General features: G+C 31.8%; 6 protein-coding genes across 16 annotated transcripts; 3 read left to right on the top strand and 3 right to left on the bottom strand.

Moving 5' to 3' along the window:
• The first annotated feature begins 15,462 nt into the window (after window positions 1–15,462).
• On the top strand, window positions 15,463–18,778 carry LOC111286513 (uncharacterized). The gene is made up of 3 exons (XM_022876519.2): window positions 15,463–16,037; window positions 16,632–18,182; window positions 18,400–18,778. Exons 2-3 carry the CDS (start codon window positions 16,671–16,673, stop codon window positions 18,421–18,423), a joined length of 1,536 nt encoding a protein of 511 aa, XP_022732254.2. The 5' UTR covers window positions 15,463–16,037; window positions 16,632–16,670; the 3' UTR covers window positions 18,424–18,778.
• A 6,789-nt stretch (window positions 18,779–25,567) lies between these two features.
• On the bottom strand, window positions 25,568–29,042 carry LOC111286126 (putative leucine-rich repeat receptor-like serine/threonine-protein kinase At2g24130). Its single transcript, XM_022875929.2, has 2 exons — window positions 26,416–29,042; window positions 25,568–26,098 (listed from the first exon to the last, which is right to left on the bottom strand). The coding sequence occupies exons 1-2, from the start codon at window positions 28,964–28,966 to the stop codon at window positions 25,701–25,703; spliced, it is 2,949 nt and encodes a 982-aa protein (XP_022731664.2). The 5' UTR covers window positions 28,967–29,042; the 3' UTR covers window positions 25,568–25,700.
• A 1,943-nt stretch (window positions 29,043–30,985) lies between these two features.
• SCA3 (DNA/RNA polymerases superfamily protein) lies at window positions 30,986–45,577 on the top strand. Of its 8 annotated transcripts, XM_022876018.2 has the most exons (19): window positions 30,986–31,783; window positions 32,849–33,049; window positions 33,199–33,332; window positions 33,687–33,774; window positions 34,160–34,218; window positions 34,536–34,653; window positions 35,245–35,358; window positions 36,002–36,133; window positions 36,307–36,723; window positions 37,955–38,005; window positions 38,725–38,795; window positions 41,652–41,736; window positions 41,875–42,027; window positions 42,515–42,589; window positions 42,702–42,791; window positions 43,359–43,406; window positions 43,501–43,615; window positions 44,574–44,677; window positions 44,913–45,577. In XM_022876018.2, the coding sequence occupies exons 1-19, from the start codon at window positions 30,995–30,997 to the stop codon at window positions 45,021–45,023; spliced, it is 2,955 nt and encodes a 984-aa protein (XP_022731753.2). In that variant the 5' UTR covers window positions 30,986–30,994; the 3' UTR covers window positions 45,024–45,577. The 8 variants fall into 8 exon arrangements, 7 of the variants coding, with proteins under 7 accessions (XP_022731753.2, XP_022731755.2, XP_022731754.2 ...); XM_022876020.2 differs by lacking the exon at window positions 36,002–36,133; XM_022876019.2 differs by lacking the exon at window positions 42,702–42,791.
• Window positions 45,423–49,836, bottom strand: LOC111286188 (Tetratricopeptide repeat (TPR)-like superfamily protein). Its single transcript, XM_022876025.2, has 2 exons — window positions 46,732–49,836; window positions 45,423–46,156 (listed from the first exon to the last, which is right to left on the bottom strand). The coding sequence occupies exon 1, from the start codon at window positions 49,583–49,585 to the stop codon at window positions 46,835–46,837; it is 2,751 nt and encodes a 916-aa protein (XP_022731760.2). The 5' UTR covers window positions 49,586–49,836; the 3' UTR covers window positions 45,423–46,156; window positions 46,732–46,834.
• Window positions 49,837–52,744: 2,908 nt separating this feature from the next.
• LOC111286403 (uncharacterized) lies at window positions 52,745–58,490 on the top strand. Of its 4 annotated transcripts, XM_089762409.1 has the most exons (10): window positions 52,767–52,981; window positions 53,127–53,227; window positions 53,312–53,506; window positions 53,588–53,667; window positions 54,223–54,869; window positions 54,969–55,077; window positions 55,493–55,548; window positions 56,830–56,936; window positions 57,026–57,113; window positions 58,046–58,490. In XM_089762409.1, exons 1-10 carry the CDS (start codon window positions 52,883–52,885, stop codon window positions 58,094–58,096), a joined length of 1,533 nt encoding a protein of 510 aa, XP_089618535.1. In that variant the 5' UTR covers window positions 52,767–52,882; the 3' UTR covers window positions 58,097–58,490. The 4 variants fall into 4 exon arrangements, 3 of the variants coding, with proteins under 3 accessions (XP_089618534.1, XP_089618536.1, XP_089618535.1); XR_016342939.1 differs by having other exon boundaries at window positions 52,745–52,981; window positions 53,312–53,667; window positions 55,493–55,552; XM_089762408.1 differs by having other exon boundaries at window positions 52,745–52,981; window positions 53,312–53,667.
• Window positions 58,491–59,005: 515 nt separating this feature from the next.
• Window positions 59,006–65,076, bottom strand: SCPL29 (serine carboxypeptidase-like 29). The gene is made up of 10 exons (XM_022875791.2): window positions 64,535–65,076; window positions 63,946–64,053; window positions 63,128–63,223; window positions 62,943–63,035; window positions 62,172–62,257; window positions 61,829–62,092; window positions 61,155–61,288; window positions 60,802–60,897; window positions 59,534–59,639; window positions 59,006–59,361 (listed from the first exon to the last, which is right to left on the bottom strand). The coding sequence occupies exons 1-10, from the start codon at window positions 64,818–64,820 to the stop codon at window positions 59,200–59,202; spliced, it is 1,431 nt and encodes a 476-aa protein (XP_022731526.2). The 5' UTR covers window positions 64,821–65,076; the 3' UTR covers window positions 59,006–59,199.
• Between the last annotated feature and the right edge of the window lie 6,512 nt (window positions 65,077–71,588).

The following is a 71,588-nucleotide window of genomic DNA, read 5'->3' as shown; positions in this document are numbered from 1 at the left end:
CGCCACTATGATATTTATAGCTTTCACTTGTTATATATGTTCTATGATAACTATGTGGACTCACCAGTTATATCATATCAGCTTTTTATAAGGTATCAAATAGCTGACTAAGAGGCATCTTAATTTTTGCCATTTTTTTCAAATGACGCTCTTATTCCTTATTCAAAACATTCACATTATGATTAGGCAAAATATTACTACTAACATTTGGTGCAGTTACCCTTCTTATATCAAAGTTGATCATTTTATCTTTGATTAATCATTGCACTTTGTACTTTAAAATAGTGCAATTCTCAATGAAATGACCAACAATCCCACAGTGATAGTCACAATAGGCTATAGGATCATACCATTTAAGGTAAGGTGCTTTGAGTTGCTCTAATAGGCTAGGAGCAATTAGATGATTATTGTAAAACTCTCGATATAACTCTGTCTATGTTATGGGGATTGGATCAAACATGGATTTTTCACGAGTAGTTCGTTGCTCTCTTGCACCACCTATCAGACTAGTAAGATGAGTTTGAGGTCTCAAGGTAGGTTGAGTATTAGGACTGTATGTGACAGTTTGAAGTCTAAAAAAGGGTTGGTATGTCTGAGGGTAGGATGGCTGTAGAATTTATTAGTACTGGTAAGGAAAAACATTATTCACAGTAGGATAATATTAAGAATATCCTTGTGGTAGGTAAGATTGATAACCTCTAAACTGTTGTCTATTAAAACATACAGCTTGAGCTTTAGTCTCATTTTTCTTTAGGGTTTTTTTTGTGGAAGCTTCTCCTTCTTTTAACTTGTCATTCTTAATGACATTCTCGATGATTTCGCCTAAGATCACCATATCATAGAAATTTTTAGTTGCATTTCCTATCATTTTTTCATAATAGAGAGATTTTAGAATGCTAACAAATAACACTGTAGTTTATTTTTCAATTAGAGGAGATTGCACTTGAAAGGTTATATCTCTCCACATTTGGGTGTATTCTTTAAATAATTCAATTGCTTTTGTTTCATATTCTATAAAGATAAACAATCAAAAACTAAATCCATGATATACCGATATTGACTGATGAAGTCACGAGCCATATCGCTTTAAGAATGGATGCAAGTTCTATTTAGCTGGATATACCACCTGACAACAGAGTTAGTAAGGCTATCTTGGAATGTGTGCATTAATAGCTTTTCATTATAGGCATGGGCTGCCATCTTCTGAAAATATACGGTAATATGGGTCTTTGAGCACTTAGTACCATCATATTTCTCAAACTCTGACACTTTGAATTTCGAAGGGATAACCACATCCGAAAGTAGACAAAGCTCAATAGCATCTATGGAGCCATAAAAACCAATTCCTTCCATTGCTCGTAACCTTTCTTCTAGCATACTAATCTTTGAGTCTTTCAAAGACTTAACCACTTTTGTTTTTTCTTGCACTTTTTCCTTTAGATCATCCAGATCAGGGACTTGGGCTGGTTCCATTACCTTTTTAATAAAGACAAGATTCATATAACTTTGGTAATGCCCTAAATTTGAGCCGATGGCATTACAAGATATACAAGGTAAGTGAACTGCTATGATGGTATATCTTATGTGGATTGAACTTGTTGTGGACCAAACTCAAGAAGGTATAGAGGGTTGGCCACCTCTTGTGACGGAAGGTCTTGTTGGCTTATGTTCTTTTTTATTATTTTTTCGTCGTTTAACTTGTTGAAAGCATCCAGAATCTTACTCAACTCATTTTCAAGCTTTTTTTGAGCCTTTTTTATCTTTTTAAGTCGATGAAAATTTTCTTGCTCCATTGTCTAGCTTTGGCTTTTATGTTGTATCGGTGAATGGGGTTTCCGCGATGTGAAGCTATTCTTGAGCTTTAAGTACCACAGTTATATGATTATTAGAAATTATATGCCCTATGTAAATACATGAATGGAATCCACCAATATTTGCCACATCACCATTATTGATAAAAAATCTCAATTTGAAACTTTATTTAAAATTTTAAAAGTACATCCTAATAAAGCTAAAGCAGTATCTTAAAGTCTTATGCATTGTCCTTTATTCCTAATGTCTCCTTATAAATTCCCTAGCTTGTTGGTAATGATTTTGTGCCTCATCTAAGACATCAAGTAATTACCACATATGAGTTTCCACTAGTTGCACCATAACCTTTAAATTTTCCACTTTTTATTTCATTTTTGACACTTTGTCTACAACAACACATAGCTAATCGAACAGGTGCCTTAGATGCATTTGTTTTTCTATGCATGTCTTTTCATAGCTCATTTTGTTTAGCTTGTTTCTTGTATTCATTAGACAAGGCTTCTACTTGTACTGTGCATCGATCCACTATTTTCAGTAGCATCTAACTATCTCTGTATGCTCTAGTGGTGGCCTTTTGTCCTTCTTCCACCTTTGCTTTTAGTAATTCATTTTCTTTTAAAAGTTGGGTAAGCTTGGACGTGACTGATAAGTGTGTCATGTACAGATCATTGAATAAGGCTTTCCACTAATCTTTTTACTCTGTGAGGCTTTGGATTTTCTATTCTTAAAGCTTTAAGCTTTCTTCCATTTCTAACTTTAATCGTTTATTTTCTTATTCTAGCTCATTTTTTTCATGTTTGGAGTTTCCTTTTAGTTATCTCCACTTTAAGCTGGGGGGTTTTAAAGAATTAGCTTTGGGGAATGACCAACTAATTATTCTCAAGAAATCACAATGTCCTTACCCCTCATTGCATACCACATAATATATTTTGAGGTGATGTCATAAGTAAACATGCCTTCGTTAACCCTGATGGTTTGCTTTCAATCATTTCATACGGCCCTTTTTCAGTGAAAAAGAATTCCCACTGTTAAGTCCATAAGTTTCTGGAATAAATTGCTCACATCCAAATTACCTTTTTACCAAAGTTAGGGCATAAGTAATAGTATGCCATAGGCCCAATAAGAACACCCAAAGATGACCCCATAACTATATAATATTACATCATGACACATTCAAGGTGCTTTTCAAACTCTCCCTTAACTATCAAGGGCCTAAAAGTATGAAACCCATATTTTTTTTATTTTGCTTTAAGCTATATGCTGCTACAAAACTCTTTGATTGGAATGCTGGACCGTAGGTATGGTTTACGGAACTGACTTTCTTCACACTTAATATGACTCTTCATCCATACATAAAGTAGTTACAGGCACTCATGAAATTGACCTTTACCATTTCTGTGACAAAACTTTAAAAAAAGAATAGTTTCTGCTAAAATGGTTGGTGCTATATTAACTTGATATGCTAACTGATCAACAAAGTCTATTACTGCAACATCATCATGTCCAATGATTTTTGGAAAGATCAACAGTCCATATAAAGCGATAGCCATTGCCACTAACCCTTGATCATCAACTAAATACCCCTGGATAAAGTTTTGTAGAAAACTTCATGGGATGGTCTTACTATCACCTTTTGTCTTGACACATGTATCCACTTAAGACAAGCTAAGTCCCAGCATATGCATAAGCTTTTTACAATAACCCACCTTGTTTGACCAATAGATCTTATTTGGATTTGGCAAATCGAAATGAAGTAAGACCATATACTCTTCAATTATGGGCATCATGCCTATTTCGTTGAAGATGAAATAGCTATAAAAAGAATCCCAAAATTAAAAGATGGCTCTAATCAAATTATTATCCACATCCACTTGTAGCAATGAAGCTATGTCTCCATATTTGCTCTCAAACACCTCATATCTTACTCTACTCATGCATCCCAAATAGTGCTTAAGTCAGCTAGGTCATTTTGTTGAAGATCGAGATGAACTTTTTTAGGCAATGATGAGACAAAGCCTTCAAGCAAGCAATTACCCCTTTTTTTTTTTACTTTCTTTTGATTTGATTTTCAATTAATGGGCGGATTCATAACAAACTGATGAAAACTTTGATTGCATTTAGCTTTACATGGATGTAGGTGTGAGATCTGGTTTATCAATAACTGATATGTGGTAAATATTTCCTAGATAAGAATAATGCAAATGACAATATTAAACATGATCATGCATAGTACAGTAATGCAAATGCACAAAGTCAAACAAACAAAATGGTTAGCTAAGCAATAAGTTCACAAATTGTTCCTCTTTGTGTTTTAATTTCAAAGTATATCTATCACTGGGTAGGAATGGCTCTATTTCAAAGTTGGTCTTTTAAATGTAGATTATATGTTGGGTTAAATGATTTTGACCACTAAAAGTTCTCAAATTGTTTTTTACATCATCGTCTATCACAGACTAGTAAGGTATTCCAATCCTTACCCATCATAGACTACCAATGGAAAGGATTCAATTTGATTAGGAGTATTTCGCTAGCTATTACAGAGATTATCATCTCATGAGAGCATAGGTACTCTACTCCCTCCTAAAAGGGACGGAGCCTAAGTATAGAGCTTATGTAATATAAACACATGTGATTGTATGTTTGAAGGAACATATAGTTTCATGCCCCAAAAATAAAAGACAAAAAAGACAAAAACATTAGTAAACAAATTTAAAACCATTAGATCAAAGGATAGGATAAATTTAAAAGTTTATGGCTTGACTTTCTATGGCATTCCCTAGTGGAGTCACCAAACTGTCATAACATATAAATCCGTAAATCTATAGGTAGACTTAACTAATGGAGTTACCACCAATCTTTTTTAACTATGTGTGATTGGCCATCTAAGGAATCTATCCCTTTAAGGAGCTCCAAAACTTGACTAAAGGTCCATAAAAGAATAGGTTCAGCTCTACAAACCAAAACAGGGTTCGGAAGTTCGGTTACATGTAAGAAAGTTTATAGCACCCCCACATGCCCACACAAAGGATGGTATCATTTTATTTTAAATTTATCCTAAGATCTTAGTTCTAATGGTTTTAAATTTTGTGTTAAATATTGAAAATAATTCTTAAGATTCTTCCATCAATCTAGTAGAACCCTTAAAAATATTTCTTCACCTCAAGAGTATTCAAGGATCTCATTTATTTTTTTGAAGAGGCTTCATCGTCAGAAAGATTTTTTATTTGGATTTTTTATTGAAATTATTTCTAATTCATCCACCATTTGAGCCAAAATTAGAAATATCTTTTCTTTTGAATTTCTAAAATTTTCACCATTTGGGTCTATTTAAAAATTCTCTTTATTTCTTTTTTTTTTTCTTGAAAGAAAATAATATAACAATTATTTTTCTTGAAATTTCATTTAAATTTCTCACCTAAAGATTTCTTAAAAATTTATCATTTAAAATTTTTAAAAATCTCATCATTAGATAATTATCAAATTTTTCAACCAAGTTTAGAAAAGAATACAATTACTTTTATTAAAATCTCATCTAAATTATTCTACCATTTGGGATAAATTTAGAGAAATTTCTCACCTAGAGATTTTTTAAAAATTTATCACTTGAAATTTCTAAAGATATCATCCTTGGATAATTTGTATTTAATTCTAAAATTTTATTAAATTTTTATGTTTTTTCATTTTTATTTTTTCTTCTTTTTTTTGAAAACAAATATTAATTATTATTATTGAAATTTTATCTAAATTATTTCACAATTTGGGACATATTTAGACAAAATTCCTCACCTAAGAATTTTACAAAAATTTATCATTTAAAATTTCTATAAATTCAATCATTGGATAATTAATACTTATTTTCAAAAAAATATTTTATTTTTTTAATCTTTATTAATTTTTTTCCTAAATTTAATCATAAAAAGACTTAAAAAACACATAAATAAAATACTAAATAAATAATAAAAAATACCTATTTTTTTTCTAAACTTAATCGTAAAAAGACTAAAAAAAGCACATAAATAAAATACTAAATAAATAATAAAAAATACCAAAAAATAGAAACAGCTCGACTGGAGCAGCTTGGATCGACTCAACTTCAAACATAAACAATGGTTCAAAAAAACGGCTTGAGAAATCGACTCAGTTCAGCTCAGCTATAAAGTCTGATTAGGACGTGGGTCAGTGATGCGAGTTACGCTTGGGTTGGTTTACCTAAACGAAAACGCACGAATCCTGACTAAATAAAACACCCAAAATGAAGTCATTTTTGGACGGTATAAAAGGCTAACTTTTTTCTTTTCGCTTCAAATATCTTTTTCCCCTTCTTTCTCCTCTTCTTTTTTCTCTCCTAATCTTTTTCTCGACCCAAAAATTCGGTTGAATATTCAACAAAAACTGGGAAACAACACCAAAAATTGGAAAATATTGCCAGAAAATTCTTCAAAATTTGGAAGTTCCAGAAAACTTCCAAAAAAAATTGCCAAAACATTCTTAAAAATTCTAGGATTGTTGTTGGCTCTTCTGAATTGATTTTTGCTTGCTGTGTGTTCTCTATGCCTTTCTGGATTCTGATTAGTGGTATTTATAGGCTTTAAACAAAGAATTTTTTATTGATCCTAACTCTTTCTTTGATAAGGTTTCAGTATTATCAAAAAATAAAAAATTAATCTTTAGACATATTGAATCCAACTAAAATTGCATCAACCCTAAATTCACGGTAGAGTTAATTAATTTTTTATTTTTTTATTTTTATTATTATTATAATCATCATTATTATCATTTTAATCATCATTATTATCTAAAAAAATAAACTCAAAAAGATAAAATAAATAAATAAATAATAAACAAATAAACCATTGAATCAAAATTTGACCCCATTAGACAGACCCAATTGATTCGGGCCTAGACCAAATTGGGTGTCTATATAATTATTTGACATTGTCTTCCATTTCTGTTGCCTTATACAAAGCCATAATGATTTGTTCAAACAAATGTTTCAAGTGTTCTTGTTTTGCCATATATGCATTCTTCACTATTTTCCTCTATTAAGGTATTCTTGGCACTCTTATTCTATAATGGAAACTTGAGTTTTGACCTAATTGATAGCTTTCTAAAGCATCAAATTATACCCTTGAATTTATGGGAATGCATCTTTTTTTTCTTGTATTTTCGTTTGCAATTGTTTATTCTTTTTTAAGGTTGAGCTAGTTCATGAATGGTAGATGAATGTATTTTTTAAAAATTGGCAAACAAATTTTTTTATCCATCTCTATCTTGACTAAGCTACTAAAATTTTCTTTCTTACTGCTACATATTTTCTTTCATTTTTTTTTTGAGTCATTTATTTTCGTGTTCCAATTCTTTTTTTTCTTTCTGTAACTTTCATTTTACAATTTTTGCTTCTAGCAACAAATCCTAAGGCTTTGGAGAAACTGGATTAGATGAGCTGCTTAGATTGTCTTTTTTTGGAATCATAATATCTTTAACTCACCTAGTGCACCATACAAAATATTCTGGGCTGATCTTGTATATGTGCTTACCTTGATCCATTTTTTTCATTTGTCTCCATGCTTGGACAATCTCTCCTACCATTTTTATGGAATACGGTTCATCATATGCAAAGCCTAACTGATTAAGTCCATATGTCATTGGAATAAATTGTTCATATCAAACCTATCTCTGCACCATAAGTAGGGCATAACTAGTCATACCCCAAAGGCCTAAAACTAAAACCCAAGGTTTGTCCCCACAATTGTGAAGTACTTAATCATATGGTATCCAAGGCACCTTCCACACTAGTTATGGGTTCATCAAGTTCCGTAAATAAAAATTTCATTGTTTCTCAAACTTCAGTTTCGACCATTTAATCTCATAAAATTTTTTAAGAAGAATGCTAGAAGCGAGATATGATTTGCAAAATTTGCTCTTCTTAGCTTTAGAGTGACTCTTCGTCCACACATATAAAAGTTGTATGCACCCTATAAAATGACCATTTCCTTTTTATTGATAAAAATTTAAGAATTTGATAGTTTCTGCCAAAATAATTGGTGCGGGATTGATATTGCTCTCAACTTGCTCTAAGAAATCCACCACTGCTACGTCTATATATCCAAGTCATTTTAGGAACACCACCATCCCATACACAGTAATAAATAGAGTCATGCAATGTTTGTCATCTGTAATTTTGATAAGGTAACTATGAAAAAATCCCAAGGAATATATGCATTCTCGCCTTTTTCTTTAATATGCTTGTCAACCTCTTCCACATAGATTTTCATCATTACAACAAGCTTTTTTTGGTAACTTATACTTTTGTTTCATAAATAGGCTTTGTTGGGACATGAAAGGCATAGGCAAAGCAACGTGGAATACCTTTCAATTGTGGGCACCATATCCACTTCATTAAACACAAAGCATCTATATAAAGGATCCCAAAACCATATCATGGCTCTAATAAGCTATTCATCCACCTTTACAGAGAGAAATAATGCTAAGTCTCCATATTTCTCTTGAAAATTTTCTCACATAGTACTGTTCCATTACTTTCAAATCAAAGCTAGATAGGAAAGGTCTTTTTGCTTTAAATTAAGATGAACCTTTTTGTGAATAGTGGACATATAATTTATTGGCAAACAGTTTCATTTTTTACTTTGTGTATCCTTCAATCTAATTTTGAAGGCATCATGTTGGACGGTGCTAATTGAAACTGATTTAAACTTTTCATGGATATAACAGAGGTTCATTTTATCAAAATTGCCCTTGTATGAAAATGTGATGATGCATGAGATAATTAATAAGAGATTTAAACAATCATAGCTTGTTCTTTCATGTGTCCCTATATGTTTAGGATAATTATAAATAATAGGTGGTCATGGCTCTATCCTAAAGTAAGCTTCTTAGGACATTTATATACTGGGTTAAGATAACAAGTTAAAGGTTCCCATATTATTCCTCACTGTTGTTCATGTTAGACTAGTAAGGCACTCTAATCCTTACTCATAATAGGTTACAAACGAAAAAGATTCAATTTGAGTAAGAGTATTTCACTAGTCATTGCAGAGGTTAACATCTCACAAGAGAATAAGTACTTTGTTCCCTCTTAAGAAAGATGGAACTCAAGTCTAGATCTCATGTTATGATATGCATATGAAATGTGTGAAGGAATAGATTTTTAAACACATTTCAAACAAATAAATAAACAAATAAAGGAGAAATTAGTCAAATGAATCAATAAAATGAATAAATAAAGAAAACTAGTCTATTCAACCAAAACCTAGGATTACTAAATTTAATTTTTGGTTCGACTCTCTAAGTCTCCAATGGAATCGTCAAGCTATCATAATGTATCGATTCGAAGACTCGATCGCTAGACGTGAAAGTTAGAAGTCGTCACCAATCTTTTTTTTTTAAGTGTGATTAGCCACCAATCTTATTTTTTTGTTTGTGAATTTGAGATTAGGTTAGAAAATACGATTACGTGTAAGGAAGGTTATAGCACCCTCACAGCACCCGTCTGAAGTCAATACCAATTAATCTTATATGATACTAAATTGATCTCAATCAAATAGTCTTTTACTTATTACTTCATCATTTTTATTTTTTATTTTTATTATTTGAATATTAAAAATTTTCTAAGTTATTTTCGATACTTTTTGTATAACTTAAGAAATTTTCTTCCTTCAAAAGTATTCAAAAAAATCACTTATTTCCTTGAAAAGGCTTCGTCATAGGATTTATTTTAATATTTCGAAAGCAAAGTATATTATAATTTTCTTATACAAACACTTATGGTGATTTTAAAATTTTGAAGGAACATCACCACTTGTAACTCCCTCTTAATTTCATCATCAATGAAAATTTTAATCTACTTTGTAATGTTTATTTATTATTTATTTTATTATTGAGATAAAAGCATTTTATTGGTTAAATTCTCAAAATATTTTTAACACTTTTGGACTATTTTAAGAAAAATATATTGTCTAAAAATTTTGATAAAATCATCATTTGTGACTTTATCATTATCCCATTAATAATTTTTTTTTGTATTTGAAAAATTATAAAATATTTCTAACATATTTTAGAATATTTTAAAAAAAGTTTTATATGAATATTTTTAATAAAATCACTACTTGTGTGACTTTATTTTTTATTAATAATGTTTTTTATGCTTGAAATTTCTCTAAAATATTTTTAATACTTTTAGAATATTTTAAAAAATTTCTTTGTGTAAATATTTTTAATAAAATCACCACTTGTGATTTTATTTTTTATTAATAAATTTTTTTATGTTTGAAATTTTCTAAAATATTTCTAACACTTTTAGAATATTTTAAAAAAATTTTTGTGTAAATATTTTTAATAAAATCACCACTTGTGATTTTATATTTTATTAATAATTTTTTTATGCTTAAAATTTTCTAAAATATTTCTAACACTTTTATAATATTTTAAAAATGTCTTTGTATAAATATTTTTAATAAAATAACCACTTTTGACTTTACAATTATTTTCTCATATTTTATTTATTTTTCATTATTTATTGTTAATTATTCATTATCCCAAAAATTTATATTTATTATTTTATTTTTTAAGATATCTTAAATTGTAAATTAGAAATACTAAAAAAATAAAAAAAAATCTCAAATTTTTTTGCCGATCAAGGGCAAGTCAACATTGGTCAACAATAGTCAATGTCAGTCAATAACATGCGATTCAATCCCGATTTAGAAACGGTTCAAAAGTGATCACCCCGATTCGGTTCAATTCGATACTGTTTGGAATGGTTTGGGCTGGTTTAACCTGGTTCAATGGTAGTTTGATTAGATCATTTTAGAGCAATTGGGTCATCGAGTAGGGTGTGTAAATCTCGGGTCGAGTTTGGATCTATATGCAGATCCTCCTAAGCAAAGTGGCGTCATTTCTTTTTTTTTTTTTTGCTATATGAAACCTAAAAAAAAATTTTCATTTTTTTGCTCTCTTTCTCAAATACTCCCTCTCTCTTTTTAAAAGAAAACCCAAATGCCACTGCCATTTTTCATATTCCAGTGACGTGCCATTGCCGACCATTGCCCTTTGCCATCGATCGCAATTGACGATAACCAAAAAATTTTCAAAAAATCACAAAAGACTCATCTTGGCTTTTTAAGTTCTATCCGACCTATTTTTCATAAGAAATGGCCTTGAATGATTTAGATCAATACTGAAAGTTTCAGCTGAATTTTTTTTTTAGTGATGTGATTCTTCATTATCAGGGGCTATGTTTTATTTTTCTTTTGTTTGTTTTTTATTTGTTTGGGAAAAGGCTCACAAAGAGCTTCAACTCTTCTTAAAAAATTTTGTGTTTGACTTTGGAAGTGTTTTTTTTTTCTTTAGGTTTTATTCTTTTTAGGTTCTCTTTTCTTGTTTATTGTGTGGCTCTGTTTATAGAGCCATAGAAAGATCAAATCTCATATTTTCTAAAATTTGAAGATGAAAAAAATAAGATTTGCAAAAAAAAAAAAAAATAGTACTTGAGGAAAAAAAATTATGGCTACCGGTGACTTCTTCTACCAAAATTCAGCTTTTGACATTTTTGTTGCAAAGTCTGACAGTGCATTTAATACACCAAAGACTATGGGACAAAACCAGAGAAAAAAAGATAGGAAAGATAATAAATAGAAAAATAAAATAATAATAACAATAATAATAATAATAATAATAATAATAATAATAATAATAACAAACTATAAATAAATAAATAAATAAAAACAATTTTACATTTAGGTTAAAACAAAACTGGACAAAATGGGTGTCTACATTATTATATCTTTAAAAATTATATTAATAATTTAAATTGTATAAACTTTAAGAAAAAATAATTTTAGCTAATAAATAAATTATCTTGTCTTAATTTTTACAAACATCAAATACAAGATTACCTAAATATTATTTAATCTAATCTTATTTATAATATTATTTTATCTTATCTTATCATAATTTTATGCACCAAGCATGACCTAAAATTATATATAATATATCATTTATTTTATATATAAAAAAATATATCAATTATATTAGTATAAATCTTATATTTCTTATTAGATTAAAATTGAATTCAAAACTAATTTAAATCAAAATAATATTTTTAATTTTAATCATTTTAATTAAAAAATAAAAGACATAAATAGATTCCTACTCTTTATATATCACATATAATATATAATATAAAATAACTTTATATAATAATATAAATAGTATATTTCTTTATAATTAAAACCTATTAAGCCAACCAAATTGATGTCGATTTCAATTATTTCGCCCAATCATTTTAATTGATATTGATTTGATTGATCATTTTAAGTAAAGTGGATTTATTTGATTTTTTTAATTTTTAAAATCGAACCGGCATAATACTTCCATGTACGCATGCAAACTCCAATAGTGTGCATGAACCGGAGCTTAATTTCAGCCCAGAAGTTTGATTGCACCCTACATGCGAGTTAAGTACAACAATATTTTTTCTTTTATTTTAGTATTTGTTTGAGGAGTAAATTATGCTTTTGGTATTTAATTTTTTAAAAAAAATTTACAATTTATTTTTTAAACTTTCAATAATGTATTATTTTAATTTAAATTTTAATATTGTTAACTCTTACATGACATCTAACTAATATAATTATGTTTTATGCATGTTATTTATTAAATAAATGTTAAATATTTTGTAAAAATTATTAAATGAATGTTACGTGATAAAAAATAATCGATCGGTCCTATATATTTTTTATAATTCAAAAATAATTGATCAGTCTAATACATTTATATTAAAAAGAATACGTTGATAATATATACGATGAACATATAATTAAATAATATATGAATTTTTATCCAGAATAATGGTTTTATATAAGCTAATATAGTTAATAAGATTAAAATTCAAGTTAATATAGTACATAATTTGAAAGTATAAGATGCAAACTGTAAATTATTTAAAAAGTTAAAAATATAAATTATACATTTTATTTTTTTAGATACTAATTTATACATTTTTTCAAAATTTAAATATCAAAAATATAATTAACTCTTATTTAATTATTTCTCCTTTCCCGTCCTTTTCTTTCCGCCCGGCTGGTAAATTAGAAAAAAGGCTAACCATTCACATGCTTATGCCATGACTCATAAAACGGAGACATTGAATATAAGACTGAGATGTTCCCAGAGAATCAATGCTCAAACCATGTGTCAAATTAATGAAAAATTTTTTTAAGAAAAAAAAAAAAGCATGTGGAAAGAAGATCTACTGTATGAACTTGGCAGTAAATTACAACCCACGGCACAATATATATCTATATATATTAAGGGTTTCGAACTACATGACGGAAAATATTCCTTCCTACTTTCATTAATCTTACCATTCATCTTAAAATTAGAATAGGAGACTTCTAAAATAAAATTTAAAGTTCTAATTCCTATAGCGTCTTCTTGGAACAATACATACCCTATTTGTTTAAAGGTGATTGCTTTGCTCCATCTAAATTCTCGATCTAAAGGGTATGTTTAAAATAGACCTACTAATTTTGGCTCAAATCTAAAAAATTATTTAATTCACTCGAGAATTCGATCCAACTCAATTGATCATAAAAATCAACAACCCAAAACTGAAATTGATTTGAACCTAAATCAATTCGAAATTAAAATGATCCGAAAAATTAATTTGAAATAATCTAAAACTAAAATAAGTATAATTTTATCTAAAAATATTAATTTAATAAAAATAATAAATATAACACAAATAAAAATAATAAACATAACACAAATGATAACTTATTAAAATTATTAAAATATCCAATTAATATATGTTTTTAATATTAAACTAGTATAAATTATATATATGTTATGTTACTTATAAAATTTCTTATATTTTATAATATGATTTAAAAATAAATTATATATTTTTAATTATTATAGGTATACATATCAATGTATCATTTAAAATAAATTATATAATGTCTTATTATACATGGGTATCAACTATCATATGATTTAAAATAAAAATATATAAAATAAGTCAGTGATTTGTGTTTATACTTTATGTCTATGTTATAATTATATTATTAATTTTTAATCATGTAATTTAGAATAAATTATATAATGAGCTATTAGTATACTAAAATCTAAAATAATAAGCTATTAAATAATGAGTTACAATTATAGAAATCGATAGTTGATAATGTACTTATATTGTTAATATAAAAAATAATTGTATCTAAATGTGTATCATAAAAAAATATCTGAAATAATTTTATATGATTATATCAAATATGTAATTATGTCTTATAATTAAAAGTTTAAAATAATTTTTATATATTTAGATTAAATTCAAATAAATATAAAAAATTATTAAACATGTCAAATGTGGTAAATATATTTTTCGTATTTAATAATTAATACATGTAGTTGTATGGCACGGTTTAATTAAAAGTATTTTTTGTATTTTACATGTGTCAATTTTTATTGACGCCGCTAAAAACGGATTACATATTCTTAAAACTCATACAATTTTTTAATATTGTTTTGGTATCATATCATTGTATTGTATTTAAATTTATCAAGTCTAATAAAATCACATATGTTTGATTTATATAAAATTTAATTTAAAGCATACAAATTACAATATTTATATTTATTTTAACATGTTTTTTTTTATTTTTTATCTTTTAATAAAATTCTAATAAAATCTAATTCATATTTGATCAAATAATCTATTTAAATTTAATTTAATTTTATTGTAAAAATTAATAAATTGAACCTAAAATTATCCCAACTAAAATTATCAAAACCTAAATAATCCAAGTATCAAACCCAAAATACTTGAATTGAAATGACCAAACCCAAATTGGTCTGAACCTAAAATAGATCAAATCCAAAATCATCCCAAATTAGAATGACCCAATCAAAAATTGACCCTATTTTTTTCAAAATATAAATGATCCAAATTAAATTGATCCAAATCAAATTCAATCGAACCTATTTAATTGATATGTCGTTTAAAGTGTATATACATATATATAAATATTTTTATATATTATATATTTGAGTGGCTAATTAATAGTTTTTTACTTTTTAAAAATAAGTTACAATTTGAAAAGTATATTATCTATAATTATTGTAATGTAATTAATTATTTATAATTAAATATTGTTTGAGATAATAAAAAAAAGAAATTGCAAAATTTAAATTTTAAAATTATTAAATATTAATTTTTAATGATAATTTCATAAACTAACCTAATTAAATTTTAAAATCGAGAATAGTTGATTGAAATGCTATGTCAGATAAATTTGTTTTGGGAGATTAACCTGAACTGAACATTAACGTTTGTAGTCAAAGGCGAATTAATTAAACCTTGCCAATGCCATTTATTATTATGGAATGAATGATACAGACAACGCGTGGGGCAGGCAAATGTAATGAAATTGAAATGGTCGGTAAGGCATGTGGACCCGCTAATAGCCGTTAGGAAGATGGCTTTAAACCTCAACGGCTTTTTAAAAATGGAAGGCTTTGAACAAAGTTTGCGGGAAAAAGGAAAAAAGAAGGAAACCCAGGTCCCACTAAGGTAATGATGATAAATGATATTCCACCTGATAAAAAAGCTAATCCAAGTCAAATGCCAACAATTATCAGATTTAACATTAACTCTCTCTTGATATTTCCAAGGTTTACCCGTACGTTTCAATTCTCTAAACCAAATGCCTTTCTCTCTCTTCTGTTTCAGGATTGTCTTGCCAAAATCATTTTTGTAATTTTTTTTTCCTTTTTAAACCAGCCAATGGTTGAACTTGTCTTTTCTTTGTTACAAAGCAAAGCAAGAAGCCAAGCCGTGCTGGTAATAATTCTGACCATATCCGACAGATTTCAGGGTTTCCCAGGTTTCATTTGAAAAAAAAAAAATAGAAAAAGAGAGAGAGAATTCTTTTCCCGTTAACCTTCTTGCCTTATTTCTTGTTTCCAATTATCATTGATTAAGAATTGAAAACTGGGTTTGGTTTTGAGTTTCTATTCTTCTTGGTTTTTGCGGGGCTAGCAGTGAATGATATTTTGGGTTTCTCTAATAGACAAGGGTGAAACTTGTAGAAACGATGGTGTTGTAACTGAGGGCTGCTATCTTGAGAATAGGAATTGGTCGTTTTCTTCATCAATCAGGGGCCCCGCTCTGAAGATCAAACTTGTTTCTTTCTGCAAACTACCAGGTACCTTTGTTTCTTCTACAGTTTAGATACTTTTTGGAATTTAGTTTCTCTTTTAGTTTTTGAGTCTTATTTTACCGGAAACATGATGCTTTTATGGTTACATTTTCTAGGGAAAATATAATGCTGAAAGAATATGCTGGCTTTTTTTTTTTTTCTGACTCAAATCTATTTTTGTTTGTTTAGAATTACCTTTGTAAAATTATTTGGTAAGTAGATAAGTTTACTATTTTTTGTGTGCATATAAAATTATAAATATTTGCTTATGCTTCTGAGAACTCTTGGATGTAATGGGTTTGGGGCATGTGAGATAGGGAGAAAGTTTATTGGTAAAAGTGTGAAATCTTTCCACAAGAAAAAAATTTGTGTTAGATTATTTGCTTCAGCTTGCTTGATTGGGATATTTTGTCTAAATGTATATGTTAGAGAAATGCGCCAGTTCTCCAATTTATATGTTCTTTTATAATTCTACTTTCATAGCTTGATCCTCTTTTCAATTTGTTATTTGGGATGCCTTTCACAAGAATATGTAAAAGAGAAATGATTTTTTTTCTGGGTGATTGATGTTGGGAGAAATTTGGTCTGTTTGTCTTTCAGAAGTCAGAACCAAGTTGTTTCAAGTTAGATTAATGTACAATGGCTGGTAGTATTGCAAGTTCGCCTATTCAGGAAACGGATATTACAGTTCTAAACGAAACACTTCGCTCTCAACAGCAACTTCTGCAGAAGCTCTACGCTGAGCTGGATGTGGAAAGAGAATCCTCTGCTACTGCCACTAATGAAGCTTTGTCCATGATACTGCGTTTGCAAGGTGAAAAGGCAGCGTTAAAGATGGAAGCAAGTCAATACAAGAGATTGGCAGAAGAAAAGATTTGCCATGCAGAGGAGTCTCTTGCCATTTTTGAAGATCTTATGTATCAGAAAGAAATGGAAATTTCTTCTCTTGAGTACCAAATTCAGGCATACAAGTATAAACTTCTAAGCTTGGGCTGTGATGATTTGGGTGATACTGGAACACCATCATTTCCTGAGAATACATATGCAGAAAAAAATGATGCATTCCCTGGAGAAAAGGGCTTTAAAGCCACTGTGAGAAGACTTAGTTCTCTGCCTGCAACCTTACCAACAGATTTCCATCAAAAGAAGACTACTAGTGATGGAGAAAAATATCCAACTCCAGTGCCAGATTTGTTTTCAAGAATAGATGCTGGAAAATCTGACCTGGTAGTTCGTGATCTAAGCTTGGATTCAAAGAGGAGCTCAGTACACTCAGCAGCTGGGGACTTTGATTCTTACTGGGAACAGATCAGAATGCTAGATGAAAAGGTGAAAGAGATTTCAGATTGTAAAGAAGTTGGTCAAAATAATTTTTCTAAAGTAAAGGTTGAATCGGGGTCCCGAAGTACAAGCTCATTCACTGATCCGTCGAGAGCAAATTTTCCCCCTAAATGTCACAACATAAAAACTTACGAAGATTCATTAGAAAGAGCCATTTCAAGTGCTGCCTGTTCCTCTAGTATTGTGCATGATATATTTGAAGTCCCAGATATAATTGAAGTTCCAGAAAGCAGTGAAAAAAACAAAACCTGCTTTAATGGGGAAAAATGTCAGTGTAAACCAATTTTGGAAGGAGATAACAGGCTCAAGAAGCCAGACTTGATTCTGGAAGAAACTTTGGAATCACCTGAAGAGGATGATATTGACTGGATAAAGATGAATAACTTTCTAAATGCAAAGCCCGAGAAAAAATTATGTAAACTGAGAGATGAGATGAACGCTGACTGCAAATCACCTGATGAATATGAAACTGAATGGGTAAAGAAGAATAGCTTGCTAGGTGCAAACCATGAGAAAAGGTTATGTAAACAGAGAGATCAGATTACTGCTGACTGCAAATCGGCTCTGCTTGGCCAAGCCTCTGGTGTTATTGACTATCGATCTAAGTTACAACAGCTGACTCAGAGAGTTGAGCAGCTTGAGAGTGAGAGAAACAACACAAGGCATGAAATTAGTGAAGGAAGGGAAGAGGAACTGAATTTTTTGAAGGAGCTACGAGAACAGCTTAATTCAATACAATCTGAAATGAAAAGTTGGAGACCAAAGAAATCATCTCCTTCGGATGAGGTGACTCTACTTCCTCTCACAGAGGTATGCCTTTCCTCTTGTTTTATGTTTCTTGTGATTGTCCCTTTCTCTTTTTATCACTCTATTGCATGCACATGCAATATATTCCTTTAATCTGCTTGCAAAACTTGATGACCACAGTATAGCAAAGGCTTACATAGCCCTTTCTGCATTCTGGATTTCATTCTATTTATATTCCTTTGCTTCAAAGCTTGATAACACGACTGATATTTGTGGACAGGCAATGCTGTACTTTTGGATGTAATCAAGTACTTAATGCGGAATCAAGTCAAACAAGCATGAGTGATGTCGATACATGATGGGCTAAAAAACTGCTCTGCACAAAAACTGTGTAATGGTATCTCTTGATTTTCTAGCGGGTGCTGTGATAAAATAGATTTTTTTTTTGGTTGAGATTGTTTTTCATATAAAATGAATACGATGCAAAAATTGCATAACGTGCATCCATCAGGAAAAGAAAAAAGTGTATGTCTTCAGAATTCAGAGATTTGTTTGAGCTCTTTCATTTATGTATTGTCCTCCTGAAATTGAAATGGTTTGTGAAGCTGAGTAGTTTGTTGACTTTATTCATATCTGCAAATATATTTTTCTTTCAGTTCTTTATAGGACTTTGTAACTCAAAATCTGGTATCATAATTGGAAAATAAAGCTGCAAGGAGCCACTTAACAAGTGCCTGAAAAGTATTAACATTGAAATGATCGTTTCTTAATTCATTTTTAGCTATAGAAACTAACAGATTTTCGGATCATGATTTGAGGTGGACTTACAGTGTGGATCCATCCTGATGGGGTAGCGAAGAGAAATCATGGGATAATGACCATGAATGTCACGGTCCATTTCCATCATATTGAAGATATTTCGTCATTTGAGCTTGCATTCTTGTGATCTTGTCCCTGCTGATTGCTGAAAAGTACTGGCAATTGTATGTGCAAAACTTTTTTATTTAAGATTGGATCTATAGTTATTGAAGCAATTTCCTGTGATATGTGACAGATTTTCTGGTTATAACCAATTTGATCTTTGCCTAGATATTTACAAGCCATTATCTCTCTTGACAACTTGGATAGGTCAACCTCTATCACAGCTTGATCTTAAACCTTTTACTTTACCTTGTGACATGTCAAATCTGGAATTGGCTACTTACACCATAAGCTTTCAACAATAAGTTCGATCGTTGCCCTGTTGTATACAAGATTGTCATTCCAGTTAGTGTTTGCTGCAGAAAATCAAACTCGCTTTAGCCAGGAAGCTCCATCTCTCTCTTTTCTTAAAAACATATTTCCAGGCTGTTTTCATGCATATATGTCACCTTTCAATCCCATTTCTGAATGATATGAGATATGGTACTTACATGTGAACGTCTTTGACAATTATGAATTTGATTTTGCAATCTCATCCAAGGAAAGATTCTAAATATATATATATATATATATATATATATATATATTTGATTTGTCAATGTGATTGACGAAGTTATACATATGTTTAGCAATTAGCATGGTCATGGTAAGTTATGGTAATGAGAGAATATCTTCATTCTCGTAGTGCTCGCAAATTGACACGTGGAGAGCACCATTCTCGATTGAACTGATTTGAGTTTGAGAATGCTTAACGAAAGTGTGAAGTGCCCAAATCTCTTGTTCCCACTTTTACAAAAGATCAAGATAGTGAAATTTACCAGCCAGCATTAATTTTCCAGAGGTAACATGAATTTTGCTACTCAATAATTCATTTCTTTTAAGGATCCCGTTATTAATTTGCACACCCGTTTTGCCCACCCACTTAGTATGCACCGCTCAGCATACACAACAGCATGGGTCAAAAAAAAAAGACATGTCAGCTATTGCAATCTGGTGAAAGATGTGGAAAACATGTAATCGAACATCCAAGATACAGTTTAAACAACAAGGACAAAGATTAATTGATCTACTTCAAGTGACAGTTTGAACTCATTTTTCAGTTTAAGACATATCTAGTGAAAACTGTGGTGGCAACAGATGAAAGGCATTCGACAGTTTTATTATTGTATGAAGTTTGGACAACGTACATGCATTGGGGCAATCAAAGGACAACACTGATTACTTCTCATCCTTTTGTCACTTAGGATCTTCTCCTTGATCTTGTATTGCGTTATTACTTGTAATCCATGCAGTTTTATGCTTCACCTCTTTGAAACAACACTGATTTATCCCCTTTTTTTTTAACAGGATTTACTGATAATAAACTGCAGGACTTGTGTTTTACATGTTTGCTTTTATCCTTCCAAGTCTTCTGTCCCATTACATGCGTTAATAGACTTTAGCTAAATATTCCTTGTGGAGGTCCTTGTCTTGGGGGCATTAGATCATACTTTCCTCTTTAAAAAAAAAAAATTGTTAAGCGTGAGTGTGTGGTTTGCTTCCTTTACAGCAAGTGGGATCAGCACTATGTGTGTGCTTCTTTAACGTAGTTGTACCTACTTTGCCTTCTTATAATATCTGGCTGCTACCAACCAATCAATAAGCATTTTTCCCAAAAAATTACAACTGAGCGTGCATGCTTGCTGAAACTTATCTATTATAGGTTCAGGACTGGTGCTTGTTGACAAAAGTTTCTTTTCCATTTTTTTTTTTTTTTATGTTTCTGATGACCGTCTCAAAAGTTACAGTTTGAACATTATATGGCCTTTAAGCCTTACTGGAAATAATGATCAGCACTATGGAATCTTCCCCCAAAATGGTAGCTGGGTAGAGAGGTTTAAAGATATGTTGGTCTACGAGGGACCTTTCATAGCAGAAGATTACACTAACTGTTGAGATTTACCTTGAATTTCATAATCTCACATTCAAAGTTTTGAGTTTATTTTATATCCCATATCAGGAGTTTAGTAAATGTATAAAGGGTTTCACCGATGTTTTGGTTTTGATTTGATAATCCTAGATAGTTAGACATTAAGAGAATAGTTAGGTGAGTAAGTTATTAAAAGGATGTAGTTGGGTTTTGGGTTAAGTTTTGAGTAAGAAGTTTTTGGTAATTTTTTTTATTCCAAAAATCTCTTAATTGTAAAGATTTATTTGATAATGGATTAAGTTTGAAGTAGACTATTTTGAGTTAGCCTCAAACAAATATATTTGTGTGTTCTTATTCTTAATTTGAGCTTGCTATTTTGTGCGTGTATATTGCATGTGCGTGTTGATTTTCGAACAAGTGGTATCAGAGCTGTGGTTATCTCTAATAAATGGTATCAGGCAAGGTTCGAGGTTTAAGGTTCGTGGGCTCAAAGGATCGTGAAGTAATGTTTCAAGATGTCCGAAGAAGGTATGTCTAGTATGCCTATGCTTAAGTTTGAGTTCCATTTTCGAGGTTTAAGGTTCGTGGGCCCAAGAGATCTTGAAGTAATGTTTCAAGATATCCGAATAAGGTATGTCTAGTATGCTTATACTTAAGTTTGAGATTCTATTATTTGATAGAAAGAGTAATTTTATGTTATGACAAAGTACAATTCAAGATTTATTAGTACAACAAAGATTGGATCAGGCATTAGAGAGGGAATGCTTAACGGTAATTAAAATAAAATTTAGAAGAAAGCTGTTACTGCTATTAGATTGGCACTAACCCTAGAGTAAAGTATAGTGTATTAATCGAGAGTATTCAGAAGAGTTTATAGGATAAGCTTGAGGGTATTTATACTTCGAAGTCGTTGATTAAAAAATTATGTTTAAAGATGAATCTATATTCTTTGAAGATAGATCTATATTTTTTAAAGATAAAAGAAGGTACGAGTCTTCATAATCACCTGAATGAGTTTAATACATTGGTTTCTAACGATTTCTGTTGATGAGTTAAAAGATGAAGATAAGGCTTTAATTTTGTTGTCATCTTTGTCAAAGTCTTATAGGCCTTTAGTTTAGACTTTATTGGTGGGTAGGTCTACTTTGAAGTTGGATGATGTGACTACCCTATTAAGTGAGAATAAAAGGTTTATGAGAGCACATAATTCTATTAAGTGAGAATGAAAGGTTTATGAGAGCACATAATTCATCACCTGATGAGAATACACTAGCTGTAGAGGGTTTTGATTAAGGAAAGACTCAAAAAAAATTAATGGATCAAAAAGAAGATCTAAGTCAAGAGACAGATATTAAAGTGACACAAAACGTTATTATTGTGGTAAAAAAAGACATATCCAAGTACGCTATAAGAAGCTACAAAAGGGATATGGCTGCTTTCAAAAAGACGAATGATGAGAAAAAATTAGATGAAGGAAAGAGTGATATTGTTGCTGTTGTGTCTGATGATGTGTCACTTTGATGACTTGTGTGGATGAGACTCAAATTTTGAAAAGTGATAAAGGTTGGGTTTTGAATTTAGTTGCTACAGTCCATGTTTGTAATGATAGGAGTTGCTTTATAGAATTAGATGAGAATGAGAAGTATAAAGATATTATGGTTGCTAACAACAGATTTTAAGGCATTGAAAGTGTTTGCCTTAGATCTCATAATAATGCTGTTAAGACACTTTGACATATAAGGTATGTATCGAATTATAACTACAATTTAATTGCTTTGGGTGAGTTAGCTTCTCGGGGTACATACACTATAATAGTAATGATTTGTTGAAAGTGTACAAGAATAGTAGTATGATTCTTCAAGGGAATAAGATCAAAAATCACTTGTACATAGAGACTCAATTGTTGGTATCCCTATGATAAAAGGAAAGAAGAAAGGTAAGCCTGTTTGCTTTGTAGATTCTGTTGAAGGCTTTGAAGATTCAAGTCAATAGAAGATTTGTTGGGATTTGCCTTGAATCTTAAAATCTCACGTGAAAAGTTATAAGAGTTTTGAGTTTGTTTTGTATCCCATATGGGGAGTTTAGTTAAGGTATAAAGGGTTTCATCTTTATAAATAAAATGCTTTGGTTTTGATTTAGTAATCTCAGATAGTTAGACATCAAGAGAATAGCTAAGTGAATAGGTTATTAAAATGGTGTAATTGAATTTTAGGTTAAGTTTTAAGTAAGGAATTTTTTGTGACTTTTCATTCCAAAAGTCTCAGATTTATTTGATAATAGATTAGGTTTAGAATAGGTCATTTTGAGTTGAGCCGAAACAAATATATTTGTGTGTTTTTATTCTTGATTTGAACTTATTATTTTGTATATTTGTGTGTTTTTATTCTTGGTTTGAACTTATTATTTTGTGCGTGTGCGTTGCATGTGCGTGTTGATTTCCCAACATTAACAACCACCCCTACCTCTCCTCGCACAACCACCAACATCGGGGAAAATCAGGAAGTAAAAGTAATTTTCTCTTCTGTTCTTATATTTTCTATAAGAGAAAGTATACACCTGATGCCATTTCTTCTTCAATAAATACTTTCTTGTTTTTTCAGCAGAGTGCCTATGATTTCATTGATCTTGGTATTATTCTATGTCAGCTATCTAGGTTGCTTTGCCATTATTGAGAAACTCAACGTTGTAGTCAACAAGATACGGCAGTACAATTTTACAAATGAGACATATAATAAGACATTAATCCTTTTGCTATATCACCTAAAAAATCTCCATTGTCAAGTTCAAAAGGATTTGAAATTAAAAGTGTCACCAATCATGTTCCAAAGAAAACATTTTTTTTCTTGTTTCCTTCTATTCACCGAATAAGGAGGCATTTTTACTTGAGTGTCCAGAAGCTGAGCTGGTTATGATTTTTAGTTTCCCTTCCAAAATAACATTCTGTTTTTGTTATCAATACACTTCCAAAACATGATTGCAGTGCCTATTGATGCGTCATGAACTGCATATTGTCTATGAAATTTTATGAAATTTTCAACCCCTAAATCTATTTAGTTTGCATTTCTGAAGAACTTGGCTATGATAGGGTTTTGCGCTTTATGCTGATTTTACTCTCGGGTTCTTTTCCAAGTTATTTTATCTTCTGTTGAATTTAATTTATTGGATAGTGACACCACTACATATGATCATCAGAAAGAATGCATGGCTGCAGTTTGGTTAAGAACTGGAGCAAGCCTGCTAGGAAATCATGAAATGCTTCCTTGTTCTCAAACAGGCCAATATCAAGTATATTAACCGACATGACATGGATTCTGAAAAGAATAGCTATGCGATTGAGTTGCCAGAGACGCCAGTTGGCATCAACTTAAAAAGGTTAAAATATTGAACCCCAAAAAGAATATACTAAATCTGTTAAGATTTATTGGATTGTTACTAAATAGAAGTTTAAATCTGCTTTTAACTTTTCCAGGAAATTGTATGATAAAGAAATAAGCTCATATGAACTTAGGCATGGATTCATACTTCTGGTTTTAGTTTAGGTGGCGTAGATGGTGGTTCTGCAAAAGGCCTTACAAAGTATCATGTCCTGCTTATGATTTTCTATCCATATTTTCAATATTTGTTCTATGATTGAGCATTAATCAAATGAAAAGGAAGGGGGAGGGGGAGTAGGAAACGTGGTATTGGTAGGTTATGGTGGTGAGAGTTCAGGAAGAAAAAACGTGGAGACGAATTTGTTATCAGATTGATATTGATTGACAACTAGTTACGCATTAAGAAGCTCCTTGTTTACGTAGCAGCAGATTGGTGAAATGTGTTTTTTTATTCAAGAAAAATGCTATTAGATAATTTAATTAATGTAACAGAAGATGTTGCATATCTGATATAAAACACATACTGCCACTAAACCTGCTTCTAAACCGGTTTCAATTCACAGCCTGGTAGCTTCACAATAGTTTACTTGGGTATTGATTTGCATATCACCTATTAATTATTTTTCTAATCCCTTGTTCCTATCTTTTCTTTTGCCTGAGACAATTTGGCCTACTGCAATAAGCAGTGGTTTTAATTTTATTATGACTTTCTCCTGATGCTAGTGCAAGGCTGTGAATTACAATATTGATTGTTTAAGGTGGATTTTTATGATCATACTGAAGTGGGAATAAAATATGGTTATAAGCATCCACCAGCATCTAGTTGTTTTAGGCAATATTGCTACATCAATAGTAGGTTAAAAGAGACCTGACTGTAATTTCTATTATGGAAATCCATCCACATTGCTTGCTACAAAAACAAGGCTAATATTTAAAGAGAAGGTTAGATTAATATAATTGGATAAAGAATGATTCATAGTACATATCCCATTTCATCTAATAGATTATATCATTAATGAAGACGAATGCCATCTTTGGTTGGTTGGTGACTTAAAAAATGAAAAGGAATGCTTGTTTTTTTTTTGCTTGATGAGGGGAACTTTTAGAGTGGTGAAAAAGGAAAGCTCCTTTATGCTTGACATATTCATTTGCTGTTCACTTCACCTCAGCTGTAAAACGTTTCGCACAAAGTAGCGGTGTGGTTTTAGCTAGAGTTGACATAATGAAAGCAAAAACTATGGTACCTTTTGACATTTGATGTATATTGTTAGGAATAACTTTAGCAAACAAGGAAATAATTTAAGTGAAAAATCAAATAAATGGATACAATGATGAACTGTCTTGAAAATTCATGGAAGCAGTCTCCATCATATCCTTCTATGATCGAATGGCATCAGCCTTAGAAGAGGATTCTCCAGTCAACATAGAGGCAGGATTAGCAAGATACTGCTTTAGCCCCCCCATTTCAAGGGCTACATCTAGCATAGTTGGTCTTGTTGAAGGATTGTACTGTGTACACATAAGGCCAAGTTCAATCAGTTCCAAAATAACATCACGCCATATTTTGTCATAATTTGGCATTGCGGCAGGGCTGCACCTAATCAGTGCTTGCTTTACTATGGGTTCAAGTTCATGAGGATAGTGACTTTTTACCCATTCATGCAAGCTTGAACCTTCATGATCTGTAGGGCGCCTTCCTGAAACAATTTCCAACAAAAGGACCCCAAAACTGTATACATCCCCTTGAGTGGAAGCGCGTTTGCCCATTCCATATTCTGCATTCAATCCAGTGAAAAAAACAATTACAGTGATTCATTTTGTATCTGGTAATAAAAATTGATGACTGAATCATCTATCCGAATTAATAATTAGCTCTACTTTCTTGAAGGACTATGCACAAGCTCTTGGTCAATAGAGTGAACCAAAATATATGACAGTGAGATTTTATTAGTTCTTGAAAAAATAAAAATATATAGCAACATGGTTCCAAATTTCTACGTTGATGTTTATGTTACTTATTCCCATGCAACAACAGAACAAGTTACAATTCTAGCAAAAATAAAGCAATACTTACAGAAGAAGAAATACATACCCGGAGCTATATAGCCAACAGATCCACATAACAAGCCATCTGCTGAGCTAAAGGAGATTGAATCATTTGCAGGAATACTATCATCAACACCTCTGACCAATCTTGCAATTCCAAAATCTGTTACCAGAGCAGTCATGTCTTCGTCAAGAAGAATATTGCTTGGTTTAAGATCACAGTGCACAACTTTAACCGGTGAGTAATGGTGCAGATAAGCAACCCCTTCAGCTACATCACTACAAATGTTCACCAACTGAATCAAATCTAAGCCATTCCTTAATCCATGGCTTGGGTATAGATGCCTCTCTAGGCTCCCATTCGGCATCAGAGGAAGGACAAGAGCCTTGAAATCCGGCTTGCTGCAAATTGTTATGATCCTAATCAAATTTCTGTGCCTGGTTCTCTTTAGGACCTCACATTCTCTCTTAAAACTCCCTGAAATTTCTGCAGCTGTCTTTGTATTCAAAACCTTCACAGCTATTCCTGTATTGTCCCCAAGAGTTCCTTTATACACATGACCAAAACTGCCTGAACCAATTAACCTTGAAGCACTGAACCCACCGGTGGCTTCAATGAGTTGTCTATATGAGATTCTTGGGTACTTGAGCTCTTTCCTTTGTTTTTCCTCATCTTCGAAGTCCCCTCCATTGACTTCAGCCAGTCGATTTCTGAACTTTGACTTGAGCACCAAAGGGTATCCAAACATAAGCAATAAAGGAGTTGCAAACAAAGACATGATGATAGGCAAAATTATAACCAAATGAGAAGGATGTTTCTTTCGGCAGTTTGGCATGCCCTTAATCGAACCGCATAGACCATGATTTCCTAGGAAAGAGTCTATAGTCAGCAATGAAAATGCTCCATTGTCTGATATATTCCCGTGGAACTTGTTGAAAGAGAAGTTCATTTCCTTAAGAGTTGATGATGCCTGAAAAGTTAGTGGTATGTCTCCAGTCAGCTGGTTTAAAGCGACATCTAGTTCTTTGAGGTAAGGCAACCTTCCTATGGAAGCTGGAAGTTCACCTTCCAAGAAATTACCAGAAAGGTTGAGGTGCTCGAGGGCAATGCAGCTCCCAAGTTGCGATGGGATTGTGCCTGAGAGATTATTTGACGACAGATCAATTGCTAAGACCATATCCATTTTACTCAGCTCTAATGGTAAAGGTCCATTGAGGTGATTGCTAGACAAATTCAGGTATAACTTCAAACTCCTCAATCCGGCAACTTCACCAGGAATCATCCCTGAAAGTTTATTATGAGAGAGGTCTAAAATCTCTAGGTTGACGCATTTCCCTAGACTCGGAGGAATTGTCCCAGAAAGCTCATTTCCGTAGAGTAGGAGTCTTCTTAGCTGGAAAAGATTGGCAAAACTATCAGGAATTGAACCTGAAAGTTTGTTCATTGACAAATCTAACAGACCTAAATGTGTAATGTTTCCTAGAGCTTCGGGAATCTCACCAGAGAGTGAATTATTTGACAGATATACTCTCTCTAGTTTTTCCATTCTGCATAGTTCAGGTGGGATGGAACCATTCAAAAGGTTGCTAGACAAGTTCAAGAGGGTAAGATTCACAAGGTTTGAAATGTGACGAGGAATTGAACCGTATATCAGATTACCATCTAGCTGAACCTGTACAAAATTGGCAGAAAGATCACCAATAATAGGAGGTATCTCTCCACCAAGATTATTTCCGGCTAATTCTAGTTCTTGAAAGTCAGAGGAATTGAGTAACGAAGCAAAAAAAGGTTCGAGGTTAGTGTTACCATCGTGGCTAACAAACTCATTGTCGGACAAATACAGGAACTGCAACTGCGGCATTTTACGTACGATATCAGACGGCAACTCCCCACGTAACATATTTGACTCCAAATCAAGCCATTGAAGCTTTGAGGAGTTGGAAAGGGCTTGAGGTACCGGACCAATAAGTCTATTCGACCAAAGTAACAGAAATCTCAACTCCCTAAGTGAACATTCACTATTCAAAGGGATTTGACCACTAAGAGAATTGTTCGAAAGATCTATATATTGCAAAGAATACGATCCATTGCAGAAAAGAGGAGCTGGAATATCTCCTACAAGCCGGTTATTCTCCAAATCAAGGTATACTAATTGGTGAAGAAAACCCAACTCAGGAGGAATGTTTCCCTCAAGAAGATTCCATGAAAGACTAAGTTGTTTGAGCTGAACAAGAGAACCAAGCTCTGCTGGAAATTGACCTTCAAAGAAGTTCTTTGACAAATCAAGAACCACCAAAGAAGAAAGATTAGCAAGAGCAGGAGAAATGGTGCCTTTAAGTGACCTTCCACTAAGGTCAAGCTGCACAACTTGATCTCTAGCATGGTTGCACCCGACTCCTGACCAGTTGCACACATGCACATTTGTTGCATTCCAATCTTCCAGGGCATGTTCAGGGTCTAAAACAATGCCTGACATGAACAAAAGCAACGAAGCTCGATCCTTCCCAATTCTGGCATTCTCATCAGCAGTAGTAGATACAAAGAGAAAGCTGATCAGGAACAGAAAACTAAACTTGGAAAATTTGCAAAACCCCATTTGCTCCTTTTAATGAAACAAAAACTAGAGAGCAGTTGACATACAAAAAGTGCTTGTTTGCACCACCAAATTTTTAGTAGGGATAGAAGCTGTAGCGTTGAGATAATATGCAATATATACAAAGACGGAAAAAAAAAAAGGGTTGCTAGAAAATTTGATGGCCTGTGCCTAACTGCCGTTTAAGGAGTGAACGTACGTTTGGTGCCTATGATCTTTGACTACGAACTCGATCAATCAGAGGTCAACAGGAATGGACACATGCAGTGACACATCAGCAGCGTCACGAGCCGTGTAAGGATGGTGGTGTACATGTCAGCTAATAGGCCTAACACTTTTGGCTAATGATGGTTGCTTGTGAGTTTGGGAGAAATTAGTGGATGATGCGTTGTTAAGGAAAATGTTTAAAGACAAATTAGTGGATGATGTTGGCAATTACTCGGTTTGTTGATGTTGTTGCTCATAATATTTCGGTATATTTGTCGGCTGATAGCGTGGTATGGACAGGCAAAGGAAAATCCCGGCGTAAAGTTCATGGGCTGATACAGAGATTACTTGATGGATTTTATTAGGTAAATTTGTTGCAGGGTTCAAGGATAACTACTTGATGGATTTTATTGGGTAAATTTGTTGAAGGGCTTCAAGAATAACTAGCCAGCTCCACGCAAATCCAACTAACCTCATTCCTATGAAAAAAAATTGTTTATTATTTTTTGTGAACATGAATCTTGTTGCATGAAATTAACTGAAATTGGGAGAGGGAATCCAGTGGAATAGCCAGAAATTTTACATTTAAGAACTTTTTAACATAGGATGAATATAACTTGTACTATATATCGTTTTTAACTTGGATTAATTACCTCGGACCATAAGCATATGATTTTCAAATCTAAAATGACAGCAAAAAGTATAAAAAAAAATTTTAACTTTTCAACACTCCTAAAAAAAAAAGGTTGTCCAAATTTTTTCAAGGATGGCAATGGGGAAGCTCCCTCCATTAATCTTCCCATCTTGGATGCTGCACACGACCAATATTTTAGTTATATGTCAATTTCTCTTTCTCTATGCATATATTAAAATGAATTATACACATTAAAATTTAGTAAAACAAATTATATAAATTTCTTTTCCTACAAATGCAGGGAAAATTATTTTAGACTTTTTATTAGAAATATATATGTTGTTAGCTATTTATACTTTTCGAATATAGATGAAAATTATAAAATGTTTTTTCAACGGATGTGCTATTTGGTTAAACAATAAAATTATTTATACAATTATTTAATAAAATAATCATTTTTGGTGGGCCAAGTAATGTTTAAAATCGTTACATAACCCATACCAAAATTGGGCTATTTTGGGGCTTAGTGGGCAACGTTGTCATTGGAAAGGTCCAGACATAGCCCAAAAAAGAAATCACAGCCAAAGATTTGAGCCTTTGGAGTGGATAGTTGTTTTTGTTGTGCTCTCGTGAAGCCCAATATACAAAATATTCACCCCCTCATGTTTTATTTTTCTTTCCATATTATGCATTTTATATATTGATCATAAAATTTTAAGAGAAATTATCAAGATTACATGATTTTTTTAATTTTATAAATAGAGTTAAAATGATAATATATATTTTTAGTGTATATATGAAAAAAAGAAAAAAAAGTAAGATATATATTATCATTTTAATTTTGATTGTGAAATTAAAAAATTTTATTATCAATATATTAAATAATTTTTTTAATTTTAAACATTTTTTTTCTAATTTAAGTCAATATTAATTTTTTTTAATGAATATGTAACACATAAATTTTCATTTTGTGAAACCTCATGTGAAGTAAATATTTAGCTTTTTCCCTGCCTCTTCTCCACTCAAATGAAAAGACAATGAAAAGTAAAAGTAATTTTCAGTTTTTTATTATCTTTTGAAATTGACAATAGGAAAAAATCACTCCAAGGGTCAAAGTTGAGAGGTTTCAGGGAGGTTTCCTCGTCATATTTCAACGCCCCTGACGCCCGCTTATCTCCCCCATCCCAAAAATGGCTACGACACCCTCACTCTCCTTAACCCATAGACCTCAAATCCCATACCCAACATGTTCAAAGCCTCCCCTATCCCAAAAACCCCACAAGAAACCGCTTCTTGTCCTCCCCAAACCCACCTTTCCTCCTCTTCTTTTCTCTTTCCCTTTCCCTCTCAATCTCAATTCCCCTTCAAACCCACCTCGTTTCCACCCTTTACACGACTCCCTCCACGACAACTTCGTCGAAAACATAGAAAACCCAACAAATTTCCTCTTACCCAATGCCCAAAGCCGCCAAATTCTTTCCCCAGAATCTGCCCCAAGGCTCTTTATCCAAGACCCATCTTGGATATCAGCTTTATTTTTAAAGGGTGTTTACAAAATGGCCAACCGGACTGTCAAAATAGAGCACAAAGAGATCGAGAAAAGGAAGTATAATTTGCTAAGGAGGAGACAAGTAAAGGAAGAGACTGAAGCTTGGGAGAAGAGGGTCGAAGAATACAGGCAATTGGAGAAGGAAATGTTAGAGAAGAAATTGGCTCCCAATTTGCCTTATGTGAAAGGGTTGTTTTTGGGATGGTTTGAGCCGTTGAGGGATGCAATTGCGAGGGAACAGAAGGTTCAGAAGGGGAAAAGTAAGAATCGGAGGGCGGCTTATGCACCGCATATTGATTTGTTGCCGGCGGATAAAATGGCGGTTATTGTCATGCATAAGATGATGGGATTGATTATGGGAGCTGGGGAAGATGGGTTTGTGCAGGTTGTGCAGGCTGCTGTGCAAATTGGGGTGGCTATTGAACAGGAGGTTAGCCTATCAGGTTTAGCTTTTGCTGTTTTTTAATTATCTTTTTAATATTATGTTTTTGTTTTTGATAAATTTGAGAAAGTTAAGAAGGGATTCTAAATCTAGATTTCAACGTCTTAAGAAAGAGTAATAGGCCAAGCTTGGTTGTGTTCAATTTTATGTTGAAGATTCATGCTTGCGTGTAGTTCTTCAAAAGAATAAAACATAAGGCCATTCCCTCTTGGTTTCTAATGAAAATAAGCTTTGTGTTGCAATGTATTGATTTGATAGTTGATATGGACCATGCTAACTTTATTTTTATCAAGACAACAATTTTAAGCCCTTGGCTTATATTTGTTGGGGAATTCAAAGGAAAAAAAAAAGGAGAAACCTTACCTAAGTCTTCTCAGTTTCAAAACTGGTCCGATGCTTGAGTTGCTTATGGGGAATTTGTAAGCATAGTTTTCTAGGTAGTGCAGAAAAGATTTAAACGCATATGGGGATGTATGGTTCTTGCTAACGGACAAGAACCTCTTAGATTAAAATGTTTGAAGGGTTGGTTGAACAATTGAGTGAATTTATTTCAAAAAAGAAATTGAAGTATGCTCATTTTACAAAACTGAGATTCATAACATGATCATGTCCATCTAACTAGGGGAAAATGTATCATTCTATATAGTACTGTATCCTCGTTAGGTTCTTGGGGGGAGTTACTAGATGTTTTAAGCATTCCATTACAGATATTGGTAAATTTTCTTTCTCCCTAATATACAATACCCATCAACTGGTTACAGAGTCACAAGTTGGAGGTTCTTGACTCACATTAACCATGTAATACAACCAAAGAAAAGTTGAGGTATCTTTTAGAAAAAGCTAGCTAGCAGTATCACAAGTTAGAGGTTAGTGGTTCATATTAGTTTGCAAAAACATATTCTTGGATCATATTAGTTTGCAAAAACATATTTTTTCTTTCTTTACCTTATTATTAAATGCACTTTATTTTTTTCTCTCATACAATTTCATATATTAGTACCTATTATTTCAGGGTGTTGGCGTTCTTAGGTTGACTTTTTTTCTTTGTCTCAGGTTAGAATTCATAACTTCTTGGAGAAAACTAAGAACCATCAAAGGAAGCAGATTATAGATGAGGTTCAAGGTGTGAGCAAGGAGAAGGAGATACTTAGGAAACGTGTTAATAGTTTGATTAAGAGGAGAAGACTCACTGAGGTGAAGAAGCTGGTAAAAAATGAAGAAATTAAACCTTGGGGACGGGATGCACAAGCTAAGGTTTGCAGCTTTTGGAATTTTAAACCTTGGAATGTTCTAGCTAACCTTCTTTTCTTAATGACTGATTGATTTTAAAAGGTCTTTCCTCCATGTTTTCCCCACCTTTCGGGATTTTGAAAACCCTTTCTTGGCTGAATGTTATCTTGCAGCTTGGAAGTCGGCTTCTAGAACTATTAACTGAAACAGCTTATGTACAACCTCCAATTGACCAGTCAGGAGATAGCCCTCCCGATATTCGACCTGCTTTTAGGCATAAATTTAAAACAATCTCGAGGGACCCAAAGTAAGACTTTATTTTCCACTTATTTAGCAACTTATCTTTGCAGGATTGACCCCATGCCCCTAAATAATGGTCTGCTAGACCATCTTCCAGGCAATTAGTCACTAGGCTCTTTCTTAGGTATGGAATTGCCTGCATATGTCAGATTTGACTTCTAGGTCCCTCTCATAGATCTCTGGCTTTTTGTTTAGATGGTGGTGCATTTATTGTTGTTCGTTTTTGGACTTTACATGCAAAGCGTGTAACTATGTGTGCTATATTTGTTGGGGGATGGGGTGGGGGCGACATTAATGCCATTTTCTTTTTTGCGCTTTTCCTCTAACAATTACTATTATGAATCATTTTTGGGTGTTGTAGGCAAAAAATTAAGAAGAGATATGGAATTATTGAATGTGATCCTCTGCTACTTTCAGGGCTTGATAACCCTGTAGGGCTTGATAATCCTGTAAGTTAAGACATATCTTTTCATTAATCCTTTCTATTTTAGAAATCTAGCAGTTGATTGTCTTTTGAGGTTATAGTTTAATACTTCCTGTTCAGCCCTTCCAATGTTAACTGTTTTTAGTCTAGCCACATGCATAAGCCATATATTAGTCATACTTATTATCACACAATGCAAAGATCTATTTAAATAGGAGATACTTAAAGGCTTCACACTTAGGATTTTTTGGTCCGTATTGTTTGCTTGTTCTCTAATGATTTTTACTGATAACTACTAATAATCTCAGAAAGCATTCTAGTTGGCAATATGGGTATTGAATAATAAAGTTCTGTTGACTCTCTTGGATTCCTGAAACTCAATTATGTCTCATTTCTTTTATTGTATGCAGGCTAAGCATATGTTGATTCCTTACATACCAATGTTGGTGCCTCCAAAAAAATGGAAAGGGTATGCTATAGAGAAAATTAGTGATAAACTGATAGTTGCATTTGCTTCACAGGAAGTTTATTACTTGTAGCTTGCAACTCAAAATGTTTTTCTGCAAAAGAAAAAAAAGTCAATATGCTTTCTGTAAAGTTAAAAAGAGTCAATGTGTTTTAACATATCTACATTCCTTTTCTTGCTTTCCCTGTGTGAAGACAAATAAACAAAAAAAAATATAAATCAGTAATTACACATCAAACTGAAAGTAAAATATATTCTTCACTTAGCCACTCAGAGTAGTAACTGTATGTTACACTTAAGTATTTGCAAACTCCTTCCAGGTATGACAATGGCGGCTACTTGTTCTTGCCTTCTTATGTCATGAGAACGCATGGATCAAGGAAACAACAAGATGCACTTAAGGGTGTGCATGTAAAAAATATGCAGAAAGTATTTGAGGTAATAACTTTGGGGCTTCTTTTTTTCTTCTTTTCATGCTTTTTGTTTCTTGTTGTTCTAGGTTAAGGCCAAAGATGTTTGTTGGCCTGATGTAAAATTTGTTTGGGACATGCCATGTAATAATAAAAGAAGGGATCTATATTTTGCAGCTCTATGTTGTTCCTGATTTATTGATTGTTCAAATCAAAGCTTTGCCCTTTTTTTTCCCCAAATGTTGCAACTTACCTTCCATCTGGTTCTCTTAAATAATTGGATGTAAAAACACGTGTTCCCTATCTTAAAAAAGAAAAAAAGTATGTCTTCCTTTACATTCCCCCTAATTTTTTATGATTATTCTAAAATACCTTCTTATAAAAAGGGCAAATGTGAAAACTCTTCTGCATCAATTGCTTAACAGATTTGAGTTGAGAATGTATATCTAATCAATTTGAATAATTATATGCTTTTAAAAGCAACAAACTGGAACTGTGAGAATTTATTACAAGTTTACTCTTTTGAGTGATTGAAAGCTTGCCATGAAGGATAGTTTTTGTCTGTAGTCTTGATCTAATTGCTAGTGGTACTTGACTTACTGAAATGGCATGTGTGCAGGCCCTGGATACGCTTGGAAGCACCAAATGGAGGGTGAATAAAAAGGTATTTTCTGTGGTAGAGGGTATTTGGGCTAGTGGTGGCAACATTGCAGGCTTGGTTGATCGTAATGATGTGAGCACATCATGAACTTTTACTTTTTAAAATTTCTTTGTTAATTTTGGTTTTTTTTTTTTTATTCTGCTACCTAACCACTGCTTGTATGATACTCTACCTAGAGTGTTCATACTTACTGGTTAACAGTATCACATTCTAATGGTTCTGACTTCGTTGAAATCCTATGAAATCTAGTGTTAATTATTAACATATTTTATGATGATCAAGAAGCACCCTTTGAATGAAAAGGTCACCCTATTTACCTTTCTGCATGCTTGCTTATTTGAAAATCATGCCAAGATTTCCACCCTACCAATTTAACAACTGGTTGACTCCAACCAGTTGTCTTTTTGGTGATATTCATGTGGAATCTCAGTTGACAATTAGTCTAGCATGAATGAGCCTCTTTACATTTTAGGCTGCCCCAAAACTATGTTCTCTTCCCTTTTTCAGGCAACCAATCCTCTTAAATTTTCATGATTATTTTACTTAAAGGCATAAAAAAATACTGCAAATCAATATTATAACAAATTCAAATTTTTAAAGTGTTTACAGTCTGCTTTTTTCTTACACTGCATGCCAAATCATATGTAGCCAGTTAATTTATTATAGGGTGAGTATTTATTCACTACATAAGTATACCTTCAATGTGTTATTTTAGATTCCTATACCAGAGAAACCTCCTTCAGAGGATTCAACTGAAATTCAAGAGTGGAAATGGAGTGTGAGAAAGGCAAACAAGATTAATCGAGAGAGACATTCTCAACGATGTGACACTGAACTCAAGCTTTCTGTAACTCTCTCTCTCTCTCTCTCTCTCCCCCCCCCCCCCCCCCCCGGTGTATCAGTGTGCATTGCTTGATGGCTTGATGCATTTGCCTGTCTGTGCATGAGTGCTCATATGTTTCCCTTCTGGTTTTTGTTTCATTTTGTGAGTACGATTCTAAGAAGCTTGTCCTATGGCAGGTGGCTCGGAAAATGGAAAATGAGGAAGGCTTTTATTATCCTCACAATCTTGATTTTCGAGGCCGTGCGTACCCCATGCATCCACATTTGAATCATCTAGGTAACGATCTCTGTCGAGGAGTTCTTGAATTCGCTGAAGGACGACCACTGGGGAGATCTGGGTTACACTGGTTGAAAATACATTTAGCAAATCTTTACTCAGGAGGTGTTGGAAAGCTTTCCCATGATGGGCGTCTAGCATTTGTGGATAATCATTTAGATGAAATATTTGATTCAGCAGAAAACCCTATTAATGGTAACCGCTGGTGGTTAACAGCTGAGGATCCTTTTCAGTGCTTAGCTGCTTGTATTAATCTGTCAGAAGCCTTAAAGAGCTCATCGCCACATAGTGTGCTCTCCTACCTGCCAATTCATCAGGTAAATCTTCATTATGAGCCTTGAAGAAGATAAAATGAACATTTCTATTTATGTTTCTAACATATGATAATTAAATTTCTCTAGGTTGCTTGTTGAGTTACATTCTGCACTTAAATCTACATTTGTACTTCGAAAAGCAATTGAATTAAATAATTTACTTCTCTCTGTAGCCATGATCATCCACTTTGAATAGTATTTGGATATAGCATGGGACATCCCTGTATCTAGTTCTTTAGACTTCACATTTTCCTTGTGGAACAGGCATCAAACTTCTGGTCATTAGTTGTTTTTTGATGTGCAAGGATCTGACTGTTTTATAGGCTTCCAGCCTTAACTAAGTGGCACCTGCTGCTGGACCTTCTATTGCTAGTTTGCTAGCATGTCTAGTTTAATATATGCCACTGTCTTTAAGGTTTCAATGTCACATTTTTTTTCTTTTTTTAGAACCTAAAAGTTGATTGGTAATTTGCATGATTGATGGGGGGGGGGGGGGGGGGGGAGGACTTCTGGCCAAAGAAAATTAGGGGGAAAACATATTGAAATATACTGTTATCTGATATCTTTAGAATTAAACTGTGACAGCAGAAAATTCCTTTAGCAAAGTCCTATTCTACTTGTAACAGTTTCTCCACTACTGGCACTTTATACCCTCAGGAGAAATCAGTTCTACCAGAAAGCTCCTTATCATCATAGTGTACTTGATCAAACAATCGTTTGTCTAAGTAATCTTGTTAAATGTAAGAAAATTAAGGTCGCTACCTTAAAATAGTAAGATAGTTTGAACTACTTTTTTGGATAGAATTTTATCCTTTTGAATATTCTAAGAGAGCACGTAGAGCACCGTTGTATTTTTACCATATCTGCTACACATCTTTTTTAAGCTTAACACTTATGTCAATGTGATTATACGTTCATTGCTTGTAGTGACCTTTTAGTGCTGCTACATCTTCAGATAGTTGCTTTTATGAATGAATTACTGGTTAGAAAATATCTGTATTATTTTGGTTCTTTTCTTCCTCTTTACGGGCATTGTTTATCAGTTTTGTTTACACATCTGAATCTTATGCCTTTTAAATATGTCTTTGCATGAATATTTTTAAAATTTATCTTCTCTTAGTTGTTTAATTGGCTTTATTGTTTCTTGTTTCTCATTTCTCTTTTTTTTACCCTAGCTGCTCCATCTTCCTCACCCTCCTTTTCTTTTTCTTCTTTCCCTTAAATTTCAATACAGGATGGTTCCTGCAATGGCTTACAGCACTATGCAGCCTTGGGAAGAGACAGTGTATGTTTGCTGTTTGTAATAAGCATTTTTTTCCTGTTCTGTATAATCTACAATTCATGTTCTTATGCTTGGGTTACACACACACACATACATGTATATGTTTTCTTAACACTGTTCTGAATAATCTAAAATTCATGTTCTCATGCTTGGGTTACATATATGTTTTCTCCATATAGTTGGAGAACTCTGAAGTTGTGTTCTGGACATAAATAGAACTTAACTTGCATCTAGGCCTTATATCCTCTACATGGTTCCCCTCTTTTCTAGTTTTTCCCCAAGTACTGAGATTTTTCCTTGCTAGCCTCATTATCTAATTTTTTGTAAATTCTGCTATAATATTAGAAGCCTTGCACTGTATGAGTAGCTGCTGTAATTATGCAGTCAGATTTTCTTTCCTTTAAGATATTTGGTTGGATGCCTTTATACCTCATTAACTGGTTTCTATTTCTAATCAAACATGAATCTTATCTTTTGGTCTTAAACTCCCTGAAGTTTTTTAAGTGTATTTCTCTTCCTCATGAATGATATATGATTTGAACGTGAAATTGAATCTTACATCTTTGCCTTGTAACTATAAATTATAAATGTTGGGTTGGTTTAAACTCTCTTAGTTACAAATTATTACCCAGTAATTATCAGCTTATCATTAGCCTCTTTTTCTGCTATGTTAGTTATTAAAAGTGCAGCTATGGTCTCAAATCTTTTATCTGTTTTCATAGTTGGAAGCTGCAGCTGTTAACTTGGTCGCTGGAGAGAAACCAGCTGATGTTTATTCAGAAATTGCTGTGAGGTATACTAAATTCCATTATTCAAACCTGGCAAGTAAGCCATTGGCACTGCAGAATTCCTTTTAGTTATTATCTACAAAACTAGTAACGGGGCATGAAAAGCTTGCTGCATCTCAACTTTTGTTGCTTCAGTCAGAGTTTTCTTGTTGATATTGTTGGCCCCATTTATTTGTTGCTTAAGGATGAGGAAAGGAGTAAAAACTAACCAAAACACAAGCATACTTCTTCTTGCATTGAAGTTAAAAAAATCAAACTTTTATTGTTTAATCCTATAAAAAAATGTTATTTTCTTGTGAATTTAAAGTGCACTTTGCTTTGGATAGCAAAATTATGGGGGAAAAGCAACAACTGAACAGAGCCTTAGTCATTGGGGAAAAGACCGCTGGATATAGGTAGTGTTGCTTTAAATGAAAATTTTACACTTGGTAGAAGCATGTTCATAGAAGAAATCTTTTTCTATATAAAGGGATGCTTAGAAACTAGAGCAACGTGAATTATACGATGTAGGAATTTGATTATGGATTAGATATATTTGGTTTGGTAGGCCAAAATCAGAGAACCTGTTAATATAATTTTGTGATTGTATGAGGTGTAGATAAAAGGAATTTTTAGGAGAATCATATGGTAAATCTTAGAATAAACTCAAATAAAATAGCCTGTCAAACTCGAAGGCTATGTGGATACTTTGTGATTTAGTATTGACTTCAGAAGCTACCTTTGATCACTTATTCTCTGCAGTTTGAAGTTTGTAAAATTTAGCGTGTGATAGATAAGTGGCCCTAAATGCAAATGCGTTAAAATGTTGAAGAATAGATAAGATATGGTTGGAAGAGTTTCTGAGCAGCAGCACAAGAGAGTTTAAGGATGGTTTCATAGTTGTAAGGATACAGGAGGAGACAGTTCTGGGTTGCAATAAGGTTAGAAACGCCAAGTACCTGAGCACTGTTCTGAGCATATTATATGAACACAGTTGGTTTTGGCAGCTTTTAGCAGATGATTGAGCATTTGATAACTGAAGGGGATGAGGGGGGTGGTGTAAGATGAAAGGATTAAGTGAGTTGCAAGTGGCTACATAGAATTATTTCAAGAGAATCAATTGAGTTTTTAATGTCAGAAAATTAAGGAGAAGAAAGAGAAAATAATCAATGAGAAGTTCTGAAGACCACTCAAATTCTCGCAAGACAAACTCATTATAATTTATTCCAATCTAATTAGATTGATCATGAAAGATGTGGATGCAAGTAATAAGAGATGATATGAGAGTTAAGGAAGTAGATGAAAATGTTATTTTTTATAGAAATGGGTGGTGCAAGAAGATTCAAAACTATGATCCTTTCATACAGCCGACCCCAGAGTTATGGGATATAAGGCTTGGATTGTTGTTGTTGTTGTTGTTGTTGTTGTTGTTGTTGTTGATAATTGATAACTGGTTCGATGTTTGTCAACTCTTACAATCTTCTCAGTCTTCTAGGAGAAGAATTTTTGGGCAGCTACAAAACATGATTATTAAATTAACATTTAGACAGTTTGTGGTTCAATAACTGAACCCTTTTATTCCTAGTAAATCAATCAAGAAATGCAGATGAAAAAAATAAAATTGGATCATGTTCTTAAATTTGAAAACAATGAGAAGAGACTGCTCATCACTACTAAGGACAAACTATTACAAAGAATACTTGGTTTACTACGAGCATGTCATGTAACCTTGAGTTATTGTATTATCCTTGCTTGGAGGCACGTAGATGTGTCTTGAGGGCACCTATGAAGCATGGATACACAATAACCTATGTGCCTGTGTCTGTTTCAAGTATGTGTCTGATACAGACACACCTTTGATAAGTTGGGTATATTGGAGTTGGTGGATACAATACAGCCAAAAAGCAAAAGAAAAAAGTCATATGTGGTAGGACATTAAGAGGGCACCAGACAAGGAGAAGGGTTTTGCTTTCATCATTTGGCTTCACCTTAGATGACTTGTGGCAGATTTCTAATGAGTAAAATGAATGGGGTTTGGGCAGACTTGTTAGTTCTGTCTAGAGAAAGAGAGGGAAAGTATCTAACTGAAGGGAAGAAAGTTTGTTGCTTAAAAGATGGCTGTAGTGAAAGTAGTATTGTAGAGGTGTAAGCGTGCGAGGTTAAGAAGATCATAGTATCTGACTTTTAGGTTTTTGATTAGACTGGTCTGGGCATTTTTTGGGCAAAGAGTTCATTTATGCTTGGGTATATTGTGTCTTATTATTAGAATTAATGGTTCTTTTAAAGGGTTTTACTACTAATTTAGGTTTCAAGATGTATAAAATCCAATCTCAAAAACAATTAATCCTGCACTTAGTAGTAAATAGTGGTGGCATAGCAGTATCACGGCCACTATTTCACTGTAGCAGCACCCTCTGCTGTGATGACCGCAATGATATTCATTATCTCTGCAACCACGATAAACGTGACATGACTGCATTTTCAATCCCTGATCCTGCATATGAATTGGGCCTTTGGGATCAAAATTCCATCTTGGAGGCATGGTAATCCTGCTTTTTAAAGACTGTCTTTTTTTGGATATTTGAAAATTTTACTTCAAAAATTCAAAGAAGCTAAACAAGACTTTCTACGTCTTTATGCTTGAACCAGTGTTTTTCCTGTAGCTTGTGGCCATATATGTGCTTCATAGGAGAGCACTTTTTCAACATCATTTTCTTGTTGCCTAATCTTTAGGTGTTATGTCAGCCTCTTCTCTCTTTGCTGCTGCTTTAATTTCTGGAAAAATTTTCTATTTGTATATATTCTGAAATAATATACTAAAAATGAGAAATAAAGAATTTCTCTATTCCTCATCTCTATTAATATCTTCCTGGGCTTGGCAGGGTTCACAATATAATGAAGAGGGACAGTAACAAGGATCCTGCAACAAATCCCAATGCTTTATTGGCAAAACTCTTAATTGATCAGGTTGGACTTCCTTGGTTCTTTTGAAACTCAAAATTACTAGATTTCCTTGAACAGTTAACATCTAAACTATTTATAATTTATTTTGAATTAGGACTTTCTTTTCTTAAACTAACAGCTTAAAATGTTGGAAACTTTCAGGTTGATCGAAAACTAGTTAAACAAACGGTAATGACCTCAGTATATGGTGTCACTTTTGTTGGAGCACGCGAGCAAATAGAACGAAGATTGGAGGAGAAGGGTCAAATAACTGATGATAGAGTGCTATTTGCTGCAGCTTGCTATACTGCTAAAGTGAGCAATCCATTTAATATTGTGTACTTATGCATGCATGAACAATGGATGTACAAACTGTGATAATCTCTGTACTATAAATAAATGATACTGGGTTTCTGTGCTCATGCATCCATTTAGATTTCTCTCTCTCTTCAATTGTTCTCAAATATCCTTCTCTTGATTTCTTAACATTGGTATCTTACACTTTGAAATTGCAGTTGTCAGACTGATATAAAATGGGAGTGTTCTGAATTTTTTTTCTTTTATTTTGGGAGGGTGTGGTTCCTAGAACTGTTATATCAGCATTTGGAGGATGGAAGAAATGTTCTATTTTATGTGTGCATGTGTAAGTTTGTTGGTGTTTTTGTTTGCCTGTAGCCTTGGGAAAAGAGTGAATAATTTTTCTTTATATAACAATACCGGATTATGCTATTAATATTTCTGTTCAAATTAAAACAATTATACTTATCTTAATTTGATGCCAAAGTTATAAATATTTTAACAGGTGACATTGGCAGCCCTTGGAGAATTATTCCAAGCAGCACGCAGCATAATGGGTTGGTTAGGTGACTGTGCGAAGGTATGACTTCTTATATTACAAGAATCAATGATAAAAACTGCCTTATGGTAATTATGGTGCATTGAGTTCTAGTACAATTAATTTACTGGACTGTGAAATCCTTGTATTCTAGGTTATTGCTTCAGAAAATCAACCTGTGCGGTGGAAAACACCTCTTGGTCTCCCTGTTCTGCAACCCTACCATAAAAGTGAACGATACTTTGTAAGTGTTAGAGTTGCAGTGTACTGGATTATCAAGCCTGTTTTCCTATAAAAGTCTCATTTTGGTTAATCACGTCACTATTAAAGTAAACCCAGCAGGTTCATTAAGCCTGGTATGATCATAGCATGTCAGCAAAAAGGCCGAATGTTATTGTAGTCACCTAGTTTTGATCTCAAACAATCCAACGAGAAACTTGACCACTGAAAGGACCGGCTTTCTAGTTCACTGTTCCAGCTGAGCCTAGTCAGATATTGGTGTGGGAAGATACATCAATGTTTGGGAGGTTCCCGTGTGTTAAAATACTGAAGAAGGCATTTTCCTAAATCTTCAACTGGAATAACTTGAGGGACAAACCACCTAATTGTTTTATGCTCTAGTATCCATGAAATTACTATTCTTTTTCTCTTGAATGCATGGGCTAAAGATTTTGGTCTTTTTTATGGTGTTCATACTTCAGCATTACTGTTGCATGAGATATGTTTTATAGAATACTAGCTGTACTAGGTTTAGTCTTTCCATTAAATAATAAATTAACATTAGAGTAACAAAATCACTGCTGCTTTTCAGGTAAGAACTTCTCTCCAAGTGTTAGCCTTGCAGCGAGAGGGCAACTCAGTAAGTTCCTTATTCTAGCCCCTGTTTTGAGTTTCTATTTCTGCTTTGATTTGTTCTTAAGCAAGTAGAAACACTCATATTTTGTTAATACCAGGTACAAGTTAGAAAACAGAGAACTGCATTCCCTCCAAATTTTGTGCACTCACTTGATGGTTCTCACATGATGACGACTGCTGTTGCATGCAGGGATGCTGGTCTACATTTTGCAGGTCTGTCTTGTTAACTTTTAGTAGGCAGAGCATAGACCAAGATTAGATTTATTCATTTGAAAACAAGCAAATTAACTTGTATAGAACCTTAACTTAAAAATAAAATAAAAATAAAAAAAACCGTTGTATGGAGCCTTAACTTCAAAAAAAACTTGTATAGAGCCTTGCCATATTATTTTAATAGGGGAAAGTTCTTTAAGTGAATACATTTCCCAAAAAAAAAAAAAAGGGAATGAAATTGTTATATGTGTTATAGACTTCTGCATATGTTGGGCGAAGTCTTTACTTTATGGTGTCCGTGCTTTCTTTTAAGGAATTTTCTTTTTGTTCTTAAATAAATAGAGCAAGGAAATTTAAATACCTTTGAATGTATTAAAGCTTTGTCACATTTAGCATTGACTTACAGCTTGGATTGCTTCAACTGCTGATTAGTATTGGCTGCATGTCCTCTTGTGCTACTATTAAGAAGTTTGGAAGCATGCTGATCACTTGCTAAACTTGGAAGTAAAAAATCTTTTGAGGATAATACTATGAGTTTAGTAAAATCTTTAGTTTATTTTGCTGGTTGGCCTTATTCTCTCAAAGATGAAGGTGACATTCTGATGTGTCACCACTAGTGTGTCATGGTTGACGTATACATTTCCTTTATTTTATCAGAATTTCTCACAGTAAAACCTATAACAATCTAAACCCCTTAATTTGATATCCATTTCCACTACATTATTTACAATACTTTCTTGTGATTGTGTATGTTTGTAATGAAACACTTGACAGAAAAATATTTGTTGCAAAAGTGAGCTTGAAAACAATTTTCTGAGTATATTGTGTGTTATTAAGATATATGTTAGAAAAAAGTGAACCTGCTATATTTAGTATTTATACTGTTTGAAGATCATCTGAAATAACGTTTTTCATTTGCATTAATTCTCATATCCTTATGAAATAAATCTATTTGCAGGGGTCCATGACTCCTTCTGGACACATGCATGCGATGTGGAGAAGATGAACCAGATACTTAGAGAAAAATTTGTTGAGCTTTATAGCATGCCAATTCTTGAAAATGTAAGTGTAGCGATCCCTGTCTTTCTATTCTTAGAAAGTAACCCATAGACAGAATATTTGATTGGTTTGTTTGATTGCAATGTAGAGGGAAAATGTTTCCTGTAAAATGATTCTTATGTTGCGTTTGTTTTCTTTTAATTTGAAAATTAACAATTATATTTACCCACAGTATTCTGAATTTTGTGTTTTTGTTCGTTTTTATTGACTGTATTAATTTTACAATGGTTCTCCCCAGTTGCTTGAAAGCTTCCAGACATCTTATCCATCATTGGTTTTTCCTCCCCTCCCAGAGAGAGGCAACTTTGACTTGCAAGAGGTTCTCAAGTCCCCGTACTTTTTCAACTGATTCTCCGAGTGGAACAATATTTGTATATCATGTGCTGAAACATTGTTAGCTTGTTGTACATTCTTTTGCCCTTGACCATCAAGACGTTTCAGTGAGGAGTAAATCCATGTGAGACTCAACTGAAACTTGGGAAACGAAGGCCAGACTGCTTCCAGCTTCTGGTTATCCTGATTTAGACTGTGAAGGACTAGAATTACCTTTCCTGTGGCTGATAGTTACAGGGAAATGTTGTCTCCGGCTCAGAGGAACTGTTACTCGGAGGAAATAGTTTCTGCTTAGTGTTAATTATTTCTAGCACATCGATTGATACTTATTGGCAGGCAAGAGGCGTCAAAAGATGCGAAGGACTTGCAGCAAACTTTTATATGCTGCGGAAGGTGATCTCCGGATAACAAAAGATTTCTTTTTCTTTTTTTTTTTTTTTGTACTAAACAAGCAATTGTTTCTATTCTTTCATGTCTGCACTTGTTGTATCAAGGATGAAAAGAGAATGCAGCAGGAACACGAGTGCTACTATGTACTTTCAAATCAAAAGAAAATTTTCTTATGCGCTACCACTGTACTTTTTGAACCACTATGACATGCCTGCCTGCCTGCCTGCATCAAACCAACTATGCAAAACGAATGAAAATTGGTTGATGAGATTAATACATTAAATCAGAAACACTCTGGGAGACTCAGATACATTTTCTTTAGCTTAAACAGGCAAATATTACATGCAATCAAGTGAAAACTATGATATCTTATGTTTGCCTGCATTAATTATTACTAATATTTCATAAACCAGAAGTATGGCTGCACAAATAATATTATGAAGAGAACGAATCCAACCATAACTGGGTGATGATGCCCCAGTTTGTTTCACCGAGTGGCATGCCTTGTCAATAAACAAAAACTACTATGCCCCAAAGCTAAAATTCTTTGTGGAAGTAAAAACTGAGATAAAAACCTCTGTATCTTGCTCCTTGTTAGCTTGAGCTTGAATTTGCTCCTTCAATTGAGTTAATTTGACAACTTTTCACTTCTTTGAACCTCATATCGAACCGTGGTAGTGTCATCCACAAGGATCTTCCAAGCATCCAACAGCTCGTTTCACTTCTAGCATCCACAAACTCCTTGGCTCATCCACAGATCTGAAAGAAAACCAAAAAATTATTCCATCTAAGCAAATGGAGAAGGCAGAAAAACTTCCAGAGATGGCAACACCAAAAATACATAACATTTCAGCCTGCATTTTGAGCAATAAAAATCATTGAATGTAAGTGTTTAACAGGGATGCTCAATGAGGCTGAAACATAACTCTTCGAATGTCAATTTTGGACAGGGATGAACTAAAAGCTAATCATGCTCTTAAAACAGCAATAAGAATATCCAAAGACAAGTAATGGCCATAACACATTTAAAATAGAGAAAATGCAAGTAACTGGAGGCATTTCACGGTTTAAAAGTAGTTACACTTTTGGGCAAGACTAAAAGGAATAATGAAGTTGTAGAGAATAAAGTAGCAACTGTTCACAAAATCTGCCTTTCTGATGTTTCTGTCACAAGCACTTACCTTCAAAAAACTTAAAGAAGTTGCTTAAGCAGCACAGACAAGCTTGATTTAAGATAAGGATATTATCAGAAGAGATAGATGAATACAGTCATTTACAGAATCTTTATGTATGCATAGGCAAAGGAATTTGATGCAGGCTAGAAATTTGATCACCTTAAGAAGCAAACACCTATGAAATGTTTAGGCGGAATGCCCAGAACGAGTTTGGATGTGAAATGACAGAAGAGCAAAACGATGTTATAGGTCCACCAGCAGTTTACATTCCCACTTGCTTCATCCACAATGACCATTTAATAGCCTCTAAGAACTTATCATTCTTTCGTAGTGCAGTGATTAGATTGTTGTAAGTTATCTTATCAGGCTCTATCCCATTTTCTCGCATTTCCTTGATCAGACCCACAGCATCTTCAACCATTCCAGCAATTCCATATGCCTTTATCAATGTGTTATAACTGCACAGATCAGGTCCTAGTCCACATTCTTTCAGTTCAGTAAGCACAGTTGCAACTTCATCAATCCATCTTCGTTCTCCATAAATATTGATCATAATGTTGTATGTATACTGGTCCAAAGCACAATTTGATTCCTTTATCCTCTCCAAGACACTTCTAAATTTCTCCATTTGGCCTTCTTTCCCAAATGCATCCAACATACAATTGTAGGCTTCAAGGGACACTGAAAAACCATTGAATTGCATTTCTCGAACAGTTGATGACATATTCTTGAAGTCCTTATTTTGACCATAGGCAGCTATAATAGTATTGTAAGTGATTACATCTACCAAGCCTCGAGTTTTTGCCATCCAGAATAGTTTCTTGACCTTCTTGAAAAGTTTGGCTTTACCACAAACATCAAGCATGACATTGAAGGTGATAGTATTAGGAGCAAAACCATGGTGAAGCATCTGATCAAAAACCTTGGAAAGCTCATCAACTGGCAAGGCACGTGCACAACAGTTAATTACACAGTTGTACATTTCCTGATCCCATGAAACTCCACTCTTCAAAATTCTATAGTAAAGACCAGCTAATTTATCCTGCATGTTGCACTTTTGATAAATTCGGAGCATGTCCCGGAAAAGATAAATGTCTGGGACAATGTCCTTCTGCTTCTCCATCATTTGTAGAACACTGCAAGCATTTTTTAAGGATCCAGCTTTAACATACATTCTTACAACTATGCTAAAGCCAATCATGTCCAAGGCAACTCCTGAAGATTTCAACTTCAAATAGAGTGTTTCTGCTTCAGTGAAGTGACCCATGACACTATAAATGTCAATCATTGTACAAATTACATGCAAATTAGGCTTGTTTTCAGCATTAGGCATTTGAGAAAATATCTTAACAGCATTATCAAGATCACCCAACTCCTTGCAAGAGCAAATCAATACATGATACAGGTTATCTTCAAAAACTGGATCCTTCCACTTTTTGCTGCCCAACACTTTAATTGCATCATCCACTGATCCATTTTTCGCATAAGCCATCACTAAAATGGAACATGAAGTCTGGTCATTTAAGACATGTTGGTAGAAAGACCCAATTAAAATGAGAGGCACTTTATCAATCCTCCCAGCACTCTCATATGCTTGCAAAACAGTACTAAGGATTGAAGAATGTTGACACCTCATCTTGAGCATATCATCAAGTGTTCTAATGGCACCCGCTTCGTCCCCATGCTTTGCTTGCAAAGTTATTAGCGTGTACAAGTTGGAGGAGTTAGGCTTGAATCCCAGCTGTTTCAGCTCCTTGTAATACCATCCTGCCTCCTTATAATTGTCAGCACGTCCCCAGCCCTCAATCATTGAACGGTAAGTTGTTTCATCAGGTTCTAATCCAACTTGCTGAATGCTCAGGAATACATGTTGAGCAGCATCCATATTCGATGATTTTCCATACCCTGTGATTAGTGTATTATATGCAACAATATTTGGAGAAAAGCCTGCTTCTTGCATTGAGACCAATACCTGCTCAGCCTCCTCTAACTTGCCCCGTTGACTATAGGCATTAAGCATCACCAACCAATTCTCAAGATTCAATACGACTTTATCTTCTCGCATAAAGCCAATAATCTCTTCGGCTTTGTCATGCAAACTTAAACGTGTATAAATCGTGATCATCGCAGAGTATGCAGACTGACAAACAATGCCAGAATTCCTCATTTGTGAAAATGCAAACTCTGCCTCCCTAACATTCCAACCCTTCTTGTAAAGTCCCATAAGCATGCCAAAAGTGGCAACATTTGGCCGAACCCCATGTTCCAGCATCATCCTAAACCACTTTGCACCCAATTTCACAAGCCCCCTTTTAGAACACGCATATATAATTGTATTGAAAACCTGAAAATTAAGTTCACAGCCTGAATCACCATTCGCTTGCCTAACCATCATTTCAGCTGCATCCCAATCTTCTCTCCTACCCAACACTCGAAGAACCAATCTATAAGCAGTCACATTTCTCTCTAATTTCCCATTGCTCCTCATCCACTCAAAAAATCTCAAAGCATTACTATCATTAGACCTCTCAAGTCTTTTCAATATAGAATTACAATGCTCCAAGTTCAAGTCAGGCCTAATAGCAGAGTAATCAACATCCAACCCACTATTATTATACACAAAAAGATCCACCCTTTCTATCTCATTACTATTCCTTCTGAAACCAAACCTGAAACCCACATTTTTTTTAATCCATTTCTTGGGGTTTTGAACATTTTGGCCCTCCACAAATTTTGGGTTTTCATTCACTAAATCATTTTTAGAAGAAAAAAGGGTTTCTCTATCGACTGGGTTTGGTTCAGGAATATGAGGGAATTCAGTTTCAAAGCGAGAGACTCGAATATGCTTGAGCCTAGTCAAAGAACTGAGCATGGAAGCAGCTTTACCGGCATGAAGACAACCAGCGAACGAAAAAGTAGAGTATTGATCAGGTAAATGAGATGGGTTTACATAGGAATTGAGTTTCTTTGAATCAACAGTGTCACAAGAAATGAACAATTTCACAGAAGCCATAGCTGTTATTGTAACCGTTCATCAAATTTTGACTCAGAAGAAGAAAAATTTATGCCTTATTTTTTGTGGATGAATGAAGTAAAGAAAAATGAGTGCAAAGTGAAGTTGTTTGAAGGAGGAGGAAAAATGAGAAAGCTTTTGTGCATACCTTGATGATGTGTTGTTTGGGATAAAGGAAGTTGAAGCAGTGGATCAAAATAACAGTTTCTGGATTTTCATTTGTTTTTCCTTTTTTAAGTTTCTCTCTCTATATTTCCTATTTTCCTTTTCCCCTTTTTCTTTAATTTAAGTATATTCCTTTTAATAAATATTAGGATATTCTTTAAATTTAATTTTTGTTCAATTTTTTGCTCTTTTTGGTGAGTTTTTTCTGTTTTGATTTTGTATTTTATATTTTTACTATAATATTTTACCTTATATAATTCATAAATTTTCCGTTTGAATACAAAAAATAATTTTTGAAACAAAAATAACTATAAACATTGAATTTAAATTTACTAAACACTGAATCATAGTGTTTAAATATATGTTAAGTGAGTGTTTGATCCAATTTATAAAAAAAATTATCTCATACAAAAGTAAAAATCATATGTTTAGTTTTTAAATTTTGAAAATTTGAAATTATGTTTTAAATATATTTAAATTTTAGATAAAATTATAAATCAAATCTTTTTCATGCTCGTTTAAATAACAAGTATTTAATAAATTTGTTTATATTTTTATTTTACTCTTTAATAATTCATAAAATCATAAAAATATTTTTTATTGATTTTATTTTTTATTCTAATTTAAATTTTTTTATTTTTAGGTTATTTATTTTTTCAAGTAAAAATTATAAAAAAAATTAATTTATTTTAGTTAATTATTATTTTTATTTGTTAAAATTTATAAAAACTAGATTATAACCTTTGGGATACATTGATTAATTTTATTTTATTTATGTATATATGCATAAACACAAATTAGATTTATGTTTATTTTTATTATTGTAAATATCATAACAAATAAATAAAGCAAAAAAAAATGATGAATTGAATTAAATTTGCTTTGGATGTTATTATATAGTATGCTCACTGGTGGACCATATTATTATTGGAGTCTTTGAAAAATCATTTCTTGTGCTATTTTTTTTTTTTTTTGGAAATTTTGAATAAAAAAGATAATTAAATTATAAAAAATTATTTGACATATCATTACTATTATAATCTTAATCAAAATGTTAAAAAAAATTAAAAGATAAGAAGATATATACAAAAAACTAATGTATATAAAATTATTTTTTAAGAAGGACAAAATATATTATTTAAAATAATATATTCATAAAAAATATTTACATACTTTCATGATCTTGATTAAATTATTGAATAAAACAATTAAATATTTAGTAGATGCATGTCAAAATAAAAAAATAAATTGAAAAATATGATCTTTTACGAATAAAATCACAATAGTAATATACATTTAAAAGAAAAGTTGCAAACTAAAAAAAAAATTTTGATGAAGGATACACGATCTATATATATGAATTTGAAATGACAAATATGAGGCATAAATGATTTTAGAATTATTAACTATTTTTTGAATTTAAAAGTAATATATAATAGATATGTGTATTTTTTAATTTAAAAAAAATCAAATAATAAAAGATAATTATAAGAAAATTTATGAAAATAAAATTATATTTGAAATTTTTAAATTTAAAAAAATTATTTGTAGATTGATTTATGATTGTAATGTATATTAGATTGGATATCTATTTTAGATTTTTTAAATTTTAAAAATAAATATTAACTTTTTATTTGAATTTAAAATATATCTTACATGTCATAAAAATAAGTTATACATATAGACATCCACATTTACATGTTTGTATGATAACATACCTTGTACTATATATATATATATATAATTATTAAAAAATATGTTTTAAGAGATAATATATCATTACATTTGAAATTTTTAAATTTAAAAATATATCTAGATTATTATGAAATTTATTTAGACATATAAAATATTTAAATTAAATTTTGTTACCAACAATTTAAAAATGATTGACATAGGATATAAAAAAAGAAAATTTATTGAGTAATTTTTATATGTAAAAAAAATAAAACTTAAAAAGATAATGTATTATTACATTTGAAAATCTTAAATATTAAAAATATATTTCTAGATTATTAGAAAATTCATTTAATTTAAAAAGATATCATATTTAACTTAAATTTTGTTATTAACAATTTAAAAATTATCAATATAAATATTCACATAAATAAAACTTTTAAATAATTTTTTGTGTCAAATAATAAAATTATTCACCTAAACGTCATTGTTAACAATATTTATGAGATATTTTTATATTTTATAATATAATATTATATATGATATGATACTATCCAATATTTTTCAATTCATGTAACATTTTTTTATTAAATTTATCAAATATTATTTTAGTTTTTACCACATTTTTAATACAGTTCTACTGAAACAACACTCATCATAAAAGTTTTAGTCAAACCAAACGGACAATAAAATTATACAAGATTATTGACAAAGAATATTAAAATAAATACCTACATGGATAGTGTTTTTTTCATTTTCTTTTGTTTTTTTTTAAATGAAACTTTTATGAAAATAATAAAAAATAAAAAATTTATTTTAAATATTTTAAATGACATTATTTATTTAAAGAAATTATCAAATATGTTATTATTATAATTTTTTAAAATCGCAAAGAAAGTTAATAGAATGATAATTTTCTTTGGTGTATATTAAAAATATAAAAAAATAAAATATCTATCATCATATTAATCGATTTATAAAATTAAAAAATTATCTTATTAATCTTTTTTGTCATATTAAAAAATTGTACTGTCTATTAAATAATTTCTCATTAAATACTTATCATGTCATAAATTCATATTTATTTGAGCATAATCATGTTAGGTTCCAATTTAAAAAAATTTAAGGATGAAATTGAGATAAACTTAGTTCATTAAGTGAAGTGAAAAAAAAAAAAAACTTAGGGACTTAACATGAAATATACCCCTCCAAATCCAGGATTACAAAAAGGTGCTGGCATGAATCCTTTTCAGTTATCAGTTCCAAGGGGTAAATTTGGAATTAAAGGAATATGCCAAACAGGCGCCACCTTCCCTCCTCGCACTCTCTCCATCGAAACTGTCCTAATGTAGAATCCCTCTCTCGTTTCTCCCGAAATTTTGAACAACCAAAAAAAAAAAAAGCAAAGAAAAGACCAAAGAAAACCCTAATCAATCCGAGAAGCGAACAACAATATTAATGGCGTCGAACTCCAATCTCAAATCTTCAGTTTCAAGAAAGCTTCTTCATTTGCTTGGAGACTTCAATTACACTCCCGATAGCATCCGAGTCCTCACTGTAACTTCATTTTTTACTCCCTTTCTTTTCTTTCACGATTGTTTGGCTTCCGGGAAACGAGAAAAAACCAATCCGATTCCTAATGTTTGTAATGATTTTCGAAAACACAGAATTAATTAAATTTTGGTAAATTTTGTTGTTTCAGGAGTACGTTATTGTGCTTGTTTCTAATGGCAAATGCCAGTCTGAAGCAAAAGCTGAGTTGGAACCGTTTCTTGGTGATGCTACCACCGAGTTTGTATCCTGGTAACCTTATCACGTTTCTTCTTCATTTTTCTGTTGTTACATTAAAGTTTGCTGCTGCAACGCCAAACATTTTCTTTTGTATAGGCTATGGGACAGTTTATCAGAAACTTCCAATGATTCAAATGCAAATATGAGCTCCTCGGATTTGGAGAACATCACTGGTGCAAGTTCCACTGAGGCTAATGATGCTTCTGCCAATAAATCTGGGTCAGGATCAGTTGCTAAGAGTCATTGCCAGTTTCCGGTCTTTTCTAACACTTTGGATGAGGAAACTAATGAGTATGCTTCGGCATTTTGTTGCAAATCTAACGAAAACTATAGAGCATTTGAGAATAATCAAGATGGGTCCCTAAATGGCAGTTCATTTAAAACGAAGCCCTTTGCTGAAATCCTGCTTCCTCCTCTTGAGCAACATGTGCAATACAAGAATATTCATCAGAGTAAGCCTTTCCCTATCATTTTTAGTTATCTGTTAGCTATTATCTGTGTCTAATTACTGAACTTTGGGTGCTTTTGAAACACCACGTAACTGACTAAAAAAATATAATATTTTGTCTTAGCCTTCTCATGGACCAAACAGCAAACTGCTTTCTAGGGACATTAGATCTTAAATTTCTGCTAATTGTAACATCAAAGGATGTCTGCTTACGCTTCACTTGTTCATTGCTCTGTCTTGTTGGTGTTTGCGTATTTTAAATGCAGTAAGATTTAATCATTAATGCATATAGTGCATTTATTTGGTATTAAGTGTGTGTTTTCCCTGTTATTGCTCTGCATTAATTTTATTTACCAAGACAATTGCCTGATAGTGATACCCATAATGATCTAAAATGGCTCTCTCTAAGTTTTACTCTTCTATCAGATAACTGAATATTTTGTAGAATAGCTGTCGAACATGGTACACTAGTGCACAAACACATGTTCTTGGAGTTCATCTGTATGAAATTAACCTGAAAACTGGGATCTGAAGGCTTTGTGTATGGGTTTTTATGCAGGAAGGCTGCCTTTCAAGCATTTTCAGGAGACCAATGTTGGTGGGAGAAGGCTCTTTTCCAGGGCAGCTGGTGCCATATTTCTTCAGAAGGGAATCAAAGGAATCACACGTGGTAATGTTTGGGATAGATTAGGAAAGCTGACTGAAAATGACAATTCTGTGAAGGTTAAAGTAAATGAAGGTGAAAATATCAAGAGGCAAACGTTGGAACAGAATTCGCCAGGGCTTGGCCAAAATACATTGATGCCTACTGTTCAAGATGGCCTAGTCAACCAAAATCTGTCACAAAACTGGAATGTGAAAACTTATAGAAGCAATGGTGGTCAAAAGAGGAAATTAAATGATCTCATTCCTATTTCTTCTAGCACTTCAGATTCTCTGGATCATGAAGAAGAAAACTCCAGAAAATTTACAAGACATCCTGAAAATTACACTTATATGCTTGAAGAGAATGGCGCTTCATGTAAATCAGAAAAGCCAAAAAGTTACAATAAATGCTGCAAATTCACTTTTGATGCATTAGTAAGCCCCAGACCAGAAAAAATATCTCAAGAGAAGCTGAGCGTGGAAGCTCTAGAGTCTACTCAGACACTGAATTCAGATAGTGCTTTTCCAGCAGCAACTGGAGGAATTGGGCCTGTCCAAGCTGTAAGGAAACACCGGCTTGAGAAAACCATCAGTCACTTTCCTGAAGCTCAAATGGAGTTTGCTTAATTAACATACTTAAGATTTTCACTTCTTATGCAGCAACTGGTTGATATGAAATTAAGATTACGTCAACTTGAAACAGAAATTTCCAAGCTACAATCAAAACCAGTTAACGAGAATGGGTATCATGCCTTATCCTCTGGCTTTGGTAAGATCATTTCACATGAGATGCTTCTCTCAATGAATGAGTCTAATGATCTTTGGTTAAATAATTTCTTCGAATCGTCTATATGTCTTTTATGCTGTCTTTTAACTTGAAATCAAGTTGTTTGTGGCCTGTGGCTTGGCTGAGTTCTTTTCTAATGTATGGAAATGGATATAAAGTGACGTCAAGATACTTCATAATTTTTTAAAACATTTGATTGGTTCTGCTGTTTTAGTTTTGACAGAACAATTTCAACTTTGTTGTTTCTTGAATATTTTGGAGATGTCGAGATTCTGTTTAGTTGATGGATACAGGAAGGGAAATCAATTATGAAAATTCTTTTTGGTCTTTTATGTGAATTTTTGTATGTAGAAGCCTTTTTTTCCAGCCTCAATAATGTTTACTTTGGCTATTGCAGGTTCATTTGATCTGCTTAAAGAAGAGGTTGAGTCAAGGACTGTATTTGTGACAAATGTGGGTGAGATGAATCACTTTTGAGTCATATCTCTTTTACCTTGGAATACAATTTGGTTTGGTTGCTGCCGCCATTTCTTTTGGCTAAAATAACTAAAAAGCCCTTGAATTTTATCATTTTATTTAGATAAGTCCCTATAATTTTATTGCACTCAAATAAGCTATTGACCTTTAATTTGCACCCAAATAAGCTATTGATCTTTCCAAATAAGTCCTTAGCTTTTAATTTATATCCAAACAAACCTTAACATTTAATTTATACCTAAATAAACCCTCAACATAAATTAATTTTTTGTTTGAAATGAAGGCTTATTTGGATACAAATCAAACAATAAGGGCTTATTTGGGTACAATAAAAGTATAGGAGCTTATTTTAAAAAATGGAATAGTTCATGGGCTTTTTCAGTATTTTAGCCTTCCTTAACTTATGTGATATTTGTGCTTAGCCAAGCACCATAGTGAATTGTTGCTTCTTTTGTCATGAATGTGGGTATTGGTCTTGAGGATTTCTCATTGTTTATAGATTTGAAGATTTCTCTGTTTTGCCAAGAAAAAAGAAATCATTATAGATGTATATCTTCTATGTTCTTTGTGTTATTAATTTCTTTCCAGAATGATTTGATAGGAAGGTAATAGTGTTTGAAACTTTAATCATACACTTGGTTTTCATTTTTCATTTAATCATGGATGAAATTGAATTGGAAGGTTACTGATTCTTCCATTATGGTCAAACTGCGATAGAGGGCTTCATACCGTCAAATTCTATATTAGGATGTCAATTACCTTCCTTATTCTATTGTTTTTAATAAAAACTTATTGGTGCTGCCAATTCCTAGGAGTGATTAACTTTGAGTTGTGGTATAACTTAAAACAACTCAACACTTGACCTAAGAGGTTTTGTGTGTGTGTGTGTATACATACATACATATATATATATATATATATATATATATATAAAAGGTTATTTTATCTTATTTTGATTGCCAGTGCTATGGTCTTTACCAGTATCTAATATCCATAAAATGGGAGTAATAGAGTTGTGTCAAATGCATGCATTCCTATGATTTGATGGCTATTATATCTGTTGATTACTTTTAGAAGATATAAGTAGTAAATCATCCAGGTTCTTCTATTGACCAGAGCCCAATTGACACTGTAGAGTCACCTGCAACTGCACCGACTTTTTGTTTATAATGTCCGAAGTCAAAACTATTTTAAACTTGGTTCTGACAAATCTGAGAATCATTTATGGCGATAACTCGTTGTTAAAATATTTTTTAGGTTCATGTTGCGGTCACTCAAGATGCTTTGAGATCTTACTTTGCCAGGTGTGGAGCCATTATCAGAGTTGTTAAGTTGACTGACATATCAACTACCAAACAAAAATTGTATGACTGTCACCTGAGTTACAGTGTTGTAGTTAATCCACACTTTATTAAGTATTTTACGGCATGATTAAACATGACTGGCTCATCAGGTCTGCATACATTACCTTTACCTCCAAGGAGTCAGCGGACAAGGCATTGGCATTGAATGGGACAAATTTCTTTTCCAGGATCATATGGGTTAGTAAGAAAATTTAGTTGTACTTCATTGCTGATGCTTGGTATTGGAGAGGCTAATATAGTACTCTATTGTTATTCTAAATTCAGTCATGTTGGTAACTTTTTGAAGCACTGGGAACCTGAAAAGCCTGTTCTTTATTATGAAAAACAGCGCACTGAGTTTGGAACAAGATTAGAACTTGTTCCTGTCCACTAGAATATAAATGCATTTTGGCCATGCATTGGATTGTAAACATGTCCATAGAAAAATGAATCAGTTTTGGGAAATGTCCACATAGATGAGATTACCCTCGCATGTCTCTGTACGTTTTTTATAACAGTTAACAATTATGGGTGATGAGGGAATGGAATCCAGCTCAAAGAGTTAGAGGATACATGCACTTAGCATTCAGCCAAGAACCAGATATCTCAATGTGGTTAAGAGTTAGGGAAGAGGCAGTGATCACATATATATCATCCACAGCATAGTTTATGGGTTCTCTCGCCTTTTTTTTTTTTTTTCTCTTTTAACTTATGTTTTCTATTGTTGGAAGAGCCATTCTTGTTGTCTGGAGTAGTCCAGAATTGCTTTTTGTGAGAATAGCAAAAATTGTTTCAATGCAAGTAGTAAATCTGTCAAGTTATCCAGTCGTCCATGTGCTTAGATGAGGTTAGTAGCAATCCATGCAATAATTGCTGTGTCAAACTTTAATCCCTGAGCTACAGAAGGCTCTATAAAGGAAAATGACAAATTCAGAGCTATTTTGCCTAATCAAATAGATGTGCTATGGATTTAACATTTCATAGAACAAATAGTTTCATTACATTTGCATATTTCATTAAATTCATGCACCAAGTGTCTGGTACTCATGTTCACAAATTGCACGGAAACTTAGGTGTCAAGCATTTAGTCTCTCTAGTATTACTGCTGCTGCTGTCGCTATTTCATTCAGGTTAAGAAAAGCAGGAAAGCTAGCAGTGAAGCCAACCTGCTCTCAACATAGCAGAGAGAGGAAAGCTATCTTCCAACCAAAACACTATCACAACCCTCATCTACCTCAGCAAAGGAACTATGGAAATGATGTCCACAGTCAAAGCCATAACAGCGCAGAGAGATCAGAAGATTTTGATGCAGAAGCAGAATTATCAACTTAGCTAGCTGCATGGTTTCCGGCAATTAAAAGACAAGATGTTTGGAGGATTTAGACAAGGATCCGATTGGCATCTCTAACCCGTGTAAGAAATCATTTGACTTTGGATGTATAGAAATTTAATACAAATGGGTTCATAGATTTTTCTTTTTAAAGACTTTCAAGCTAGTGGTCCTTTGATATTTTGAAAGACCGATGAAGAATTAATGCGTTTTTTGCAGCAATCCAAAAGGTTGATTGCCTGAAAGTAATAATGCTTATATGGTTATATTTTATGCGGGTTTAATTATTTCAAATTAAAATTAAAAAAATTAAATATATCAAAAGTAATTATTCATAAATTATATACTTATGTCATAAATGTATTTGAAGTTATAATTTTTTTAATATTTACATTTTATTGTATAACTTAACGTATATTAAATATTCATGGTGTCAAAAACATATTAATGTCCATGTTAAATTCTTTCAATGATAGAAGTGTAATCGCCAAAAAATATTATAATTCAAAATTTAATATTAAAAATTAAATTTATAACATTAGTAATAATAAAGATCATAATTTTTATTATACTTAATTTAGACTTATTTAAATGATAATATATATACATATTGTATTTGTAACATAGCATATAACATATATAGGTTTTAAATTATTCTTAACATCTAAGTATTTTTATTTTTCTTCACATCAATCACATAATTATTGACATTTCTTTTTATATCAACCATGCAACCATGCATGACAAATGAGATGCTAAATTCAAAAGGGACAAGTCTCCGAGTTAACCCATTTCCAATAATTTCAGCACAGTTCACATTTCAATTGAAACATTTTGATGAATGTTGATTAGATATTTTTGGGGAAAGAAGAAATGGCTGTGGCTTCCACATGAACATTACAATCAAATAACAGAGATGCCTTATTCCTCATTTGAGAAACATTCAACCCAAATTCAGGAGGCACTGACTTGCTCCAAGCCAGGCATGGAGGTTCCTGACAGGAATGCTTTGACAAGCGTGAGAGCTAGTTTGGGTCTATGCAAGGGGACTTCATGCCCAGCTCCCCTCACTGAAACAAAGTTAAGTCCAGCATACTCTTGAGTCCATCCTCCAACCTGTTTGCCACTTACATTTTTAGTCTACCATGATTACTGCCCAAAATACTGGTAGCTAAATTCTAACTATATGGCATCGAATCAAATCCAAATATGTCAAGTAAAAACTAGTTAAATTACCTAGAGAAATGAAAGATTATGGAAACATGATGAAGTTGCTAAAGCAATTTACCTGTCCATCATCATACCAGGGGCGCCAAGGCCTCACAGTAGGAAGCTTGAGAGCTTCTATACTGTAGCGGGTGGATGTAACTGGGATTACAGCATCTGTGTCACCACTGTCAAATTGGTAGAATGGAGGGAAAAAGAAAACATCAGAAAAAATCATCTGAAGTCACTTCAACAAGAAAAGAAAAAACTACATCCATTATCTGAATTATGTAAAAAAGACATGAGCTTTGTTTTTACATAGAAAAATCCAAATGAAAAAGTATTGGAGCTAATCTTCTGATTACTCTGAAAAAATTTTTCGATGCAATCAGTTATTTTAACATGTCTAAATTCCAAAAAATGGTCAATCACTGTTGGATATGTCAAGCTGTAATATGTAGAGCCTAAACATAAATCTAGCATTTAAAATGAAACAACTAACAATAAATAATTTTTACCATTACCATTGCTGTCTTCTAGACAGCAATGTAAGCAACTATGAACACTTCCACCTTATAAATGACAAATTAAGAAAACAAAGATGCTAAGGCTCCGTTGGCAAACACTTTTACCTTTTGCATCTTTTTTTTTTTTTTTTTTGCAAAAAGCAAAATTTAAATGGAAAACTAGAGACATGGCAAAAAGTATTTACCAAACCGAGGCTAAGTTAATCCCACAGTTTATATTGCTAAATTTACCAACCTGAACACTTCTAGCAGCCATCAGTCTTTCATCAGTGGTAATAGTTGCATATGTACTATTATTTCCCACTATCAAATCTCAACCAGACTTTGGTTAGAGCCTATCTCAAGCATTCCAAATTGACACTATTACTGTCTTCTGGAAAAGTTTGTCCATCAAGTTTACTCATAGTAATTTTATTTTCACTTCATCTTCCTATACTTTCTAGTTGTGAAATCTATGTACAAACTTTACAGGATTAATGAAAGCATTTCATTTACTCAAAGTATATTCATGAAACATGAGTTGCGAACTTAAGCAATTTACATTCCTTCCACTCCACAATCAGAAAGTATAAATCAAGGATATAATGCGCTAAACAGTATATACAAATGAAAAGGTGAAAAGGGTGAAAAACAAATGTAGAATTATTAACGGAAAAAGCTAGGATGAGATTTAACAAAATTAAAGGTTACTAATAACATATACAGACTAGTTTTTATATTGATCCATTGCCTCAAATACTAAAGCACGAATGCTTGACCTATTATAATCCAAGTTAGACATGCTAGCTATATAGAAAAGCAACATCACAGATATAGGACAAACCTGAATATCCATATGCGAAGTCCTACATGTATAAGCTCACGGTAAATATCAAGCACAGTTCTTGGAGAATCCTTCCAGTTGATATTTACGATATCACTGCAAACAAAAAAAAAAGGAGAAGGAAAATCTTTTAAGACATATGTCTCCAAGTGAATTCAAAGAATGTAATTGGCTCAAAAAATTGCTTTTAAAGAAGCTGACTCTGCATTTTTCCTTATCAGCTTATTTGATGTGTCCTTTGAACACACTAAAAAATAAGTTTCATCTAGGGGCACAGCTAGAATATTTTGTTGGGTGGTCTAGTTACTTTTGGTTAAGGAAGGAATTCAAATCTACAAAATTACACCACATACCTGCACGTCTCCCATTTAGATGCTGCAACTTTTGGTAAAACATAGAGTGCCTGTTGCACCTCAGGTAAATTGAAGTACACTTCCGAGTGCTTCTCAGTGCAAGGATCATACTTTTCACTGAGCCGGCCAGCCATCTGTTGGATAAGATCAAGTTTCCTTAATGATTACAAACAAAATTTCAAATACTCTAGAATTTAGTGGCAATCAAACCAGCAGGCCTTTAAAACAAAGTTTAAAATTTTCATTTCTGGTTAATTTCGGTGATTGTTGTGGCCAATAAGTTTCCAACCATGCACTCTAGGATAGCTTAAGGAAGCTTCAGTTCTTGGAGATAAAATCTTAAATACAGATGAGAATTATCAGCTCCCTGCAGCAACTGTTACCATAAATATGTATATGATGATTTTGAAGATGATATGTGATAACTTATGGTTGAAATTCCTAAGGAATGAGGACAGAATAGTTAGATGTATTTAAAAGGAATGAGAACCACCAAAAAAATTAATGTTGAAGATTTTTTAATTATAGACATTGCTTAAGTATGGCATAGTTTCAACTGGAATGCTGTCAAAACTTATACCTGAAGTTAAATTAATTAGAAGAACTTTTATCTGATTTAAGAAGAGGAAAAAGATGCTTAAAATTTAAAGATGCAGAGGTATCTATGTACTCACAAGCCTTCTTTTCAGCAGCCACTTTGACTGGCTAACATTGGCGGAGCAGCTGGGAGTGAAGATGCTATATGGGTCAATATTTCCCATTTCTTCACTTGCAACGTCCATAATCTTGTCACAAGAACTTGAGAAGTGGATAAATGACTCAAAATCGCATAGTACATTCAATAGCTTGTACGTTTCATCAGATATCAAACCAGCTGACCATAGAAATTGAAAGAGCCCCAAATGGTCATGGTAATCATCAGTTAGAGCATTTCCAACCTGCATTACATGTAGACCTCTATGTTTCAGTTTGCTCAAATGATGCAAAACTACTTTCTTTCTAGAATAGAGTCTCTACCATATAACCCTTTAGATTAATTGTTTTTTGCTTGGTTGCCCCGTTGTATCTTACAATGGCTTGGCTTAGCTGTGGAACATAATGCCCTGCAACACATTCTTTAATGTAAAAACTACAACAACAATGTATTTACCATCCAAGAACAATTAAAATATAGAAAACATAACTGTTCAAAAAATATATAAAACATAAATATTGCAAAGTCCCAAAGTTATAAAGGGGACCAATATATTTTTAAAGATTAAAATAAGACAAATTGGTTTTTGTGATTTCAACACAAGTAAATTTTAGTCTAGCTTCACCTCATTTTACTTCTGCCATTGCCAAATCACTCTTTTGCACAGGAGAGCATCCGCTGAGTGGTCAACACTCATGCAATTGAAGATGGTTATCTCGTTTTGCCCTTCTACCCATCTTGCACTCCTTTACAGGTAAACTAGTTGTAATTACCAGTGCATCCAATATATTTTAGGTATTGGGAATTATCTTTCTTTTCCCCAAACCTGACTTTTATTACCAATTTGTGCTTTTCAATATTTTAACTTCTGAAATGTCCTAATTAGTAACTCAATAAAACACAAAAAGAAGTTTATTATTAATCTTAACTTAATGACAAATGGTCCTTGAAAGAAGACCCGCATAGTATTTGGCTAGAATAATAGAGCTAGAAAACCTCATTTTTTTCCTTGTTTCACTCATTGTGTTTTTGTAATCCAAAGGAAAAGAAATTGTGCTTTACCACATTTAAAACAAACAAAAATGACCATTTACCTCCATAGCTCTCTCCAGAAATGTAGAAATCCCTTTCTTTATACTGAGGAAAGCGCTCAAGCCACTTTAGCAAAAATGTCAGCGAGTCGTTAGCTGTACATCAAAGGGTGAGAAGGTACAATTACACAAACTAGCCAAAATAAAACCTCAAATCAAGGTATGAAGTAGAAATGCCTCAGCCCTACCAGTTCTTTTATCACCATTGTTAAGCAAATCAGAGGAAGTATTCGAATATGAATAACCAACTCCAACAGGAGAGTCAAGAAATAGAACGTTGGCAACTGCAAAGCAGTAAAAGAATCTTGTAAATAAGGGAAAGTTTCTAACATTCATATTCCCAAGCTGAAAGTACAACAGGTGTAAGTAATACTCTTAACGTAGATCTAAACAGAACAGCCACTTTAAGGAGGAAGAGGTAAAAATATTCTATAGAGCTCTATCAAATCTTTTCTTTTGGGCTCTACGGCAAGAAAATGATAATCACGTTGCTCAATCAATACACATTTGTCAGTCACTTGACTTTGTACTTTGGGTGTCTATTCAAGCCCATGCTTGTGTTGATTTGTAAGAGAGGGGAGAAAGAGGAAGAGGTAGCATGCAGGAGTGCAGCCAACAACTTTAGATTTGAGTGCTAAATAGATTCCGTAATAAGTTGGATTGTAAAAACCCACAATAGCCTAAGGAAAGAGCTTGAAGTTCATAGATGAATGATACACCCATAAAATGTTGGATTGCACCTGAAAACAAATATCTCTAGGTCATATTAAAACTGAATTCATTGGCAATGCCAACCTATCGTCCACCATAAAAATCATTCTCTTCCATGTAAGAAATAAAGCATACTGTCATATTAGAGGTTCAGGCGTTCAGCTAAATGAAGCAAAACAATTCTATTCCCAATTTTTTACACCTGCTATCAGGAACACCAAAGAGAAATTTTTTACTTGCAATACTGCTTTGATTTGCTCAACTTTCATAGTGAAGTTTTACAGGAATTGATTACCTTTATTCCAAGAGTAAGGGTTCAAGTAAAGGGTCTTTCCATCTGGCCTAATGTGAAATGGACCTATTTCCTCTGCTTCACCATAAGCAATGGATGAACATCCAGGCCCTGAGGACATGAAACTGTAAATAAGTACTATATTCTTTCCCCTGCTGAGAAGTATTTGTAGTGATTAGAAACCAAACAAAAACCTATTTCTAAAACAAAAACAAGGTAATGAGAAATACAAGAGCCAACACCAAACACAATAAATGAATCCAAAATATAATATTCCTATAAAAATTGTTCTGCAGATTTTAACTGGTACAAAGAGAAACAAAGCTAACCACATGACACAATCACCAATGAGATTTTTAGGATAGGAAGAAGGATATACGCAGAAAAAGAACATTGTGAAATCATAAAACATATTATTGGACATCCAAAAATATAGTCAACAATCAGTAAAAAGCACTAAGTACCATATAATCACAGCATAAAAGAAAAAGAAAAACAGTAAAAACCCGCATAATTAAATTAATCAAATAGTGCTACAGAAAAACAAAAAGTCAAAACAAGACAAGAATCTTAAAATGTTTCAAACTCTGACCTCCATTGAGCCAGAGAAGAAGAGGCTTGGAATCAGGATCCTCAGCAGCTTCCAAGAACCAATAAAACAGAGCTCTCCCTGAAACTTCGTTGACAGTAACATAACCAGCATAGTGTGCAAAGCTCACATTAAAAGTCTGCCCAGGAAGTTTATGAACCTTATCAAGTTTCTGTTGCGCAACTGAGTCTTCCAAAGAAGTTGCAATGACACAGCTAGCCAGAGAGAGATAAAGGCTGATAAAGATCAAGAAGGTCTTAACACCAAAAACCCATCTTGGATTTGCCATGAATGTTTTTGAGGTTAGTTAAGTTTAAGTTTGTTTGATTGGTCCTTGTTGGGTTTTTATACAGAGAAAGAGTTGGAACAGGGAAGCAAGCATAGCAAGATGGGTCAATGATGGTGTCCAAGTTGCTTGCTTTGTTGGCTTCTGTCTTGGGATTTATGCCAAGGAATGGTTGTTGCAGAAAATAGATTAAAAAGGTATAAACTGAAAACTGCTTTTCTTTTCTTCTTTACCATTTGGGATCGGAGGGAAAGGGATCAACGATTTTATTAATAATTTAACAAAAAATTTTTATGTAGAGATCTATAATAATATGATAATTGGAAAGCATATTCAACTTGAATTATTGCAAGGTCGGTCATTTTGCTTAGAGTGTTGTTACCATTTTTTTTTATAAATTTTTATAAATTTTTATATTTGATACATTGTTAATATATAAATTTTATATATTATTAATAAATTTAATGAATAAATTAAAAAATTTAAAATCAATTTTTATTATTTATGTTTTAAGATTTTTAATTTTTTAAAATTTATTTATTAATTATACAATAAATTATAATTTAATGATAGTATATAAAATTTATATTTTATTAATGCATTAAATCTAAATCATTTATTAAAATGTAAATTTAGTTCAGAAATGATTAGCTGAATAATATTACTTACTTTTTATAAAAGAAATAGAAATTTAAAAACAAAAAAAAATTACATATATTAAAATTTGAATATTATTTTTTTATAAATATTATCTTTTTTTTAAATAATTCTCCTATGAAACCCATTATGTGCAATTGACTTTTTCTTAATTAGAAAAGTATTGAATTGGTTTTATTGGAAATCAAAAGAAATTTGTTTATTTTTATTCTATACTAAATTTTGGCCCACTCTTAAAGTGGGATTACTTTTATTGAGTACTAAAAATTTTTGAAGAAAATAATAAAATAGAATAAGCATAATTGTTGTAAATAATAGAGTTACCCTTGATTCTTTGTAAAATCAATAATGAAAAGATTGCATCGATTAAGAAAGTAATAAATTGATAATTTGCATAATTTATTTACAGTCAATTACAATTAATATTAATCTTTGTTAAACTTAAGGGTTCAGGATAAGATTGAGTTAAAAATTAATAATAATACATATTTATTTTTATTTTAAATGATTGTTGGTTCGAGTGATAAGAAATTTAATATTTTTTTAAATAAAATCATAGTTTCAAGTTTTGTAAATAAAGAAAATAAATTTAAAAAAACTTATTTCTTTCGATTCAATTTGATTCTAAATTAATCGAGACTTAAAGTAATTATTAAACATCAAAAAAAAATTTTAAAAAAAACCTCTATCATCCCATATCATTATTATCATAAAAATCATGAAAATGTTTGTATATCATTATATTACAAAACATGAATTGTCTTTTTTATTTTATATATTATAAAAAAATATTTTATTTTATATTTTTCCATTATTTAAAAGGATAAGAACATTAAAAATTAAATTGAAATATTTCAAAATAAACATTTAACAAACAGTTAATTATTTTTATTAAAATAAGTAATTAATTTTTAATTATTTTTCAATTAATTGATAAAAACGTTCGAATTTGATAATTTTTTTTATGTTTAAACAAACCCCTTTTGTAAAATATATATATACGGCACAATTAAAATTAAATTGATTGTTAGCGTATCGTTTTTCTTGTATAATGTTGTATTTAGCCTATGAAATCATTGAAATTAAATTTTAGAATCTTTTAAAATATTTATATCATTAATTATCATTAATCATATATCTTTATCTTTTATTTTTTGTGGTTTCAAATATTTTAACGTCCACATTTAACATGCCATACTCATAAAGATTAAGAAATTTTACCCTTATATATTTAAGTTTTCGCATGATAAAGAGTGAGTATGAATGGTAATAGTTCTGAATTTGATTCGATTATATATATATATATATATATAATGTCATTGAAACTTAAATTTTAATGTTATTTAGATTAAAAAATAAAAATAAAGATTAAAATAAATAAATAAATTTAAGATGATATCTTATTTTACTTGAAAATTAAAAAATAAATTATAAAAAATGATCTTTGTTAAGGGTGAAATAAATATATTTTTGTGATTTAAAAAGTGACTCAACCTTTTTGAATTTATTTTATTAATTTTGAAATTAAAATCATTTATCTTTTTTCATTTTTTGTCACATTTATTTTTTTCTTGAATTTTCAATTCATCTCTGTTTAACAGTGTTTTATATTTATATATATATATATCATTTTTTTAATAATTGATTTGAAAATTAAAAATATATATCAATTTTTTAATCTCAAGAGATGAGTTTATAATTTGACTTCTAAGCCCTTAAATTTTTTTTTTTTTTGTAATTTACTAAAGAGAAAGATGAATCAAATTTTAACTTAATTTATATAATTACTCTTCAAATAAAAATTCAAATTTTCATATCTATAATTCAATTTGTTATCTATAATTTAAAAAAAAAAAAAAAAAAAAAACTTTGTATTGTTGTGCATGGTCCCAACTCCCTATAAAGTGGACGGCGTGGAGTAAGTGTAGGACAATTGGCACCCACATGCCATTGTTATTATTGCTTGGCCATGGTTTTTTTTAAGATAGATTACATTATCTTTCTACAATTTCGTCTTTACAGGGTTTACTTCGTTCAATTCGGAACTCTCTATAGTATATTCATTAGGCCTACCTGAGCACAACCTATGAATAATATCATCCTTTTCTGTTGTAACTTAAAAGGCTGCTTGTTTGCTTCTAAAGCATGAGGTTCAAATCGTAGTCAAAAAATATTTCAATTCTGTTGCTTTAAACACAAGTTTCAACTCATAATCCATGGTTTCATTCGTAGGAATATGCTGTTTCCACCAATTCATTCCTTCACTCATTCTCCTTCGTATCCAAACTTGGATATATATATATATATATATATACTTAAAATTTGTTGAACGTATAATTTTTAAATATCAATTTTAATAACATATTAATTTATTTAGAGAACTTTTTTAAATTGGAAGTCATAGTTTAATATTAAATTAAAAAAAAATGTCAATTTTAAATATGTACTCTTTCATGCCATTAAAAAAGAAAGAAACAGCCTCAAATAATGACAACTGTATGTTAGGTAGTCATTTGCTTGCCTTGTAGAGTACAGAAACTTGAATAAGCCAAGCTGTTTGTTGTAACCCCATCCCGTTGGTCTTGAAATCATAATTGCTTTTCTTTGCAAACTTCTTCCCATACAAACAACTATACCTACGTATGCTTTTTCTTTTGCAAAAGAAAAAAAAAACAAAATTTTATTTTTTTTTATGAAAAAATGAAATTTTATTTTAACGCAAACTTGATTTAACTTTTTTTTTTAATTTTTAATTCATCCATATTTACTTAACTCACTTAAATTCATTCAAAAAGATTTTATTAAACCCACAATTAAATTAATCTGATAATGCCCAAATTTGATTTCTTATTAATTGAATTTCAATTAAGATTTAAATCTCCTCTGTATCCTTGAATTTTGTAAAGCCTTGATGGGCTCGAAACGAATAAATGGAGGCCCATCACCTTCCTTAGCTGCTGGATTAAACTGTTCACCCAAATACTTTGTTTCGTTTCATTGACATTTCACACCAATAGAAACCAATTTGTTATTTTATTGACCATCCATCTAATCAAACTTGGAATATGTATCTCCATTTTGTTTATATTATTAGATTAACAGTTTCACCTAACAAAGATCTCACTCAATGGTCGAGCCAAACAAAGAAAATTCTCTCCTTCATTCCAATCCTACGGTGGAGATCACGTTTTTATGATTTGAATTAATTTCAATTGTAAACTTAGTCGAAACTCTAATTAAAATCTTTAGATAATGAAAACTTCAATTATTTTTTAAATAATAATAAAAAAATTTTTCGTTCTTCAAACTTTCAGTTTTGATTTACAAACATTAGCAATTAAAATTTATATTTGATGAATTATTTATATATAATGCTATACATTATTATTGAATTATATAATAATATTTTTAAAATTAATGTATTTTTATTTTAAGATATACTAACATTTACATATTAACAATACATCGTTAAAATATGATTTTATTACTTTCTACTTTCTTGCACGTTCCACGTTTAAAATTTCATCTTCCGAGCTTTCGTATTTTGGTTGAGTTAGAAAATGAAATACTACTTTGTATCTTTCAGTTTGACACGTAAATCCAAAGTCTGCAATGTCATCACTCCTACATTAGCTCCACAAGAATAATATACTAGTATATAATAATTAAGTCCAGTCTTTTTTAATTATTATTATTATTTTCAATGATTTTACCAAGTAAAAGTTGATGGAAACAAATACCTTTGCCAAACTCAATGATCTCACCCAAAACATCATTATTTTTTCCACTTTGCAATTCATCAAACCTTTTCCACATTGAAATTCATAAATATTTACGCATTGATAAAAATCGTTAAGGATATTTACAGAGAAACAGCATTAAAGTGTCTCATACATAACCAGTAGAAATGCACTTTTCTTTTGTGATCGTCAAAGCAGAATCGAGTTTCACTGTTTTTTAGACCTTAGTGGATGACCCGTAAATTTTATTTAGTGGATAACCCTTATTGCCTCGTGTGGAGATCTTTAATTATTCAAATTACCCTCGTTCTTCAATTGCGATAGTGCAATTGACTTCTCACAGGGAAAAATCCCGCATGCAAGGTATCAAGTTTCGTGATTTATTAATAAGTAATTAATTTAATTAATTAAAATCTTTTTTTTTTTATGAAAAAATATTAAATTTAAATTTTATTAATGATTATTTATCAATATCATTTTAAATATATAATTTATAATTATTTATTTTATATTATTATAATATTTTTTTAATTTAAAAAATTAAAAAATTTATTTATCTTAAATTTAAAAAAAAAAATCGTGATTTGACTAGCCAACATTGGTCCTTCAAAACGGCACATTTAGCTATATGTAACACATCACTTTTCTTTACATCTGTTCACGTTTGATTTCAACTTTCTACTCATTATCTTTTGTATTTACTACTCACACATTACTACTTTCATAACCATCAATCAGATCAGTAGGAAACTCTAAATGCGGAATCTACTATTTTTAATTATTGCATCCCTTGATGGACAAAGCTAACTTGTGTAATATGTTAAAAGAAATAGATAAACTATTTTAAAAAAAGCAATATAAAGATTAATAAAAAGTATATTAACCTATGTAAAATAAAAATTAATTTCTAACATTTCCAATTCTTAATTTAATTGATGTCACTTGGCTCATGAGTTCATACTTATTAAAAAATTTTTGTACATATTATAAATAATTAATCATCGTTATTTTGATGTTAAGATACAATTTCAAATGATTATAATTTAAGATTTTATTTTAAAAATTTTAAGTTTAAATCTTAAAATATATAAATACGATGATATTTGCAAATAATTATGTAATTTATTAGTAGAATGATAAATTTTTTGTTTTTGAGTTCAAATATTTTTAACCTTAAATATAAAAATATAATAATATTTATGAATAATTAAAAAAAATTACGTCTCAGTACTTAAAATTTTTATGTTTAAAAAATTTTTTTTAACATAACAAACATTTTTTCATCTGACTTAATCAAGGATCGAATTACCTTTGATTCTAATATTAAAAATGATAATTCAAATGATAAATACCCAAAAAAAATACTAATAAGAATGGTACATTAGTCAATCATTTAATAATTTAAAAGTTGGTTTGTCACTTAAGATTAACAATTTCTAAGCCTAAATCAAAGTCACTTTCAACATTTTGATGTACATGCAAAGCATTTTGCAACAAAAAAGCAGCCTAGCTAGCTAAGGAAGTTGCCGAGAAATAGCTAAAATTGAGCGGTGGCCTTGGATGTTGACAAAAAACATAGGCTAGCTAGTGACCATTTTTTCCATTTCAGCCACGAAATTGGACTGCAAAGACTACAGCGTAGCAGCATGGGTGAGTTTCTGGGTCGACTTTGTTCACCAGGTGTTACCAAGTAATTTCCTTGGCATCTTCATTGTCTGCCCCAAAAGGAGGCAAAGACAACTTGAAGATTTTGGTAATTCTTTTGTTCTAGTTACTTTCAATTTGGAATTTAAATTCTTTTGTCCTATTAATTACAATTTTAATTCTCTCTTCTCTTCAATGCATTTTAACAATTACTTGATTTCTTTTAATATTTCTTAATTATTAGTAGTAGTTTATTTGTTTCCCCTTTTTTTTCAATATTCCCATCTATCAATAAAAATTTACAAAAGATTATACTATTTTATATATAATGCCATCAATATATCTTTAGGTTAAAAAAAATCATTGATAAAAAACAAAATTTATCTTTTATGGATTGGACTAAATTTTGTTAAGTACAAGAAGTTACACTATGATTTATGAAAATAATTACTTTAATCCATTCAATTTTGCAATATATATGTTTGTATCCAATTTTGATTTAAGGATAATTTTATAAAAATTAAAAAAAAAATTAGAAGTAAAGATAAGAAATATTTTTTACGTTTGCAATCTAACGTGTAAATTAGTAAGAATCAAGTGAAAACAAGGTGAAAAAATTAGAATAAGAAAAAAATATAAATTAAATGAACTTGATTTTATGATGTTAAATTTTTATATTTATAAATAAAGTGAGAGAAATAAAAAAATAATTAAATAAAATCGAATTAAA

The sequence above is a fragment of the Durio zibethinus genome, chromosome 6 (genome assembly GCF_047325235.1).
Source record: "Durio zibethinus cultivar Kanyao isolate XHJ-2024 chromosome 6, ASM4732523v1, whole genome shotgun sequence".
NCBI lineage: Eukaryota > Viridiplantae > Streptophyta > Magnoliopsida > Malvales > Malvaceae > Durio > Durio zibethinus.
This window is presented reverse-complemented; position numbering and strand designations above follow the sequence as displayed.

Excerpts from the sequence above, each read along its gene's own strand:
- LOC111286188 (XM_022876025.2), bottom strand. The coding sequence starts at position 49,585 with ATGGCTTCTGTGAAATTGTTCATTTCTTGTGACACTGTTGATTCAAAG.
- LOC111286403 (XM_089762408.1), top strand. The coding sequence starts at position 52,883 with ATGGCGTCGAACTCCAATCTCAAATCTTCAGTTTCAAGAAAGCTTCTT. Across the intron at positions 55,078-55,492 it reads TGCCTTATCCTCTGGCTTTG|GTTCATTTGATCTGCTTAAA; the intron begins GTAAGATCATTT and ends TGGCTATTGCAG. Across the intron at positions 57,114-58,045 it reads TCTTTTCCAGGATCATATGG|GTTAAGAAAAGCAGGAAAGC; the intron begins GTTAGTAAGAAA and ends TATTTCATTCAG.
- LOC111286513 (XM_022876519.2), top strand. The coding sequence starts at position 16,671 with ATGGCTGGTAGTATTGCAAGTTCGCCTATTCAGGAAACGGATATTACA. Across the intron at positions 18,183-18,399 it reads CTCTACTTCCTCTCACAGAG|GCAATGCTGTACTTTTGGAT; the intron begins GTATGCCTTTCC and ends ATTTGTGGACAG.
- SCA3 (XM_022876018.2), top strand. The coding sequence starts at position 30,995 with ATGGCTACGACACCCTCACTCTCCTTAACCCATAGACCTCAAATCCCA. Across the intron at positions 33,050-33,198 it reads GACGGGATGCACAAGCTAAG|CTTGGAAGTCGGCTTCTAGA; the intron begins GTTTGCAGCTTT and ends GTTATCTTGCAG. Across the intron at positions 42,792-43,358 it reads ATAAAAGTGAACGATACTTT|GTAAGAACTTCTCTCCAAGT; the intron begins GTAAGTGTTAGA and ends GCTGCTTTTCAG.
- SCPL29 (XM_022875791.2), bottom strand. The coding sequence starts at position 64,820 with ATGGCAAATCCAAGATGGGTTTTTGGTGTTAAGACCTTCTTGATCTTT. Across the intron at positions 62,093-62,171 it reads TTAATCTAAAGGGTTATATG|GTTGGAAATGCTCTAACTGA; the intron begins GTAGAGACTCTA and ends CATGTAATGCAG. Across the intron at positions 59,640-60,801 it reads CTTCGCATATGGATATTCAG|TGGTGACACAGATGCTGTAA; the intron begins GTTTGTCCTATA and ends CCAATTTGACAG.
- LOC111286126 (XM_022875929.2), bottom strand. The coding sequence starts at position 28,966 with ATGGGGTTTTGCAAATTTTCCAAGTTTAGTTTTCTGTTCCTGATCAGC. Across the intron at positions 26,099-26,415 it reads TGTTGGCTATATAGCTCCGG|AATATGGAATGGGCAAACGC; the intron begins GTATGTATTTCT and ends GATTGAATGCAG.